This window comes from Rana temporaria, chromosome 4 (genome assembly GCF_905171775.1).
Source record: "Rana temporaria chromosome 4, aRanTem1.1, whole genome shotgun sequence".
Lineage (NCBI taxonomy): Eukaryota > Metazoa > Chordata > Amphibia > Anura > Ranidae > Rana > Rana temporaria.
In genome coordinates, this window is record NC_053492.1 from 266060608 (window position 1) to 266132696 (window position 72089).

The 72089-nt window shown below is 42.7% G+C and overlaps 1 protein-coding gene across 2 annotated transcripts; it reads left to right on the forward strand.

Moving 5' to 3' along the window:
• Nucleotides 1-3163: 3163 nt before the first annotated feature.
• Nucleotides 3164-37360, forward strand: RPF2 (ribosome production factor 2 homolog). 2 transcript variants are annotated; one of them, XM_040350245.1, is made up of 10 exons: nucleotides 3164-3285; nucleotides 9127-9259; nucleotides 14216-14253; nucleotides 15673-15712; nucleotides 20628-20709; nucleotides 22454-22530; nucleotides 29356-29455; nucleotides 29670-29772; nucleotides 31570-31714; nucleotides 36419-37360. In XM_040350245.1, exons 1-10 carry the CDS (start codon nucleotides 3263-3265, stop codon nucleotides 36602-36604), a joined length of 927 nt encoding a protein of 308 aa, XP_040206179.1. In that variant the 5' UTR covers nucleotides 3164-3262; the 3' UTR covers nucleotides 36605-37360. The 2 variants fall into 2 exon arrangements, with proteins under 2 accessions (XP_040206179.1, XP_040206180.1); XM_040350246.1 differs by lacking the exon at nucleotides 3164-3285 and adding an exon at nucleotides 3381-3398.
• Nucleotides 37361-72089: the final 34729 nt, after the last annotated feature.

Here is a 72089-nt window from a genome sequence, read left to right on the forward strand (position 1 = left end):
TCGATGAAGTTCTAGGCCTCTCCTGAGATACCAGCCTCTTGCTCGGTGCTCTCCAAGACAGGTTCTTTATCGAGTGGCTTCCTCCCTCAGGACGGACAGCTCAGGACCACTCTATAAGCGTAGACCCAGTCTGACTACTGAGCCTACTTAGTAGATCACAACCCCGGACCAACGTGGTCCTGGAGTCAGGAACACTTGAACACGCACCCCCGGTGATGAGGGCCACACACGGGGGGTGGTGGGATGACAGACCCAGGATCGGCGACGACCCAGGACTAGTGACGTCTGTCCATTAAGTACTCCTCCCCAGAATGCTCAGCGGGAAGATCAACTCCCTCTGATTGGCTGCTGAAGGGGAACACCCAAAACACCTTGACCTGACTGCTGCCACCCTCGGTCTGGGATGATAACGACACCCCAGACAATAGTGGTCACTCACAGTAAAGCCATGGCTGGAACAGAGGCCCAAATTTAGTGAAAAATCATATAGTCTGAGCCAACTAACTCTCAGACTACCCTCTAAATTTAAAGCAGCGCCAGCTAAAAAGTAGCAGGCCGCTAAACTTACCAACAGACAAGTCTTCAAAGTTAGGATGTGATCTCTGTATGGTCTGGAACCAAGGGCTGAACTACTGCAGTGAAATCTCGAGATCTGGTGGTCAGGTAAGTCACTCCATATACAAACAGTCTCACACTGCAAAACACTGTCCTTAGAGTGCAAGCTGCTGACAAAGTCAAGATGCAGGGCTGATGCAGTGAATTACTGAATTTAGATTCATCTAGGAAGACACAGCACTTTTCTGCTTGAGTAACTATCCAGGACCTGGCAATCCAGCATGAACCTGCCAACAGCTTCTTGATAAGGGACTCTCATGAAGACTATTCCAAAATCCAACAAATCTGGAAGAGACACACCACCCTTTCATGACAGCTACATTGAGCTCTATTGCAGGAAGTAACTTCAGGGAAACTGCAGGGAAACCCGGCCGTGGGAATGCTCCACCGCAGTGTTTCCCACAGGAAAACTGTCGGGAAAAAGACAGTCTGGAATTGCAGCAGGAAAAAAAAAGAGCATGTTCTCATATTTCCTGTCGGGAAAACTGCCATTGAGCATACACTCGGCCAGTTTTCCCGGCCAAAAGCTGTCATGTCAGTTTTCCTGATGGAAAAACTGGTCGTGTGTACGAGGCATTAGAGTTTGTTCAGATGTGCGGCAAGGAACGCTGTCCTTTTGCAAAGTGATCAATGTCCAGATCTCTTTTTCAAAGACATTTAGAGGTGGTGAGGATGCAATATGTTCCTTCCTCGCTGCCATTGCATACGATTGCAGAGTGGCCCCATAGACCTGCATAAGTTGCATTTGGTGGCAGAAACACCCACAAAAAGAGCATATGCTGTTTAACCCTTTCATGACTAAGCCTATTTCTGACATTTGTTGCTTACAAGTTAAAATCCATATTTTTTGCTAGAAAATTACTTAGAACACCCAAACATTATATAGATTTTTTTAGCAGAGAATCTAGAAAATAAAATAACGATTGCTGCAAAATTTTATGTCACACTGTATTTGCGCAGCGGTCTTTCAAGCAAAATTTGTTGGGAAAAAACACACTTTCATGAATTAAATAAAAACTAAAGTAAAGTTAGCCCAATTTTTTTGTATAATGTGAAAGATGATCTTACGCTAAGTAAATAGATACCTAATATGTCATGCTTTGAAATTGCTCACACTCGTGGAATGACGACAAAACGACAGTACCTAAAAATCTCCATAGGTTGCGCTTTTAAAAAAAAACGATTACCAGGTTAGAGTTACAGAGGAGGTCTAGTTTTAGAATTATTGCTCTCGCTCTGACGATCGCAGCAATACCTCACATGTGATTTGAACACCGTTTTCATATGTGGGCGTGACTTACGTGTGCGTTTTCTTTGCTGTGTGAGCTCTCGGGGAACGCTCTAAAAAATGTTTTAATGTTGTCACTTTAATTTTTTTTTAAAGCGGGAGTTCACCCAAAAAAAAATGTTAACGTTAGATTGAGGCTCATTTTGGGAAGCAGAATCGGGTGTTTTTTTTTAAATTGAAGCAGTACTTACCGTTTTAGAGATAGATCTTCTCCGCCGCTTCCGGGTATGGTCTTCGGGACTGGGCGTTCCTATTTGATTGACAGGCTTCCGACGGTCGCATACATCGCGTCACGAGTAGCCGAAAGAAGCCGAACGTCGGTGCGGCTCTATACGGCGTCTGCGCACCGACGTTTGGCTACTTTCGGAAAATCGTGACGCGCTGTATGCGACCGTCGGAAGCCTGTCAATCAAATAGGAACGCCCAGTCCCGCAACCCATACCCGGAAGCGGCGGAGAACATCTCTCTCTAAAACGAGTGCTGCTTCGATTTAAAAAAAAACACCCGATTCTGCTTCCCAAAATGAGCTTCAATCTAATGTTAAAAATTTAGTTTTTGGGTGAACCTCCACTTTAAATAAATTGATCACTTTTATTGCTGTCACAAGGAATGTAAACATCCCTTGTGACAGTAATAGGTGGTGACAGGTACTCTTTATGGACCCCAAATCCCTCTTTTTGCACTTTAAAGTACTCAGATCCCCCAAAAAATTGTGTTTACAAATACTTTAACTGCGTGCCCGCCAACCACACATGTGAATGAGCCCTTACAGAGCACACCTCCCAACTTTTATGACAGGCAGTCAACAAAATTCATGCCAATTCCCCATTACATGGATCATCGTCACATTGTTAAGCGCTATAAACTGTTGGTACTATATAAAGCCTGTATATTAAAGAATAAGTATGCAGAAAATAATTGCTTAAATCAAGACCTTTTTATTTTTTGCCACGTTATTTCTTTACTCCTGATTTCTAACCATTGCATCATCAGCCACAGGTAACAAACATGTTCAAAATGAAGAAACATCAGTAGAAGCCTCCATATCTTCTCAGTTAAGTTCTCCTTTAAAAAAAAACCTCTGCTAGCAAATTCTATACTAGTTTACACCATCTGCCATAACGCCATTTATAACTACAAAGCCTAAAGTCGCCCTCATTCCCACTGTCTGTCGCCTCGCGATACCATGACTTTTGTTCCCGCTTATACTATCTTCTCGTTAGTTTCTATGGTAGACGCTCTTCATACTGGAAAACTCTATGGTTCCGCTTTGCGGCTGCATGGCTAGGCTTCCTGGCTTACGTCATTTTGAACGAGCCGGAAGTGCTGTGTACACGTGTGTGAAGAGGAAAATACGAGATGTCTGCCTTAGACAGAGTAGTGTAAGTAGTGGGGTTCTCTGCCGGGTTCATTCTTTTTACAGCTCAAATACACGTCAGCGTGACCTGATTCATTCTTCAGTGTGCTTTTCCAGCATCACGAGAACCGTACTGTAGTGAGTCAGTTGGATATCATATAGTACTGTACAGCATTCACTTAGCGTACTGACCGTGGTATCGCAATGTTACCAAGGGGCTCACAGATATAACGTGAGGAAGGGAAAGAGAAGGAACTTCTAAGCTTCTTAGACCTCTTATGATCTCCAGCATTGAGTATCCCTGTAGTAGTCTCCATTCTGGTGTTCTGTCGAGTAGTGCCCCCCCCCTCCATCGAGTAGTGCCCTCCCACCCATCGAGTAGTGCCCCTAGAACACCTTATGGTGCTCCCTGCATGTTGGGCCTCTGTATATGGCCATCGAGTAGTGCCCCCCCCCCAATATCAAGTAGTGCCCAGGACGAACAGCGCATGTCATAGCACAACTGCTAATTTGCTGATCAGTGGGGCTGACGTACCATTTCAAAGGCACAATTTATACAAATAGCGGGGGGAGACCGTAGTTCTCAGATTGTGCCTCGCTGTTAGTCACCTTCCAGCAGCAGCGATGCACAATGTGAGAACTACGGTCCACCCCACCCCCCCCCACCTGTTTGTATAGGTTTCAATTGTGCCCGTGAAATGGTATCTCCCATTGAGAGATTCCGCCTACGATGTTCGCTTACGTCACTCCAGCTGATCGGCAACTCAGCTGGAGTGCGGCTCTGTCCTGCGCAGGCACTATTCGGATAGGGGGGGCACTTCTCGACAGAACACCGGCATCGGTGTTGGAGCAATATGAAGCCCATCAGTTGGGTGGGGGGCTCGCTTTTTCATCAAACCTGGGCAACTGCAACTACATGGAGCTTCAGCTCTAGATTTACTGTTGTTTGTCATGTGGTTTTCATTTTAACCATTTGACCTCTGGAAGATCTACCCCCTTTAATGAGCAGGCTATTTTTTGAGAAAGGACACTGCGTTACTTTAACTGACAATTGCGTGACACTTTACCCAAATAAAATGTTCCCCCCCCCCCCCCTCAAATGGAGCTTTCTTTTGGTCATATTTGGTCACCGCTGCATTTTTTTCTTTGGGCTACAAACCTAAAAAAGACCGACAATTTTGGAAAAAAAAACATTTTTTACCTTCTGCTATAAAACACATTGAATAAAATGTAAAAAAAAATCTTATTTCTTCATCAGTTTAGGCCAATATGTATTTTAGGGCTGCAACTAACAATTATTTTTATAATCTTTTAGTTGGCCGATTATTGTTTTGATTAATCGGATAATAGCCATAAAAAAGAAAATGTAATTTAAAAACAAATTTGGGGCAGTTTGTTGTTGGGCAGATTACACAACACAAATTGCCACAAAAACACATTACATGCTTTTCTGCAGCTTCTCCATTGAAGTATATTGAAAAAAAAAAAAATGGCACCATTTTGCGTTAAAAAGACCTTGCCTTTTCCAAATACGCAGCAGCTGAAAAAAAATCATGGATGTGAACGTGTCCCATAGGAAAACATGTAAATGAACTGTAGTGTGTTTCTGCAAAAAGCACCAAAAAACAGAGGTGTGACCCAGGCCTGAGATGTTTAGTAACATAATGGGGTTAAAAAAACAAAAAAGAGCAATAATCGCTACTGTAAGGGGTTCATTTTTTTACTGTGGGACAGTGAAAGTAATATATACAGTAGCGATTTGCTTTTTTTGTACTATAAAGGGCTAAATTTAGTTTTTTTAACCCCATTATGTTACTGGCCGATTAATCGATTATGAAAATTGTAATCGATTAATTTCATAATCGATTAGTTGACGATTAATCGATTAGTTGTTTCGGCCCTAATGTATTTTGCCACATGATTTTTGCAAAAAAAGAATAAGCGTATATTGATTGGTTTACGTGAATGTTACAGCATCTACAAACTACAGGATACATTTATTGAATTTTTCTTTTTTATATTAGCAATGACGGGGATCAGTGACTTATAGCTGGACTGCGATATTGTGGTGGACAATCGGACACTAATTGACACTTTGCGGGAACCAGTGCCACTAATACTGTGATCAGTGCTTAAAATATGCACTGTTACTGTACTAATGACACCTGCTGGAAAGGGGTTTAACATCTAGGGCGATCAAAGGGTTAACTGTGTGCTTAGCCAGTGTCTTCGTGTACTGTATGTGTTGCTTTCACTGGGGGAAGAGATTGATTCTAGTCCCTGCTTTACAGACACACAGAATACACCCCCCCCCCATCAGAACTGAGATATGCCTTGTTTACATGCTTTCTTCTCTAGCATAAATCTCTGGCTCCCCTGCTCGGTACTCCTACCTGCAGGGCAGAAGCTGTTAACAGTCCATGTGTTGTCTCCCAGCTCCTCTGCCCGGCAGATGGTGTCATCTTATCAGCAGGGCAAAGGGCAGGAGGAGCTCTCCATTCCCATCTGCAGCTCCTCCTGCCCTGCTAATAGGATGACCTTAGCGGGCGCAGGAGCCGGAAGAGGACACAAGGGCATGGTCACATAGCAGGAGGTAGGTGATGACTGTGGTCTCCTGTTGTGCAGCCTGGTCCTCAACAGGCCACAGACTGGCACCAGTCCATGCCCTGGGGGTTGGGGGACCCCTGACATAGAGGACTTTTTAGCCCCCTTTTGACAGTTATAAAGTGAATTAAGTTCTCATCCATGCCACATCAGTTCTCGTCCGTGTCACTACAGTACATCACAAAAGTTTAATAGGTAGTCAAATTAGATTTGAAATGTATGCCCCTAGAACACCATATGTTTCTCTCTGTATATGGCCAGGCTGTGTAAAAGTGTCACATGTGGTATCGCCATACTGAATGTATTTTGGGGTGTCATTTTTGCTATGTACATGCTATGTGTTAGAAATATCTTATATATGGACAACTTGGTGTAAAAAAAAAAAAAAGTATTTAATTTTTTTTTCCAAACTTGTGGAATCACACTCATTATGCCTCATACATTGGGGTGTTTCTTTCCATAATGGTGTAATTTATGCTCCTAGAACACCTGATGTGGCTAGGCTGTGAAAAAGTCTCACATGGTATCGCCATACTCGGGAGGAGTTGCAGAATGTGTTTTGGGGTGTAGTAGCAAGTATGCATATGCCATGTGAGATAAATAACCTGTTACTTTGACAATTTTGTAAAAAGAAAAATACATTGGGATGCCCATTTATTTTAATGGGCAGGAGCGCATTAGCAGCGAGTTCACCGCTGCTAATGCGCCCCAAAGAAGCTGATGGCAGGAATTTTTCTGACGTCCTGCCAGCGCACCGCTGCAGTGTGAAAGCCCTCAGGCTTTCACACTGGAGTGTGAGGAGCAGCTGTTTAAGGGTGGATTGTAGGCGCTATTTTTAACGCTATAGCACCTGCAAACGCCCTCATTGTGAAAGGGGTCTTATAGCGCAAAAAAAGAAAAAACCCAGTGGTGATTAAATACCACCAAAAGAAAGCTCTATTTGTGTGAAAAAGGGACAAAAATGTCATATGGGTACAGTGTTGCATGGCTGAGTAAGCACTGAAAGCTGAAAATTGGTCTGGTTAGGACGGGGGTTTAAGTGCCCAGTGGGTAAGTGGTTAAACAAGATATGCATAACCAGTATTCGACAAATTCCGGGCGCCAGGTCGCCGTTGCGCCTAGAATTATCGACCTGGCGCCCATGGCAGCAAAGCTGAGGTATCCTTAGAGCGCCGCCGCGCATCCCCGCGATCGGGTCGTGCCGCTAATTGAGGCCGCGGCTTTGCGGCCTATGCATCGGGCGGTATGGATAATGTAGCCGATGATACAAGCAGAGGTTGCAGGCGCTCCGCCTCCGGCCGCCTCTCGCCCCGGGGATTGGGGAATTTCTCAGAGGGGGCGGTGCCACGGCGAGTCAATGTGTATCATGAAGCCGATGATACAAGCAGAGGCTGCGGGCGCTCCGCCTCCGGCCGCCTCTCTCCCCGGGGATTGGGGAATTTCTCAGAGGGGGCGGTGCCACAGCGAGTCAATGTGTATCATGTTGCCGATGATACAAGCAGAGGCTGCGGGTGCTCCGCCTCCGGCCGCCTCTCGCCCCGGCGATTGGGGAATTTCTCTGAGGGGGCGGTGCCACGGGGAGTCACAGGAACGGAGCTGCCCATGCTGTTCGCACTCTGTGAGAACAAGGTTAAAGGTAAGAAAAAAAAAAAGACAATACTTTTAAAACCGGAACAGTTATTAGTGTTGCTAGTGTGAACTCAGTGTTGCTAGTGTGAACTCAGTGTTGCTAGTGTGAACTCAGTGTTGCTAGTGTCAACCATTAGTGCAAAAATCCTATATAGTTATGGCATAACTATATAGGATTTTTGCACTTATGGTTCACACTAGCAAAGTTAGGGCACAGCACAGGCATGTTGATATTGTTCACTTTGCAGCCACTGTGCCCATCAATTGTCACTACTGTGCCATGCCATCAAACGTAGCCACTGTGCCCATCAATTGTCACCACTGTGCCATGCCATCAAACATAGCCACTGTGCCATCAATTGTCACCACAGTGCCATGCCAAACGCAGCCACTGTGCCCATCAATTGTCACCACTGTGCCATGCCAAACGCAGCCACTGTGCCCATCAATTGTCACCACTGTGCCATGCCATCAAACGCAGCCACTGTGCCATGCCACCAAACGCAGCCACTGTGCCATCAATTGTCACCACTGTGCCATGCCAAACGCAGCCACTGTGCCATCAATTGTCACCACTGTGCCATGCCAAACGCAGCATTTGTGCCATCGATTGTCACCACTGTGCCATGCCAAACGCAGCCACTGTGCCATCAATTGTCACCACTGTGCCATCAATTGTCACCACTGTGCCATCAATTGTCACCACTGTGCCATCAATTGTCACCACTGTGCCATCAATTGTCACCACTGTGCCATGCCATCATGCCAAACGCAGCCACTGTGCCATCAATTGTCACCACTGTGCCATCAATTGTCACCACTGTGCCATCAATTGTCACCACTGTGCCATGCCATCAAATGCAGCCACTGTGCCCATCAATTGTCACCACTGTGCCAATTGTTGCCACTGTGCCCTTTAATTGTCGTGCTCACTGGTCCCCGCTGTGTTCTGGGAGCTGTGTGTTTCCCAGAACACAAGGGGGGGGGGGGGGGTCTGACGTCCTGCAGACTGTGTGGCCGGAAGTGGGTGCAAAAAACCTGGCTCCTAACTTTTTTAGCTGGCTCCTAGATTCCAAGCAAATTTGTCAAGCCCTGGCATAACACATATTGGGTATCAGTGTGCATGCCAAAGTGAGATTAATGATTCTGGGGCCATTGTACATGGTTAACTGTAAACTGATGAGCTGTAAAGATTTTTAAACCATCGCCTATTGACAACCTTGGACATATTTTTGTCTCCATTTTCTATCTAGATTCACATAATTTTTAGACTTGACATATTTAGTATCTTTTTAATTAACACAATCTCATCTTTTATATTTTAGAAAAAAAATATTGTGTTTTGGGTATACTAAAATTATAGTGTATATAAAAAAAATATAGGTTTCATAAGCAGTAGTGCAATACAACATATATACAGGTAAATTCAAAACTACCATGTTTTTACTTTATCTGCCTTCCAAAACCTGTGATAATGTTTTGGGGTTTTTAGGTAATCTTGAGGGCCAAAAATGTGTTTAACTTCTACGCAAAAATATAAAAACATTGCTTCTGCATAGAAAAGATTAAAGGAGTGTTTGAACAGGTTTAAGGTGAAGGTATCTTTTAGCTGATCATCCCCTTTCTTTTTCAGAAAGCCCAAGACGAGGAGGGCCAAGAGGTTTTTGGAACACAGGGGACCCAAACTTACCGAAAATGACAAAAGTACTATGCTTATTAAAGGGGGCAATGCTAGCAATACTGTAACACAAGCTTTAAAGGATCTGGTAAGTATGGTAAATTCAATTTTAAGTTGTCAAAGTAATTATCTTAAAATCTTACATTGTTATGCCTCGTACACACGACCAGTTTTCCCATAGGGAAACAGCTTTTGGCCTGGAAAACTGGCCGTGTGTATGCTCCATGGCAGTTTCCCTGACAGGAAAACCGCCTGGGAATCCTGGCGGGAAAAATGAGAGCATGTTCTATTTTTTCCTGCCGAGATTCCCGGCGGTCTTTTTTCTGGCAGTTTTCCTATGGGAAACACTGCGATGGAGCATATACACGGCCGGGTTTCCCGGCTAAAGCTCTCATGGCAGTTTTCCTGCCAGGAAAACCAGCCGTGTGTAGGGGTAAAAAGTTGCAGAGCAGGTTCTCGGCTTTCCCCTCGGGTTTCCCGAGGGTAAAAAGTCCGCCAGTAAACCTGTACGTGTGTATGAGGCATTACCGTGTTTTCCCCTTAAAATGACCTTGTCAATTAGGTTTCATTTAGTTTACGTAGCTCTATAGCTGTTAAATAAAGGTAATGTCAGTACTGTTACGCCGTTGAATTTTGAGTTCTAGAACTTCAGCACTGTCACTAAGTGGTAATTGAATATGCAAACCTTATTAAGCACCCTTGGTGACTCAAGGGATTTTTTTTTTTTTCTTTACTCTTCTTGCACACTCCCATTACCTAGTATGGATGGCCATCATCATCATGATGGGTCAATAACCACATGCTGTGTGAACGGCTTTGATTCTAGCACAAAGTATTACATTTTACCTCCATATAGCACTGGTCTACAAGGAGAAAGCCTTGGAAATTTAAGTAGCTAAATGTTACCAGAATTGGGTCACTAATAAAGGACAATAAGACCCCTTTACACTGAAGCATTTTTACAGCGTTTTAGCATTAAAAATAGCGCTATTAAAACACTCATAAAACGCTCTCCATGCCTCTCAATGGACCCTTTCACACTGAGTCCTGCAAACAGCAGCTTTTGGGCGCTGAAAAAGACGCTCCAAAAACGCCCCTCTCCATTGAAATGAATTGAAAGCGCTGTAAAAAACGCCTTGCCCTTTCACACTGAGGCACTGCAACAACGCCCTAAAACTTTAGGGTTTTAGCGGTTCTTTACCAGCACATTGGGATTGCAGATGAGGCTTCGCTCGAATAATGCTCGAAAAACACACCAGTGTGAAAGGGGCCTTAAGTCCTGAGTATTAATTGACTCCAGTTTCCAAGATACTGCTTCAGGTCAAATATGCATCAAAATAATTCAAAATTTCAATGGGGCTGTGCAACTATGCTCCATAACTTTTCTGCAAAATGTGATATAGCAATGAGAATGGTGCCACATCAATCATTATAAATATATATTTTTATTGATACCAATAATATAACTTTCCATTTATTTGTTTTTTTATGTAACATTTTCATGCTCCCTCTCCACCAATTGGGACTGCGAAAGGCATGGATTTTTTCTTGTTTAGCCAATGATGCTGATGTAATGCAACAATGAGGGGGACCAACTCTTGTCATGATCCTCTATTTTGAATCCAAAATATAGGTGGTATGCATTTTTTACGACTGGCGAAAAATAGGCAACTCAGCAGAAAATCAAACCACATCACTTTTTGCTTTAAACCATCAGTAGTTGCTGATTTGGACGAATTGGTGTTCTGTACGGACACAACACCGGCTACGAATATAGTCTGGAACATAAAGATTTTGCTGTTTTCACAGTACAGCGGCTAACAAGGGCATAGTTGTCGCCGCCTTGGAGGCGGACATTTTCTTGGTTAGTTTCGGAGCGGGGTAACAATCTCCGCTCATAATATTGTGCAACGGACTGTATTTGGTTGCCGGTGTTGTGTCCAAACAGCAATTTGTGAAAATAAACAGCAACTCGTCAAAATCTGCGATTCATGATGGTTTAAAGAAAACGGAAGTGACGCAAGTTGCTCATTCTGCCAGGTTCGACATTTTGTCAGAACACCGTCATTACTGCACGTTTGAGATGCAAATGTAGCAGAAGTAGTTATCTGCTTTGTTTACACAGTTTCGTGGCATCTTGGCTCCTAGGGAAAAATATCGCTCATCTGTTCCTTGGAAATGTTAGGCAATGACACTTTCACAAGCCACCAGATGTAACTGTATGATGTGCAAATCTGACCACGACAAATGTACCTTGCAATAAAAGAACAATAAATTGGGTAATAATCTTTAGTCTGAAAGTGAAGATATTTAAAATGTATAAACTTCCATTTGTTGCCATTTTCATGGTTCTACTGTACTTTGTCAAAGTTACGAGGCATCATTACCATCAGACACCTCCCTCCCTTGTAGGCAAATATACTCGCCTGTTTTTAAATCTTTATTGTGAAATATCTTGAAAACTTTAGCCAACCAGCACCTTTATCGCTTGTTTTTTAATTCAGCTAATCAAAATATGTAAGAATTGGCACATTTTATCTCGGAGGTCGATAGATTCCCAAAATTTGTAGACCAGTGTAGCACTTCCCAGGATTTGGAGTGCCAAAAAGTAAATGTAAAGATAACATACATTGAAGTTCTGGAGCCTTTTCAGTACCCATACGACACAAAGATGTATTTTTTTTTTTTTTAAAGGAATGCATACTGTTTTCATACATGTGATCTTTTGGTTATTAAAGCTGCACTCCAGGCAGATATAAAAGACACAAATTGAATTAATTCATTATTTAATATATTTTTATATATGCATTAATCTGTGTGTTAGGCTACCTGCCTGGAGTACAGCTTTAAAATAGAACTATAGATATAACCCCCCCCCCCTTTTTTTTTTTTTTTTTTTTTTTTTTTTTATATAAACCCTGTCAGGTTTTTTTTTTTGCCATCTGTATCCCATTGGTGAGATTTGCCTTTATTTCCCATCCGATAACCACAACAGGAAGTAAGAGGAAATCCCTCCAAATTGAAGGAATCCCAGGGTCAGCAGAACATTGAAAATGTACCTTCTATTCCTGTTCTGGGAACTACCCAAACAATTTTGGGACTTTCTGGATGATCAATGTCCATTCCAAGGATTAAACTTTGCAGATTCCTTCCTGTTTCTTCCACTTTTTGTCTTTGGATACTAATTCTGAATGGAAGTAACCTTTTTATTATTAACCACCTCAATACTGCCGTGTGTGTGTGTGTGTGTATATGTATATGTGTATGTATATATAATATATATATATATATATATATATGTGTGTGTGTGTGTGTGTGTGTTATATAGGTAGATACAGAATATATATAGATAGAGATATATATATATATATATATATATATATATATATATAGCCTTTATTGAGTTTATAATGCCCATGGTTGCAGCTAAAACCATGATCCTGGTATCTATCTTTTCAGCCAGTGATTTGTTTTAAGTGAAAGTGATCCGAGTGGCTATACAGCTCAAGTGAAGTTATCCTTTAGGCCCCATGTACATGGGATGCTGATAAACAGACGTTCAGAGGCAGTTGGATTCTTTTTTCAACTGCCCCTGAACTCATTTAATGTTATCTTATGTGAACATGTACACAGGGTTGTTTATATAGTCGTTTCTAGGCAGTTGAGTTTAGAGGCTTTTTTTTGGAAAGCAATAAAATTCGTTCAGACGCTGAGTTTAGAAGCGTTTGGTGCTTTAAATGCCTCTAAACGCAGTAACCCGCGTTTTATTTATAGGCATTTTTAGTTTTTGCCTATTTAAAAAAATATATATCTTTTTTTATTTTTAAACACTTCTTAACGCAAAACGGATGTTTTTAAACGTGGGTTACTATCTGTCAAGTTAAATCGTTCAGGAGAGGTTGTAAAAACGTCCCATGTACATGAAGCCTTAAGGTCAGGACAAAAAAAAGTTAACTGTTTTTTAAATTATTATTATTCAGTCATTTAAAAATAAAACCCTGAATATTAATCTTGTGTAGTGTTCTAGACAATTAGTAGGTGGCACTCTAGTCGTCATGAGCATAAATGCAGTTATTTCAGCTTTGAGCTCTGCCAAAAGATGCCTATTTACATCACAACAGTGACTCCTCTGTTGTCACAGCTAATAGTACAAGATGAGAGTTGCAAACCAAGTTTATTGTGCTCTCTCTCTTTGGAAAGCTTTTATGTGTTAAATGTTTATTTGTAAAACATATTTTGTAAATGTATGTAATTAAAAGAGACATCCACTCATTCTGGAGTGTATCCTGATAGCCCCCACTCTCAGCGAAGTATATTCATCCATCTACGCTCCGTCACTGTTTCCCCACTGCAAGAATCTACCCAAAATAAGCTTTGGCATTGGAGCTTTCCCGACTGGGTGATGTCCTGGCTCCCTAATGTGACAGTGCTCAGTACTACTGATTGGCTGGAAGGTCCACCTAGTTAAAGGCACAGAGTGGGGGATCCAGTTGAGCAGAGAAGTGGCCAGGAAGTGTGAATATAACTTGGGGGTGTGGCATGAGTTATCAGGTGGCACTGTCACTTTGTCCTGAATGGGCAAAAGATTATCCATATTAAGTCAAAAAGTCTGTGAAATTGGTATACGCGTGTGATCAGCTTTACAAATTCACTCCCATTGCCATAGTCATAAAGCAAGAGAAAGAAAATGGGTGGGAAGAGTCATCTTGATTAGCTCGTGGATGTAATTTTTTCACTTCTCTAGAAAGGTGACGGGGAGGGGGTCTCATGTTTCCATGGATTATTGTGATTCTTTCCATTGATATAAATCCACCCAATATATCCCAAGCTAATAATAGCAGAATGTTCTCCGCAAAATGTATTTGCAGGCCTGCAGTTCATGGCTTTTTGTCCCTTTTTAATAGCTCTCATTTTAATGTTCGACCAGCCTTTCAACATAAGAACTACATTGCTAAATTATGCACCTACTTGCTGTTTTAACCATTTAGTCTTTAATATACCTGGTTTATTACATGTAATAACTGTTGCCTTTTTTTCCTTTTAGCATGCTCTAAAAAAGCCATCATGTGTTTTATATAAAAAGTAAGTATTTTTTTTTTTTTTTTAACCTGACTTTTTTTCTGAAAAAATTACAAAATGTCTAAATCTCAACTTCTAGCTTTGACCTTCAGCTGCCACCGATGTATGCCATACACTGCGTGTGCAAATCTGACAAGTCTATTGACGGTTGTCAGGTGAAAGCGATTTGTAGTTGTACACACCCCCCCAAATTATGTTTCCTGGGCTCGGCACTCCCAGTCCTGGATCCCAGGAAACATTGAATTTGCTGACCTCCCTTAACCTTAACTTGAAAATTGGCCTGCTCAAGAAGGTGGTACAAGTGCCCAGTGAGCAAGTGGTTAACCTAGTAAGAACTCAGAAGTGATGTGTATTATATCTCTTCTGGGTTCTGCTGTCACTTCCCCTTTTATGAAAATGTGCTTGATAAACCATTGTGCTACCATCATGTGACATATAAAATATCACTACCACTATTTTATTCACTTTTTTTTACTGTTTTCATAAAATATATAAAGTTTTGGTTGTCTTAACCCCTTCTCCTAAAAGAACCTACCCATATACCAGAGCCATAGCTGCAGTCATGACCCCTGTATAGTTTGTTTTAGCTAGTCTTGCTGAAAAATGTAAAATAAATTTGAGCGGCTAAAAAGCCACTGGATTGCTTTTACAGCCAGCGGAAGGGGATCCTTCACCTCTCCTGCTCTGCCTTCACAGGGAGCTCAGGACTGAAGCCAGCGGTTCCATTGGCTTACCATAGAGACAACCAAGGATCTTGGTTTGATCAGATGCTTTTAAGGGCGGAGCAGAAATTTGAGGTCTGATAAACCCCAGATATCTCAGTAAAGAGTACCAATCACTGTTCATGCTATCCCCTTGTGATGGGAATGCTGATAACAAAACTTAGAGACCGTGTAAAAATAAACTTAAATATTTTCCGGTACCGAAGTCTGCGCCGTTCCACGACTGTGGACAAAACTGCACAAATGTCTCTGTAATCGCAGCCGAAATCGGCACTGCCAGCGGGAGTGAAATCATGTGAGTGCAGCTGAACTCGTATGGCTTCATTTCCACAGCCCAGTGTGAACCTGGCTAAAACCTAGAAGCTGATTGATTACTCAGCACCAGGTTCTGTGTGCACCAGTTTTAATAAATCTTCTCCACTGTGTCCCATTTGAGGTTATGTTCACTCTGCTGTTTAGGGATAATACTTTCCTGACCTTTCCTCATATCGGCACAGGACATTGTGTGCTGACGTGAGGATACTCCAGGAAAGGAAAATTACGGTAAGTATTTGATAACAATTTTCCATATTGCCCTTAGCTCCCACGGGTGCCTTGCTGGCCAACAAGGCTAAATATTGAAGTTTGCCTTTTCTATGCTTGATTATAATATAGACCTCTTCTGTTTCAATTATCTAATCTCTTAGCGTGTTTTGTTTAGGAAAAATATGACAAGACCGTTTGAAGATCAGACATCGGTGGTAAGTTTTAGGGAAATATGTAAATATATGGGAATGTGACCTTTATTAAATGCACTTTTGTCATTTGAGTTTATCGGAATCCAAGAGAAAAAACAACATGTATCAAAGTTTACGAGTGATTAGATATGGTGACGACATGAGATTTCTGTTTTTTTTTTTTTTCTTGTATTTTCATTTTGTGATCCTGCCAGTTATACGCATCCTGTTCCAGGGTAGCAACTCTCACTAATTGTACTGTATCCAGAGAAAAGCAGTATTGTAAAGCCTGGCTGCTCGCTCCTGATTTTGACTATAAAGGCACCTACCCTTCTCATCTCGACAGTTTAAGAAGTATGTGTTTTATAGTTTACGAGAGAGAACCCAGAGCACAGGCAGAGTGCACAGAAAGTTAGGTGCTTGCAGCATTTTTGATATTTTTCTATGTTAGTAGATTTTTAACCCTGTTTCACCGACGTAACATAAATATGCAGCCTCACTGGGCTTTCTTTTGTAGGACTGCATATTCGTATCTCTCTCTCTCTACTTGCAGAGATAAAAAGTGTTTGTAAAAATATAAATTTAATAATAATAAAAAAAAATACCTAGATCAAGGTTTGATCTAGGTCAGTGCCAAGGTTAGTGTTTGGGTTAATGTCGGGGAAAGGTCAGGGTCAGTACTTTTTTGGGCCAGTTTTCCTTTTTATTTCAATAGTTTTTTATTGATATATTTCAATCAAACAAAATAATGCATTACAATAGCATATAGTACACAATGCATCGTAACATACAGATATGTGTTGGCTAAGCAATATACTACTACCAATCATCATAAGAAAAATTGTAGAATATTTTCTGTAGAATATTTTCTCAATAGTATCAAGTCGATAAGAGATCAATTCACAATATCAAAGGAAAAAGAAAGAAATACATTAGCAAACAAATAAAATAAAGGAACTAGCTTTCCCGAACACCTCATATGGGAATCATAGTGTTCGAGAGCTATCTCCTCTCATATTTCCTATCTGAATAGTAAACAACGTGTCGGAGGAAATAGGGTAAACCGAATTATGTCCTGTTTTTGAACCAGACGTTCCAGAGGTCCCATTGGATTGAGTATTTATGAAGAGAGCCCAAGGATGACGCTAAAATCCTTTCATAGGAATTATGTAAATCCAAGAGGTCAATAGCGTCATCAGGGGAAGGCGGATCGGGATCTTTCCACTTTCTTGTAATCGACAATCTAGCTGCCAAGAGTAGATGGGTTATTGTTCTACGAAGATTAAATGAAAACCTGTCTATTCCTAATGATAAAATAGCCAATGCTGGATCAGGAGCCACTCGTAGTTTTCCTTTTTGATAAAACAAATAAATAAAAAATCAGGAGGTATCCATTACCATTTACCACCATATGAAAGCCCAATTTGTCCTGAAAAAAGCAAGGTATTATCCACCTGTAAACACAAAGTAGTTGTGACAGGGTTGCCAACTTTCAGTAAATTTACGAACAGTTTGTAAAATCTGTACTTTTTGCATCTGTCCTTGAATTTCCATCAGTCTTGTAGGCTGCATGTCCGTAATTGACGTCTGTGGACAGACGCAACAATTATGGATTTTACAAACTGTAAATTTACTGAAAGTTGGCAACCCTGAGTTGTGATGATGATATATATGGTTTTACTAACACATGTTAAAGTTGATAAATTGTGCTTGGGCATTTAGATTTGTTTTACTTGTAGGTGTGAAGGGGTTAAGGAAACAGACATTGCTCTGATATACACTTTGACTTAAAGTGATATTAAAGGTTCACTTTAAAAAAAAAATAAAAACAAACATGTCAGGCCCCGTACACACGTCCGAGGAACTCGACGGGCAAAACACATCGTTTTGCTCGTCGAGTTCCCTGTGAAGCCGCCGAGGATCTCGGCGAGCCAAGTTTCCTCATTGACTAACGAGGAAATAGAGAACATGTTCTCCATTTGGCCCGACGAGATCCTCGTCGTTTTCCTCGGCCAAAAGTGTACACACCACCGGGTTTCTCGGCAGAATACGGCTCCGATCGAGTTTCTGGCTGAATTCTGCCGAGAAACTCGGTCGTGTGTACGAGACCTCATACTTACCTTCGCTGTGCAGTTCGTTTTGCACAGAGTGGCCCCGATCGTCCTCTTCTGGGGTCCCACGGCGGCTCCTCCCCGCAAGAGCCAACCCCCTCTGGGAACCTCTCTCCCGGGTCAAATCATATGATTTGATTGACAACAGTGGGTACCAATGGCTGCGCTGCTATCAATTCATCCAATGAAGAGCCGAGCCCCCCGGGGTAACATCAAGCGGCGTTCTCGACGCAGGACTTTCCAGGGCTCATGTAAGTAAACCGTGGGGCTGGGGGGGCGAGTAAGTGTCAGATGTTTTTTCACCTTAATGCATTAAGGTGAAAAAACATGAGGGTTTACAACCCCTTTAACTTTTAAAGGGGGTATTAGACAAGCTGCAAAAAGTAGACTTTTCAGTGTAGTAGTAATTTTTTCCAATGCCTTAAATGTACAATCAGAATTGTAAATATTGTTTTCAAAGGCTTTAAAATAGATTTTTTTAACCCCTTTCTGCCCTCCATGGCATTTAAACAGTTATGAACACCTGAGGGCGGGAAGGTACCATGTGACTACAGTCGTTGGTCCCATGATTGTAAGCCACTCCCAGTCCTATCACAGCTCAGTCTTTGTGCTCGGAGCGTACAGTGAGCACTCTGTCAGCACATGAACATTGGCCACCCAGCACACATACAGCAGGTGAAATAAGTTTTGAACACGTCACAATTTTTCGAGGTTAATATATTTTCACCACATGTCGGCAACAACCCATGCAATCCATACATGAAACCAAAACAAATAAGTCCAGAAATTAAGTTCTGTGTAATAAAATGGAATGACACAGGGAAAAGTATTGAACACGCTAACTGAAATTTATTTAATAGTTCGTACAAAGATCCTTTGTTGGTAATGACCGTTTTAAAGATGCCTCCTGTATTGGCATGCATTGCTCAGGTGTGATTTTGGCCCATTCTTCCATACAAACAGTCTTGAAATTTTGAAGGTTCCGTCACGTGGGCTTTTTCTATGAACTCTGATCTTTAGTTCTTTCCATAGACTTTATATTGGATTCAAGTCAGGTGATTGGCTGGGCTATTCTATACGTTTTATTTTTTTAAACCAATTGAGAGTTTTCTTGGCTTTGCGTTTTGGATCATTGTCTTGCTGAAATGTCCTCCCTCGCTTCATCATCCTGGAGAATGGCAGCAGATTTTTGTCAAGAATGTCTTGGTACATTTTTCCATTCATCCTTCCTTCAATGATATGAAGTGTGCCAGTACCGTATGCTGGAAAACAGCCCCACACCATGATGTTCCCACCTCCAAACTTGGTGTGTTTTATGGCATCCAAAGAGTTTCATTTTGGTCTCATCTGACCAGACTATATTTTCCCAGTATTTCACAGGTTTGTCTAAATGTTGTGCCGCAAACTTTAAACGAGCTTCAACATTTTTTTTCTTCAGCAATGGAGTCTTGCGTGGTGAGCGTACATACAGGCTATGTCGGTTGAGTGCATTACTTTGAAACAATTGTACCTGCTAAATCCAGGTCTTTCTGAAGCTCTCCATAAGTGGTTCTTGGACAACTCTTCTGATAATTCTTTTCACTCCTCTGCCAGAAATCTTGCGAGGAGAACCTAGTTGTGTCTGGTGAAATTATATATTTTCCACTTCTGGATTGCTCACTGGAACATTCTGTAACCAGTATGTTTTGCAACAGTAAGGTTGAGAAGGTCTTGAGAGAGCTCTTTGCTTTTACCCATCATGAGATGTTTCTTGTGTGACACCTTGGTAATGACACATTTTTATAGGCCATCAGTTTAAACCATCTGATATTAATTTGCACTGACAAGGGGCAGGATTTCTTTCTAATTACTGATAGATTTTTGCTAGTGTCTTGGATTTCCACGCCTTTTTGCACCTACCTTTCTTTGTGTTCAATACTTTTTCCCTGTGTCATTCTATTTTATTACACATAACTTAATTTCTGAACTTTTTTTTGTTTCTCTGTATGGATTGCATGGGTTGTTATCGTTACCGATATGTGGTGAAAATTTCATGTCAATAGCACCTTTTAGAAATATCTTTATCTAGACAAATGTTCAATACTTATTTTACCCACTGTATGTGTGGCGTGTAGGCATTAAAGCACACCCTTTTGCTGCCGAACAGGTGTTAAAGCGGAGGTTCACACAAAAAGTGAACCTCCACTTTTTGGATCCCACCCCCCCCGGTGACACATTTGGCACCTTTCAGGGGGGAGGGGGTGCAGATACCTGTCTGAGACAGTACCGCATTTGGCCTGAGATGGGGGAGCGCCGGAGCCGAATGGCGTCGTTCGGAAATGCTCGGAAAGACATGGAAATACTCCATTCCCGAGGTTAGCCGAGCTGTCCTCGGGCCTTTTCAGCTGTTTTCAGCTGCATGCCATTGAAGTCAATGCGGAACTAATTATTTTGGTTTTCATTGACTTCAATGGGGAAACTCTCTTTGATATGCGAGTATTTTGGATTATGAGCATTCTCCTGGAACGGATTATGCTTGTAATCCGAGGTTCCACTGTACTGTAAATATTTGGAAATGTTCGAGTGAACGTTAGTGCAAAGTGACCCCAGGGCAATAAAGCGGGTAAATTCAGTCACCTGTTCTCCGTCTTATTTTTATTTTTTTTATTCAGGTCAGCACAGCAGTTATTAATCGCACAAGCCTACTGGTTGCTAATTTCTCTACATACAATTTTAATGGCAGTTAAATGCAGCAGGTAGCTTAGGTGACCAAGAAAGACTGACAAAAAAAATATTTTTCTCTCTGATAATGAAGTAATTGTGTTTTTCTGCTATTGTGTTTGCATTAGGAATTTTTCTCAAAGAAATCAGACTGCTCACTGTTTGTGTTTGGTTCCCATAACAAGAAACGCCCTAACAACCTGATCTTTGGTAAGGTTATATATTGTTCTCCCCAGTATTTTTTTATTTTTTTTATTTGAAAGCGATTTATTTTGTTGTGTTGTATATTTACTTTAAAGTATCAAAATAGATTATGTTCAAGTAATACAGGAATAATGCAGGGTTACATCTGTAGAACATCTATCCATAATTGTGTATGCTGTTCACATACGTAAGATACAGATATGTGTATGCTGTGTACATACGTTTTTGTATGGAGTCAATAAAAAGTTGTATGAGTACAAAATTAAAGCAAAAGGTGAAAATAAAAAGCCTGTTGCTATGTAGATCAAACAATTCCTAAAAACCATTTCAGATTTTCCATCTCTTATTTTCTAGTAAAACTGTTGGCGCTTTGACAGTAACTGAAAGGAAATGTTCATTAAAAAAATAATTTAGCGTATAAAATTGCCACAGAATCCATTTTTTTATTTATTGCTCCTAAAAATTATCTTTGCATTTCAATCTGAAACTACTGTAGTTAAAGCACTTGACCTCCAGAAGGTTTTGCCCACTTCATGACCAGGGTATTTTTTTTTTCAATTCAGCAATGTGTTACTTTAACTGGCAATTGCATGAAATACAAATTAAATGTATTTTTTTCCACACAAATAGATTTATTTTGGTGTTATTTGAACACCACTGTTTTGTTTTTATTATATACATGAAAAAATACAGAAAATTAAAAAACAAAACAAATAGTTTCTAATTTCTGATAAATCAAGTTTCTTCATATATTTAGGCCAAAATGTATTCTGCTATATGTCTTTTGTAAAAACCAAACTGCATTTTTGGGTACACTAGCATAGTTCTGATCAAGATACTGATCGTACAGATACCATACTGGTAATTGCGGTGATCAGCGATTTTATAGTGACACTGATAGTGTGGCAGTGAATCTAGCACTAACTGACACTGGCTAGTAGGGATACTAACTGAAGTTGCTAGTGGCACTAATACAGTGATAATACTGTACTAATGGCACTGGCTGGGAGAAAGGCTTAACATCTAGGGGCAAGCAAGGGGTTAACTGTGTGCCTAACAAGAGTAATTTGTTCTTCTTCTTTTTTTTTTTTTTTTTCACAAACAAATCTGTTTTGCTTTTTAAATCGGAACTAAACTCTCCTATCTTTTACAGTCAAGGAAGCTGCCATCTTAGCCTTTGTTTGATCTTCAGTTGCTATGGTGCTGCACATGTGATCACTATGACACCAGCCATTTGATGGCTTCACCGTTTAGTTGAAGGCTGACACAAGCACACTAGTAACTGTAACAGTTATAATTCATGGTGTGCCTTGAATGTATGTTGATGGGTTTAGTTCCACTTTATTGAAAATACAAATTTGACTCATCTCTGCTGTCAGCAGTAAGGATGAGTCATCTGTTGTTAAGGAGCCAGCATCCGTGAGCATCTTAACAACGATGAGTAACCCCTGTTGTCAGCAGGGAACTCCCATCAACATAAAAAAAAAAAGTGGAATGCGGGTTCACCCCATTAAATATAAATAGGCCTTCGATCTGGTTTGAATTTTAAGGGGAACCCCATGAGGACAAGAGCCCTTTCCCCACAACTCTGGCCCAGTGATTGTGGGAGGTTTCTTATCAGGATCTGGAAGCCCCCTTTAATTTTCTTGGTAAACACTTTTCAAATGTAAATTGGAAAGCTCTGCGTCTTTTTTGTATAGAATTTGTTTATCATTTTTCCTGTGTGACTCACTTTTTCTTTGCTTACTAGGTCGCATGTATGATTTCCATGTGCTGGATATGGTTGAGCTAGGAATGGAAAAATATGTGTCTTTAAAGGAGTTTAAGGTACATTATAAATCAATGTATGTGAAAAAATATATATATATCCTGTGCAAAAGTTTTAGGCAGGTATAAAAAAATGCTGTAAATTGAGAATGCTTTCAGAACTAAGTATTACTCGTTTATTTTTATCAATTAACAAAAAGTAAATGGACAAAGAAATCCAAATCAAACCAATCATGTGTTTGTTGTGACCACTCTTTGCTTTCAAAACGGCATCAGTTCTTGGTACATTTGCACACCGTTTTTAAATGAACTCTGCAGGTAGGTTGTTCCAAACACCTTTGAGAAGTAACCTCAGATCTCCTGTGTAGGCTGCCTCAAATCCTTCTGTCTCTTCATGTAATCCCAGACAGACTCCATGATGAGATCAGGGTTCTGTGGGGGCCAAATTATTACTTCCAGGACGACTTCTTCTTTATGCTGAAGATAATTTTTTAATGATTTTGGCTGTATGTTTGGGGTGGTTGTTCTGCTGCAGAATTTTATACACCTCCCTGATGGTATGGCATGATGATTAAGTATCTGCCTGTATTTCACAGCATTGATCCTGACCAAACCTCCAACTACATTTGCAGAAATGCAGCCTCAACCTTGCAAGGAACCTCAACTATGCTTCCCTGTGTCCTGCAGGCACTCATTATTGTACCGTTTTCCAGCCCTTCGGTGAACAAACTGCCTTCTGCTACAGCCAAATAATTACAATTTTAATTAATCATTCCAGAGCACACACTGACATTTTTCTGCACCCCAGATTTTGTTTTCCTGCATAGTTAAGTCACTTAGTCTTGTTTCCACATTGAAGTTATGGCTTTTGGCCTCAGTTCTTCCTTGAAGACCACTTCTGGTCAGACTTCTCTGGGCAGTAGATGAGTGTACCTGGGTCCCACTGGTTTATGCCAGTACTGTGCTGACAGCATTGCTGGACATCTTCCAATGTCGAAGGGAAGCAAGCATGATGTGTCTTTCATCTGCTGCATTAAGTTTCCATGTTCCGCAGCTTTGCCCGTTCTTGTGCTTCTTAAAAAGAGCTTGAACAGCACATCTTGAAACCCCAGGCTGCTTTAGACACGGATAAAAGAAATTAACTTTAAATTGTTAATCAATTGGTATTATGTTCCAGCAAAATTACACAGGATAAACCCTCAAGTGTCACCTCTATGTTGGAGGGAGTGTGGAGGAGTAGGAACCCATGCCCATATTTGGTGGCAGTGCCCTAAAATCCAGGTATATTGGATACAAATATTAGAATTAATTAAGGAGATCAGTGGAATCGAGATAGGTCTGGACCCCTGGCAATGTCTGTTCCATGCGATAGCTATCCCTAGGAAGAAATACAAACAAGCAATTATCCCAATCCTATTAAATGCAGCGAAGACAGTGATCCCGAAAAGGTGGAAGGAAAAGCAAGCCCCGTCAATACAGGAATGGTTGAGGGAGGTAGAAAGGACAAGAAACATGGAAGAGGAAATATCCCAATATAAGGAACCTAACCAGGAAGAGGTCGGGACTTGGAGGGGTTGGGCGGAGTTTAGACAATCCCAGGTTTATGGAAAAAATAGAGGGGTCTCAAGGATTCCCCAATTAACCCCGAAACTCCAATGAAGTAATGTGGGCAGGGAGGACTATACCGGTACTTGATAATTAGGTTCAAAAGCCTGAATAGTTCATGTTTACGAAAATATTTATTAACAAATAAACATTGAAGACAAGAATAAAAGTACAATACATAAAAACATTACAAAAAATACAAACTTGACCACAATCAGGTCACCGGTTGTGCAATCCCCATTTAACAGACGGGGTAAAATGTCGGTGAGAAAATTGAAATCATGAGACCATTAGTCTCGACTAGTTTCGCTTTCGCTTCGTCAGGAGACGGTCTAAAAACACAACAGAAACAAACATCGGGCATTTAAAAACAACACAATTTGTTATTAATAACGGGGGTCTTTTGTGTAAAAAGACTGCCCGGTACATACTACAATACCCAGGGGGATTTTTGGTCAGATCATGTCTCATACCTAGAGGCACGAGGTCCCTTGTTCCCAGAGAGAGGGTCCCAGTTGAACGATAGGTGCATGTGAACTATGACCAAGTCTAATGAAACAGACCTGGATAATACAACAATACATGATGAGTTGATTGTATATGTAAGTCTCAGTTGTGAAGGAGCTTCTGCAAAGTGCAGAATGCATGCAGTGATGTGAATAAAGGGGAAGAGGAAGGTGAAAAAGCAAGGGTAAAGAAGGGGGAAAAAAAGGGGGGAAAGAGAAGAGTGGCGGGAAAATGTGAACTAATTGTATATTAAGACTGTGGCCTAGAAAAAAGGATTAGGTGAAAACCACCCAAGATATAAGTGAGTGGGATAAAAAAGAAGGGGAGGGGGTGCAAAATCAAAATGTGAAAAATTAGAGGGGAGAGGGAGAGGAAGAAAGAAAAGGAAGAAGAAGAAAAAGAAAGAAGAAAGGGAAAGGATGGGGGGAAGGGAGGAAAGGAGGGAGGGGAAAACAAAGAAGGGAAAAGAACAAAAGGGGAAGGGGGGAAGGGAAGTGGAATAAAGAAGAGAATAAAGGGGGAAACAAAAAAAGGGGGGGGGAAAGGGGAAGGAGGGAGAAAGAGAGGAAAAAGGGAAAAGAAAATGAGGAAGGGGCGTGGGGGGGGGGGGGGGGAGTGGGAGAGAAGGGGGAAAAAGGGGGGGGGGAGAGGGAAATGTTGAAGCAGGGGGGGGGACAGGGAAAGGAGGGAAAGAAACACATTAAGGTAAAGGGGAAAGGGGGGAAAAAGACACAATAGGGTGGAACGGAGGGGAGGAAAAAAGCAGGAAAAAAAGGAAAGGAGGGGTGGGAAAAACAGGGGAAAAGGGGGGGGGGAGGGAATGGGTTACGGGGGAGGAAACACACCGTCAGAATACATACTATGAGGCCTTGGCCGAGAAGTGCCATGGCAAACGTGGTGAAAAATAGAACTCAAAATGACCATGAGGTCCACCAAAGTGTATAATGTGAAAGTACAATTGTGCCGAGGAAAAGAGATCATTAAACCCAAATCCCGTGAAGAGGCAGTGAAAACTGTAGCAAAATATCAATACCTGTGTGCCCGATAGGGCATTCAAATGTTAAGGGGGTAGTGGGTCCCAGGACATAAAGGTCCTGTAAAACAATGAATGCTCACAGTAGTGGCCAGGTAAAGGAGGCCAATGCAGGAGGCTGGTAATATATCAGTTACCAGTCAGTGGGGATAACCAGCAGGCGAGCCTAAAAGAGTGATGGCAAACAGTCATCAAGGGGTTAATATCCATGTCCAGTCATCCAGTGCTAAATGGGGGTACGGTGCCCCCTCTATGGATATAGCCTTGTACTTACTTTTAGTTGTTTAGGATGTGTGTATGTCCTGGGACCTGGCTCCGGTGCACTATCTCCGGCCAGGAGCTGCATCTAAATAGTTCCCCATATGCGTCTCAATCAGGAACGTCCTGGACGCAAAAACGTGCCGACGTGTGTGGGGGCGGGCTTGCAGAGAGACTGACTATCTCTCTGTGCAAGGATAGACCTGGACCATGTGATTCGGCCCTCCAATACCCACATTACATGAAACTAGGGGAGGAGCCGGCCACAGAACGTCTCCGCCCGCTCCATGTCTCGCTATGCTGACACAGCGAGCAGGGAGGGAGGGCGGGGGGGACCGGGCGGGCTCGCAGAGAGGTATCATTGACTCCCTATACGTGGGCGGATCTGAACCTAAAAGGCTCAGCCGTCCAATTATGTGCCCGAGTAGCGTGCAGCCAGGGGAGGAGCCAGCCGCAGCAGTCTCCACCTGCTTCACACGTCGCCATATAGACACGGCGAGCAGGGGAAGGGGGGGGCGGGCAGTGTTGACGCTGCAACCATGGTGACCGCCGGTGGGCGTCACCAAGTAAGGCATGTAAAATAGTGCCTTAAATCGCCGATCAGTGTGTAAATGGTGTCATAACTAGATTCTGCAACTGAGGGCTTACATGAGTGCAGTGCGCTGCTGGAGATGTGTCCCGGAGTGTGGGGAGAAAAACATTGACATTGGGTACAATTATACATCCCAAGTGCACTGATGACTACATGTGGTAATGACTGAAATAGGATACAAAGGGAGGAAGGGAAAAAGGCAAAGAAACGAGGGGGGGGAAAAAGTGAAGAGGAGAGGGTGAGAAAAAATGAGAGAAGGGGATAAAAAAGTCCTGGGTATCCCGGCTCCATGGGTCAAGGGCACATTTAAGGTATAGAGACATGATGGACGGGATAATAGGGATGATCAAATACATTGGTAATTATAACATAATTTACAATTTATACAAGTTACATTTGAGAAGTTTATATAGCAATACAGCCACAATTAATACTTGAATATATATGAAACAACCTTCTGTATAGCCAATCCCAGGTTTATATAGATTACATAAGCAGGGAAGAAAATACCTAGGGAATTTTAGCTTGCTTAGTTTAAACTAGGTATAGTAGGCTCCACCTTCCCCGGGGGGGGGGGGGGGGGGGGGGGGGGGGTATTGGGGGTGGGGTTCCTTTTTTTTTTTTTTTTTTTTTTCACGAGGAGAGTTCGAGTCAAAAGGGGGATATTTTACGCCCCCTCTAAAACAGAAACAAAGGAAAAGACATGGGAAAATGAGCACAAAACATAACACAAATATAGTAGGGGTGGGAGAGAGGGCTTAGTCCCCTCCTCCCTCCCTTTGGTGGGATGACATTTTTTTTTTGTTTTCTTCCCCTTCTCACGAAGAGATTTTGAGGTAAAAAGGGATATTTTTCTGTGTCCCTAAAAAAAGTAACACTTGGGAGTCGCAGGTAACATTTAAAAGATAAGACATGGGGTAAATGCACACGGAGCACTTTAATAAAATAGCAGGGATGGGGAGGTGGGCTTAGTTCCCTCCCCCCCTTCCCCTTCTTTTTTTTTTTTCTTTTTTTTCTTCCCTTCCTCTCCTTCTCGCTTCCTCTCTCTCTCCAGGGGGGAAGGTGGGGTTGGAGGATAAAGCAAGGGTGAGGTAACCACATGAGATAAAGGAAAAGAGATGGAAGATTAGGAGGTATAGGATAAACCCAGGATGTCAATGTTGTTGTTGTTATTTTTGTTATTTATGTATATGTAATGTTTGTATTTTAAATGTGATCCTTTTTTGTGTATGTTTTTTTTGGAAATGGTAAAGTATATTTGTGTTTCTTAAAAAACTTGGAATAAAAACAAATGAAAACATAAACCCCAGGCTGCTTTGAAATATTTGGCTGGAAGAGACTTTTGCAGTATAATTACCCTGTGTGCTCATTCTTGCCATAGTGTATGACCTGTGGCATGAAACTGTCTTCCACAACCTCACCTTAGTAACGGAATTTGATTTTGACACTTTTTGGGGACCAGTGACACTAATACAGTGATCAGTGCTAAAAAATAAATAAATACACTGTCACTATACTGATACTGGCTGTGAAAGGTTTAACATCTGGGACCATTAAAGGGTTAACTGTGTGCCTAGCCAGTGTTTTACAATACTGTGCAAGGTGTTTTTACTAGGGGAAGAGATGTAATGTATTCCCTGCTTTGCAGATACACAAATGCCATCCCCTTCCTCCTGTCAGAACGGCGATCTGCCTTGTTTACATAGGCAGATCGTAGTGATCTCTGTCTAATGGCGGGTGTCTGAGGACATCGGGTACCTTGCACCCACAAATTGACTTCTGCTGTGTGTCTTCACAGCAGAAGCTAGCCGCCGGTAGCGTGCATGAGAATCCCCCTACCCAGAAGAGTCAGATCACGTATACAGGGTGCACAGGTGCTACCCTGTAGCAGTAAAACTGCTATAGGGTGGACCTTAAGTGGTTAAAAACAACTCTGTCATGTAGGGTGAAGTTGCGGAAATATGTGTGCCTGCACAGCCCCATACATTTTTCTGGTTGTGTAGAAGCTTGAGAGGCAGAAGAACAGGACTTGTTTTCTAGGAATGCTCAATACACATTCTGAACATGCTAAAATCTTTTTACGGGTATTGTTTTAACTGGCAATAAAACACTATGCTCCTGTTTAATTTATGCAATATAATGAAAGATTTTAATTTTTTCTTCCATTCTAATAACCTATGAACTCTGGGGTAAACCACAATTCTTAGATTAAATCTAGCATCCATGGGCTAAAGCCACAAGTAGGGGCTCAAGCATTTGGATGCTTTCGTGCTTACACGGACAGAATTCCGCATCTTTTTGCACCCAGGAATCGCAGATGTCGGCATACGACTGTGGCTAGCAGCTTGTACAAATCAATGACGAGCTGACAGAGTGGCTACACATCCGAGTGGTTACACGCATACAGTTTTAGAATAGGGGCCTTGGACGCAATCAGTTTGCACGCCAAGACCTGTTAACTCCCAGGCTTGAAAATACAAAATTCTGATGTACACCTAAACCCATCCATGTATTTGAGCCCTTATGCTCAACATATCATTCTGGTGCAACATAATTGTGCATAATCATTTGGATAACCGCTGCCAACATTTCTCTGATATTTTTGTGTTTTTATTCTCACAGAAAGATTTTGATTCCCGTACATGAAAGATGTTGGCTTTGAGAGGCTTTTTATTGTAATAATATTGTAAAAATTAAACCTTAATGAAAGCAAAATGACACTTTGATATTTGGGCATTACAGTAATGATGTAGGATATGCTGAAGGTATGGGCTTTTGTCCAACATGGTGAAAAAAAAAAGCCTGAATCTAGTTGCATGTGTTAAAAATAACCAGTTTTTCGGACAAGTATGAGGCCAGATACAAAGTTTTCCATATTTTTGTGTTGCAGAACTGCAAATGTCCTGAAGCCACCAAGCCTCTGCTGATATTTGCTGGAGATGCATTTGAAATGAATGAGGATTACAAGCGCCTGAAAAGCCTCATGATAGGTAATGTTTGAATTCAATTACCTAATGAGCTTTCAAAAGAAAAAAAAATAAGGTGACCCTACATGGATGTCTTTATAAATTTATGCTTTTGAAAACACTTTTGATATTCTTGGATATCATCCAGGCTAGGTAGTGCTACACAATTTTTGAATAAGTGTTTATAATTTTGGAATCAGGTTGTACTGGCTGAAAGTAATGCTGTTTTATTTTATAGACTTCTTTCGAGGACCCACAGTGTCTGGTATACGACTAGCAGGCTTGGAGCATATATTGCATTTCACAGCAGTGGGTGGGAAGATTTATATGCGCAGCTACAAGTAAGTGCTTAATTTACAATCAACTTAAGAATTGCTCCTGGGTGACTTGCCAGGAACATATTACTGGCATAGTGACTTGACCTAATTGCGTTATCTCTAGCCTTATTAAAGTCTTTGACGTTTAGAGGTGGTTTCTCAGCGTGTAACAATATGGTGTGAAATTTCACCTAACATCTTTAATACCTTTTTGGAGATCCCACTTAAAATATCTAATATTCTGTTTACTACCTTCAGTAAGAATGTTGTCTAATACAGATTAGATGGGTTGCTAATAGAAACAAATGAAATAGCTAAAATCTATGAGCGCTGTGTGATGTTTTCATGATTTTAGTAGGAGGATGAGGGAATATTACACTTGGATACATATGTGTCCTGCTATATTTTTTTGTTGTTTCATACTGCTGTATTTTGGCATTGAGATTTGCAATGTTTTTACTGCACTGGCATCCAGCAATATTTCTTGCTTGCATTTCACATGAAGTTCCAAGGTTGAAAATTAAAGAGACAAAGACAATTATTGTTTTGGACAAAACAAAATAATATTGTGGGAAGTTTCTGAAATAATCAAGTGGGGGTTCACCCAAAAAACATGTTTTAACATTAGATTCAGGCGAGTTGTTAGAATCACAATCAGGTGTTTTTTTTTTTTTTTTTAATCGTTGCCGTACATACCGTTTTATAGATATATGTTCACCGCGGCTTCCAGGTATAATCTGCGGGACTGGGTGTTCCTAATTGATTGACAGGCTTCCGACCGACGCATACAGCGTGTCACGAGTTGCTGAAAGAAGCCGGACTGCGAGTCGGCTCTATAAGGCGCCTGCGCACCGACGTTCAGCTTCTTTCGTCAACTCGTGACGCGCTGTATGCGACGGTCGGAAGCCTGTCAATCAATTAGGAACGCCCAGTCCCACAGATTATACCTGGAAGCCGCGGTGAACATATATCTATAAAACGGTATGTACGGCAACGATTTAAAAAAAAACACCCGATTGTGATTCTAACAACTCGCCTGAATCTAATGTTAACATTTTTTTTTTTTGGGCTTTAATAAACTGTGTTTTTCCATAGCAACCAATAACATTTCCTCTCTAGTATTTTTCAGCAAAAAGGAAGTGGGGCTAATAAATGGAGAATTTGGTTGCCATAGTTGAGCTGCTTTTTTTTTTTTCTTTCCTTTTTTTTCTTCCCCTAAACGGCCTACATAGTACATTAATCCAAGGCAACCAGCTAGAATTTACTTTAGTGAAGGCAGACCTGTACAAGATGGATATTGATTGGTGGATACTGCTCTTTGTACCAATGAAGTAAGCAAGCCCATTTGATGCATGTTGGCAATTGATATTTATCTTCTGCCCAATGGAGCCAACAATGCAGGATTAAGTGTTTTTATCATAGTACCGGTGTGTTAAATGGTAAAAACTGTGTTGACTATTTTAAAGCGATACTAAAGCCGTTTTTTTTTTCTTCTAAAATAACAAACATGTTACATGCTCTGTGCAGTGGTTTTGCACAGAGCAGCCCAGATCCTCTTCTTTTTGGGGCCCATGCTGGCGCCCCTAACCCCTCTCTCCTGCCAGTTGCACCCAAGCAGGCATGCTCCTGATCTGCGGCTCTGTGTCCATTCACACACTGCTGCCAAAGGCCAATCAGGAGTGCGAGTCCCCGGAGAGCCAAGGCTCTTGTGGACATCGCTGGATCTAGAGGGGGCTCAGGTATTTAGGGGTCTGGGGGTGCTGCCGCACACAGGTCTTTTTTCCTATAACATTATGAATTTTTATGTATTTATTTTACTAGAGTGTTAATGAAGAAATCTGGGTGCAGAACCCCACGCATAGAACTGGAAGAAATGGGACCTTCATTTGATTTTGTGATGAGGAGGACACATCTGGCTTCTGATGACCTATACAAGCTATCTTTGAAACGTCCTAAAGCCTTGCAGGTAATGTATTTGAATACAAAAATAATACTGTGCATGTGAAAAGATAATTCAGTGTGAAAAAAAGCAGCACCACAATTGTGAGATAGTACCACAAGAAACAAAATAAAGGAGTGTTGCGCTACAGTGATTGATATTAAAAATAGAGAAAAAAATGATAAATGAACAGTCCAGAATGATCAATACTTCAAATGAACCATAATGGTCAAATGACAAACTCCATTTATTCAACTAGGGATCAGGTTATCCAATCCCTTCACCAAGTGAACACACCAGCACCACAATAGGTTGGACCCTTACCTGAGAGCCTGGACCCTTTATTGCAAAGGGTCAAACAGGCTTGATATATATGTCCTGGTAGCGGTCATCAGTAGGGAATATACAAAGGAACCACATCAGGAACAGCTCCAGAGCATACAGTGGACTCCACCCAAACGACAATCGTGTAGTTGGATCCAAAAAAACAAACGCTGGATAGTGTAAAACCTCTTAGGGGTTGCATATAATATGAAGTATTGCACAGTAGGCTGCCACAGAACATGTAATATGCACAATAACCGGAACATACAGCTCAGACCGACCTGTTTTAGTCGACAAAAGGACTTCTTCCGTCCTTTTGTCGACTAAACCCGTCGGGCTGAGCTGTATGTTCCTGTTATCGCACATTTTACATGTTTGGATGTTCTGTGGCGGCCGCCTACCTTTTTTTACCGTGAAATGCTGTTTTTACTATGGATACGTGTAAGTGCAATACTTTATATTAAATGCAACCCTTAAGAGGTTTTACACTATCCAGCGTTTTATGTTTTATTTGGATCTGACTACACGATTGTCATTTGGGTTGTCCCCTGGATGCTCTGGAGCTGTTCCCAACATGGTTCCTTTTGTACATAAAAATAAAAGAGGAAATATCCCTCAGGAGGAACCAAGGAAAAGTACCCCCAGGGATATAAGGGGCTACTAAGGCAGTGACGGACAGTATAATAGGTCAAACAAGTTTATTATGAAAATAGAAAAATTTATTAATACTGGGGTGAATAATTTACAATATGTGGGCTAATAGCCAATCCTAAAAACCAACTAACAGTTGCCGACAAGTGTTGTACCAATAGACGTAGTCTATTGTGAATGTGCAAACATATAACTAGGCAGTCCGGACGCGTATATATATATATATATATATATATATATATATATATATAATCTCGCACGTACTGGGGTTCTATTGCGGTTAAATCACCGTGCAGTTAATGAAAATACTAAAATAATATAGAACTACCAGTATGTGCGTCCCCGCGGGAGAAGGGGTTAATAGTATTGATGTAGTGGGAAGAGATGGGGGCTAGCTGAAAGTAACTAATAGCTGGAGGGATTGCTCCTGTATCTGTTGTAAAGGTGCCAAAAAGAATTGTTACAATTGTCCTGAGATCGTGATGATACTGAGGTTTGCAAGAATCAAACTGTCCTGTATGTGTGCTGTTTGGAAGAGAGAGAATTTTTTCCTTATGGACAAAAGCTCCCAAAGTTCTAATGTTGTCACCTCAAATCGGTGTAGGACACAAAAGAAACAGCATGGAATCTAGACTGCAAAGCACATCTTGGATCAATAAGTACACATGATACTGAAGTATTCCCTGTGTGGCTACGTTCTGAAATCTTTGTAGCTAGACGTTACACTGTTTGTAGGCACATACACTGTGGCTTAGGCAAAAAATTATTATAGACCGTCTTACCGCTTCCATGGGTTAAAGGATTATAGCAGGCGGTGTGACCTTGTACCTTTATTATGGAACAGTATCCTATATGTCGGTGTCTGCGATGTCCAGATGCGCCTTGATTGGGTAATAGGTCTGTAGATCAGTAGATTTGCCGAGCCGTACAGTGTGTTGAAAGGTCTTGTGCTCGTAGTTCTTAATTGATTGGCACCAAGCTATTCCATCTGCAAAGCTCCCGCTTGGGCACGAGTAACTGCCCGAGTTTTGTATCTCTTCTCTTTCTCCCCTCGTACCTCCCGCCAGGTCGGGGAATGGCTTCTGCAGCGTCCGACACTGCGTGACGTCAATGCGTTTCGCAACGTAAGTGCGTAGCTTCGTCCAGATGAAGCTACACACTTACGTTGCGAAATGCGTTGACGGTGTCGGACGCCGCAGAAGCCATTCCCCGACCTGGCGGGAGATACAAGGGGAGAAAGAGATACAAAACTCGGGCAGTTACTCGTGCCCAAGCGGGAGCTTTGCAGATGGAATAGCTTGGTGCCAATCAATTAAGAACTACGAGCACAAGACCTTTCAACACACTGTACGGCTCAGCAAATCTGATCTACAGACCTATTACCCAATCAAGGCGCATCTGGACATCGCAGACGCCGACATATAGGATACTGTTCCATAATAAGGTACAAGGTCACACCGCCTGCTATAATCTTTCAACCCATGGAAGCGGTAAGACGGTCTATAATAATTTTTGCCTAAGCCACAGTGTATGTGCCTACAAACAGTGTAACGTCTAGCTACAAAGATTTCAGAACGTAGCCACACAGGGAATACTTCAGTATCATGTGTACTTATTGATCCAAGATGTGCTTTGCAGTCTAGATTCCATGCTGTTTCTTTTGTGTCCTACACCGATTTGAGGTGACAACATTAGAACTTTGGGAGCTTTTGTCCATAAGGAAAAAATTCTCTCTCTTCCAAACGGCACACATACAGGACAGTTTGATTCTTGCAAACCTCAGTATCATCACGATCTCAGGACAATTGTAACAATTCTTTTTGGCACCTTTACAACAGATACAGGCGCAATCCCTCCAGCTATTAGTTACTTTCAGCTAGCCCCAATCTCTTCCCACTACATCAATACTATTAACCCCTTCTCCCGCGGGGACGCACATACTGGTAGTTCTATATTATTTTAGTATTTTCATTAATTGCACAGTGATTTTACCGCAATAGAACCCCAGTACGTGTGAGATGGATAGAGAGAGATATAATATATAGATATCTCTATCATACATACATGCGTCCGGACTGCCTAGTTATATGTTGGTCTATGTTTGTTTTGTATGCTGCTTGTTTGCACATTCGTCTATTGGTGCAACACTTGTCGGCAACTGTTAGTTGGTTTTTAGGATTGGCTATTATTAGCCCACATATTGTAAATTATTCACCCCAGTATTAATAAATTTTTCTATTTTCATAATAAACTTGTTTGACCTATTATACTGTCCGTCACTGCCTTAGTAGCCCCTTATATCCCTGGGGGTACTTTTTCCTTGGTTCCTCCTGAGGGATATTTCCTCTTTTATTTTTATGCAAGTGTTTTTGGCTACAGCGGTGACCTCCATACAGGATGAGTGACAATTCAATAGGATTACTGGGTCGGTGATTCTAATATTAGTAGTAGGGGCATGCTCATCTCTATGTTTATATATTCCTTTGTACATACCCTGCTGATGACCCCTACCGGGACATATTCATCAAGCCTGTTTGACCCTTCGTAATAAAGGGTCCATACTTTCTGGTAAGAGTCCAACCTATTGTGGTGGGGGAGTGTTCACTTGGTGAAGGGATTGGATAACCTTTTTTACAGTTGAATAATGGAGTTTGCCATTTGAACATTATGGTCCATTTGAGAGATTGATTTTTCTGGACTGTTAATAATTTTTTTTCTTTTTTTATGTATTTTCAATATAAATCACTGTAGCACCACACACCTTTATTTTATTAGGTAATGTATTTGGCCTGGAGAATTCTCACCCACACATAGGAGGCTGCACTATGCAACCTGCATATCACTGTATATGTAGTTGAAAGATGCATAGTTAAGCAATAGTTAAAAGGAAAACCTGTTTTGTTAAATTTTTAAACGGCTTTTATTTTAACAAGGAAAATAATAAAAGAACAGACCATTATTTTACCAGTAGAACAACTAATGTTAAAACGATACATCTTTCATACACATAGCTCTGTACAATGTCGCCAGACGCACACACACTCACTGCTTTTTATTGCTATTTTATGTCATCAGTCATACACATATACTAGCCTATAATACTGGTTATACACGCACTGGTTTGTATTTCTGTTGCCAGTCATATACAGATGCTGTACTATTGTCACCAGCCAAAAACATGCACTATACTGTACTTCTGCCCCCAGTCACACATATACATTTTCCTGATGTATCACACAGTGGTGCTTCATCATGTGACATGTGCACAGTACCTTAGAGCTTATCACCTGACAGCAGCGATCACTGTATGGCTCGAGCACACTGATGAGAAGCATACACTGTAAGCATTGGCTGCCTACTACCGTTCAGCCTTGCATTTCTCAGCATTCAGAGCATAGCTAGCAATGTAAAGGGACCATCAAGACTATAAGTCCAGCAGACTTTGCTCTAAATCCCAAGACTGCCCTGTGACCTGATGTATCATTCAGGAGATATGAGAGAGTGGCGGAGGTACCAGTGAGCAAGAATTGCCCACCCCTTAGATAGATAAATACATAGGTAGGAAAAAATATTTTTCGATTTATTTTTATATATTTTTATATAAATAATATGGCATGCACACATCTTAATTTATAGCTCAGGGTTACTTTGTTTATATAAATAACCTAAGTGCACAAACCAAATGTTTTTACATAGATTTGTCATAAGGAAGTTGTCATGTATGTGATTATTCTAATGCATTGCGTCTTTGTTTAGGCCAAGAAGAAGAAAAACATTTCGCACGATACTTTTGGTACTAAATATGGCCGAATTCACATGCAAAAACAGGATCTGGGCAAATTGCAGACCCGTAAAGTTAGGGCGCTAAAAAAGAGGCCAGCAGAGAAGATTGCAAAAGCAAGTGAAGACGGAACCCCAAAAAGGAGGAAAGCAATTGAATAGGGGTTTAGTTGGTTCTAGAGGACAGTTTATCCTTTAAGCATGCCTTTTTTTTAACAGGACTTACATACTGGGCTAAAGCTTGTCATGCCCGGTGTTATCTTTTCTAACAGAAACCTTACTCCAACCATAAGTTTCACCCTCTAAGAGAAAATTGGGTGAACCTATTATTGTGTATTTGCAAGCACCAAAAGTGTCAATTGTGAAAGAAAGGGAATACCTAGAGCATTGAATGATGGAGAACTACCTTGAAGAAACCAAAATCTATCAGAATTAGTTTGGGCTTCTAGTTAATTGCCTATACAGGATTTATTCAAAATTATTTTGTTTATATTAAGACAACTCTTATATGTAAAATATTTGTGGTCTGTTTCCATTGAATAGGTAATTACCATGTGCTCTGGAAACAGCGCTATCCGTTTCACAAGAGATTTTGTATTGCAGTTACAGTATTTGTCAGCCTGTACTTGTTACTAATGGCTCCATATTGTAATGGAATCCCATATTATTTGCATGTGCTGGCTTCAGTTCTGTTGAAACTGGTTGATGTACAATTTCTTCTCTAATATAAACTGATTATTTCTTTTCTGTTTGATGTATTTATGGAACAAAATGCGTTAACAAATATAGTCACTAGAGGGCAGTGTACTATGGACAAAATGTAATTCATCAGCAGTAAGTTAGAACAGTGGTGCTCGTTTAAAGTTGACTTTTCAGTAACTGTTTAAGTGTGCATAAATTCCTGACATGTCACAATAATGTAGAATTGTTTTATTTCACACTGGAGTGGTGCGCTGGCAGGACGGAAAATAAAGTCCTGCTAGCCACATCTTTGGAGCGGTGTGTATACCGCTCCTCCACCGCTCCTGTCCATTGAAAGCAATGGGACACTGCAAGTATACCACCAGCAAAGCGCCTCTGCAAAGGCGCTTTGCTGTGGTTTTTAATCCTTTTTTTGGCCGAAAAAGCGACGCAAAATTGGCGGTAAAGCGCCGCTAAAATTAGCTGCGCTTCACCGCCACCGCACCTCCCGTCCCAGTGTCAAAGGGGCCTTACACAATCCCCTGTGTACAAGCCGATTTCTCAAAGCGGCGCAAATGTGACCGGGCACGTCCGCCTCTCTGCTCCTCACTGACGTCAGCGTGGTACTCGGCCCCGCCCACTTTTCTTCCTCGATTTGAAGAGGAGAGAAGCGGCGCTGAACTGCGATAAGGTAGCAACAAAACATTCATACAATGGCAAAACATTTATTTATTTTTCAGGGAGGTCAAGTGCCCTATCATTGGTGCTCGGGTGGGGGTGGAATAGTGCCCCATCATTGGTGTTCCAGGAGGGTGGGGGCAAAAGAGCCCCATCATTGGTGTTCTGTGGGGAATAGTGCCCCATCATTGGTGTTCGAGGGGGGGGAGGAGTGCCCCATCATTATAGTTTCTGGGGGAGAGTAGTGCCCCATCATTATAGTTTCTGGGGGAGAGTAGTGCCCCATCATTATAGTTTCTGGGGGAGAGTAGTGCCCCATCATTATAGTTTCTGGGGGAGAGTAGTGCCCCATCATTATAGTTTCTGGGGGAGAGTAGTGCCCCATCATTATAGTTTCTGGGGGAGAGTAGTGCCCCATCATTATAGTTTCTGGGGGAGAGTAGTGCCCGTCTGTGTTCTGGGAGGGGATAGTGCCCCATTATTGGTGTTCCTGGTTTTTTTTTTTTTGTACTATTAACCCCATCATGACAGGATACCTGTATATGACCTTAATATACCAGTGTAACACTCCATTTTTTTTTTTTTTTTCATTATTATTTAAAATAAATGGAAAAAATTGCATATTAACCACTTAAGGACTGCCGCACGACGATATACGTCAACAGAATGGCACGGCTGGGCACACGGACGTACAGGTACGTCCCCCTTTAAGAGCCCAGCCGTTAGTTGCGAGCGCGCCACTGGCGGCGTGCTCGCGACCCGCTCCGAAGCCATAATGGCACAGTCACGAAAAAAAACGCTCATCGCCGCCATTAGTAAAAAAATAAATTGCTAATAATGCAATAAAACTATCCTAAACGCTATAAATTTTGCGCAAACCATTTTATGTAGAAGAATACGTATCGGCCTAAACTGAGGAAAATAAAAAAAAATGTATATATTTTTTGGGGATATTTATTTGTTTATAGCGCAAAAAATAAAAACCACAGAGGTAATCAAATACCGCCAAAAGAAAGCTCTATTTGTGGGGGGGGGGAAAGACGCCAATTTTTTTGGAAGCCACGTCGCACAACCGCGCAATTGTCAGTTAAAGCGCACAGTGCCGAATCGCAAAAAAGGGGCCAGGTCCTTAACCTGCATATTGGTCCGGGTCTTAACCGGTTAAGTTTTTTTTTTATGATTAATTAACCGCTTTAGCCCTGGACCATTTAGCTGGCCAAAGACCAGGCCACTTTTTGCAATTCAGTACGGCGTCGCTTTAACTGACAATTGCGCGGTCGTGCGACGTGGCTCCCAAGCAAAATTTAAGTCCTTTTTTTTTTTCCAACAAATAGAGCTTTCTTTTGGTGGTATTTGATCACCTCTGCGGTTTTTATTTTTTGCGCTATAAACAAATATAATAAATATCCCCAAAAAATATATAAAAAAAACATTTTGTGCTATAAACAAAAATAGAGCAACAATTTTGAAAAACGTGCATTTTTTTTTACTTTTTGCTATAATAAATATCCCCAAAAAATGTTTTCTTAGTTTAGGCCGATGCGTATTCTTCATAATTTTGGTAAAAACAATCGCAATAAGCGTTTGGTTTGCGCAAAAGTTATACGTCTACAAAATAGGGCATAGTTTTATGTCATTATTTTTTTTTTACTAGTAATGGCGGCGATCAGCGATTTTTATCGTGACTGCGACTTTATGGCGAACACATCGGACACTTTTGACATCATTTTGAGACCATTGTCATTTTTACAGCAATCGGTGCTATAAAAATACACTGATTACTGTAAAAATTACACTGGCATTGAAGGTGTTAAGTGTGACCTAGGGAGTGTTTCTAACTGTTAGGGGGCGTGGCTTGCCGTGACACGTCACTGATCGCTGTTCCCGATGAAGGGGAACAGATGATCAGTGACAGTGTCACTAGGCAGAACAGGGAGATGCATGTTTACACTTGTCTCTCCGTTCTGCAGCTCTGTGACCTGATCACGGGACACCGGCAGAAATCAAGCCCACGGGTCCTGCCGGCATGGTCACGGAGCTCGCCCGGGGTCGCATGCGCGCCGACCATACTGCCTGCAAAATTAAAGTGTGTGTGTGTGTGTGTGTGTATATATATATACTCCCATTTGCCCAGCCGTGCCATTTTGACAACGTAAAAGTGCGTGCGGCGGTCAGCAAGCGGTTAAATGAAAATAATCGATAGTTGCAGCCCTAAAGTGGAGTACTGTCCTCTTTGGTGAAGTAAACCTGCATTGCTTATTATGCGTGCACTTACCGGGGGGAAAAAGTATATTTGATGGTACTTTCACTTTAATGTATTAGTCCCTCCAGAGAGAAGGAAAGCAACAACCTCTGTCCATGGTAAAACGTTTTGAAAGTTCCTTGCGGAATGTGTACAGCCTGACATCTTTGTCAAAGTGGGAGGTTTTTAACCATTTCCCTTCCTCCTTTAGGCCATTATCAAATGCCCAGGGCTTATAGTGGTTAAAATAAGCTCATGGCCAGTGCCGGCCCGTCCAAAATGGGGCACAATCCATGTGCCCGACCCCTAATCTCCATGCAGGGTGCCTGACGCATGGATTCCAAAGGGGTGTTTTTTTGTTTGTTTTTTAAAGCACGTGATTGGAGCCAGAGGCTTAAATTGACTTAAAAAAAGGGTGGGCGCAGAGCACTGCACCCACCCAGTTTTGTGACAATAGTAAATGAACATTGTCTTCCTGATTCTCCTCCTGGCCAATCAGGAATGTGGTCCGGAGGCTGAGAGGAGAAGCATTCGTATTGGGCGCTGAGGAGAAGACGCAGGGGATGCCGCAGAGGAGGAGACACTGGGCGATGCCAACAAGAAGGAAGCTCATGGCTACAACTGCAGTTATGGGCTTGGTATTCTTTTTTTTTTTTTTTTTTTTAAACCGGCAATCTGCTGTTTAGTAAAAGTGATCTAGGCGGCTTTACAGCCACCCGATTGCTTTTATGGTAGTGAGAAGGACCATAATTCATGGTTATTTATAGAGTGATAACCTCTAAAAGCTTTTAAAGCATCTATTAAAAAAAAAAATATTTAGGTACCATCATTTTTTGCCATTTCACAAGTGCATGCAAATTTGAGTCAGGACATGTTTTTGATGTATTTTTTTTGTTTACTTGAGGCCACCACACTTTAGTTAAAAAAAAAAAAAAATTCTGTGCTCATATTCTTTTCCTGAAAATATGCATTTGATATACAGTTGTGCAAATATCATGCACTGTACAAATGTGCAGCGTCTCTCCTTCCAGAAAAAATATATTTGTTTGGTGGTTTAAAGCGGAGTTCCACCCAAAAATGGAACTTCTGCTTTTTGGAATTTCACAAAACATGCTAAAGGATTGAGCAGCCTTCTCGCGGGAAAGAAGTTTGTGCAAGTGTGTTCCTCAGTGTTCTATGTTAATATAAAACATCACTTAAGTGGATTATTTTCTAGCTCAAGTCATGGGGTAGCTTGCAATCGAATTTCTGAACATGGATGATGAGATTAGGTTCAAAACAAGATAGATTATAATACAGTAAATTCAATTTGGAATCTCTACAGTATAATTAGCATTTCCTCTATTGCAGAATCGTCTTTGGCTGCTTTCATTGTATCTAACCCTTGTTTGTCTCCTTGCGGAATGTGTACAGCCTGCAGACAAAACTTTCACATTACAGAATTATATTGATTTTTACCTCCAAAGAGAATTCTTATAAGAAATAAGTGAACAGATATTTGACATAGTAGATCTTTGGTTTACACATGACCCCACACAATGAAAAGGTCCTGGTAACCAATTCCTAGCATACGATTGCCACATGGTTCATTATACATAATTAAATAGGAAGTTTTACATAAAACAGGCTTTGTACATTCAAGTAACAAGAACAGTAACGCATAGTTATGTTTTTACATTCTGTAGAATGTTACTGTGGGATAACAGTTTTAGTTGGTTGCATGATAGGATTTTGACTTTTCATGTGTTTCCATCTCATTTGCCTACAAAAATTAGTTATCCAAATAGGACAGAGCAACAGTTAACAGCACAAAGACAAGTTTGAACTGGTCACCAGTATCCAATTTACTGTTGCCATAGAATAATAACTTATTATTTTGGACATCTCATAGGCTTTGCTATAGGGCTGTATTAACAATACAATAATTACCAATGTTGTACCCAGTTTTTTTGTAATGTCATTGAGTAAGTTTAGCGAAATTATCTTCACATTCCTATTTAAAATGCATTACCATGTGTAGTGACCGTGTACAAAGAATAGCAGTCCAGAAGATTTTCGTTGTGTTGCATAGGCATTGCACTATGCACTGACATAGGTCCCAGTACACTGCATAAACATAATATTTAATTTTTCACACTATGCACTGACATAGGTCCCAGTACACTGCATAAACATAATATTAAATTTTTCATAATATACCAGTACACTTTGCTGATGGATGCCAGCCCTTCCTTTCGGGGGAAAACTTGGAACACAAAGCCCACTAGGACTGCCAAAAAGCCTTCTCCACACTGAAGCGGCACCCTTACTCCTAAGACAATGTGGGTAGAGGGGATTCTGTTACAGTTTGCATTCCTGTGGGTCCCAGACTTCTGGTTTTCATTTGAGGATTTTAAGAGGGTACAAAATAGTTTCAAACTCCTACCCCCCTTATGCTTTTATTTTCTCAAACCAACCAAAATCAGACTTACAGGCTGCCCTGGACTATCTCTTTTCCCAGGAAGTGTTTGTTTAAGTTCCACTGGAGGGATGGGTTCAAGAGAGTCTGTTCATAGTACCAAAACCCAAGGGGGTATTCATTCTATCCTGGACCTAAAATTCCTAAAGTACCTTTGATTCACAGGTTTTCTATAGAATCTGTAAGTTCAGTTATTGCCTCTCAGAGACAAGGGACATATGCGGCATCAGTGGACATTCAAGATACCTACCTCCATATTTCCACTTATCCCATCAGCGGTTTTTGCACTTCACAGTAGGAAAAAAACACTTCCAATTTGTCGCACTACCATTTGGCCTATCCTATGCACCCAGGGTATTTACAAAGGAGCCTGCATCCCTAATAATACTATTTATCCTTCCACACCACAAGTGTGTTTCCCAGAAGGCAGCGGGGGGAGACCGGAAGTGGAGTGACTCCCGTGGGAGTCTTTCACCGGAAGTGGGTGCAAATACCTGTACATACCCCCCCCCCCCCTAAAAGGTGCCAAATGTGACACCGGAGGGGGGGAGGGTTCCAAAAAGCGGAAGTTCCATTTTTGGGTGGAACTCGGCTTGAGCCCTGGTTCACACTGGGTACGATTTGGAGCGATTTGACATGTCAAATCGCATCTCAAATCGGCGGCATTTGCCGGCAATTGTCGGCAATGGCACTGTCCTAATCAGTGCGACACCGCATCTGCGATTTCAAAAAGTAGTTCCTGTACTACTTTTTGCGATTTCGGGCCCGCGATTTACATTAAATTGCGGCGAAATCGCGGTAAAATCGATTTTGAATTCGCAGGAGTGTGAACCTAGGCTGAAGCAGGGATGCTGATTGATTGCAATTAGCTGCTGCATGGCTCTGAAGACTCACTATCTGCGTTCAAAGTCATCCAGTTGCTCCAGCACAGTTATTGATACATTTTGACATGTGGCTGTGTCTGTTCTAGGAAGTGGGTAAGGAGCGAAGATAGTCATGACCTGGGAGGATCGGGTGAGATCCTGCACCTATTCTCTGACAAAAAAGCCCTGGATGTATCATACACACACAGCATACTGGGTGCGATTTATCTGGTGCAGCTGTGCATAGTAACCAGCTTCTTATTTCATTTTGTTCAGTTAAGCTTTGACAATAAAACATAGAAGCCGATTGGTTACTATGCTCGCTGCAACAGATTCTGAGTGCTCCAGTTTTAGTAAATCTCTCCCACTGTGTTACAAGTACTCAAATATTTTACACAGTGGAAATACCCTCCCAATCTTATCCTTTTATTTTTAATTATATGGGGGCATATATTAAAATGTATATATTACCCATTGGACATAAATCTAAGAACCGATTTTGTTTTTACATTTCTTCATTTATACTCATTTCTAAGCCTGAGTCTTGAATATATTACATTTTACAATTATATTTTCTAAATTTTCTGGGGTATTTTATTACCACCCAAACTTTTATCCTGTTTTACAATGTGACATTTTTTTGTTCCATTTCCTTCCTATACTTTCTTTCTTTTCTTTTTTTACAGTCTTTTCTCTTTTGCTTCCTAAGGCTTTTTTCTCTTTCTGTGTTCTTTTTATCATAACCTTCTTAGCAATCACAGAATGAAATGGGATTTTCCAAGTAAGCTTACATTGGATTGTTGAATTTTTTTTATTTTTTTTTTGTTTGCTATTAACAATGCCGATTGTTTTAGATAAAATTTACTTTTTGACTATAGCTAGCCTTTGAAGGAGAATAAAGGAAGCTTATTTTCATTGTTGCCTGTCAGCTAGCCATCTCTTTCTACAACTTCTTGGATTCCCTGCATTCTTTGCAGCTTCTCCTCTGCTGCTTACTTTCAATTTATTTGTATTTTTTCATAAATTCGCTTTACTTGAGCTTCAATGATTTAAAGGTACAAAACAGAGCCAATTGGGCATAATCTGTTCCAGTAGCTACAATGTAAAAATAGAAGAATAAAAAAAACAGTGCCACTCAAAATAGAATAGATACACTTGGGTCCACCAAAATAGGAAAATAGAGGCGTATGTCAAAAAAGCACTAGATTCTTGTTTATTATTTATAAAAAAATCCAGGAAAAATCTTCAGTTATAATTCCAATGCCTAGGGGACCAGTAGTGCAAAATGGCCAATTTAAGAAATGTCCTCTCCTGACGCCAAAAAAAGAAGATAGGTATTAAGCATTGTGCTCAGCGGACGCATTGCTAGATACAGATTTAAAGGGTTGTAAGCCTTGTAATGCATTGTATGCATTTAGGTGAAAAACCTTCTGTCATGCAGCAGACCCCCCATTTTACTTACCTGAGCCTGTTCTTTCTCATCCCGGGAAGGAGCACACCAGCTCTTGCTGGTGTCTCGTGTCCTAATTGGATAGATTGATAGCAGCTCAACCTTTGGCTCCCGCTGCTATCAATCAAATTAATGATGCAGGGGGCGGGGCAGAGTCCTGCTGTCTGTGTCAATAGATGGATCAGCAGGACATGGGAGCTCGCCCGCACAGATGTCACAAAGGAGAGCGTTTCTCTGACGGGCACTTGAGAAGAGAAACGGCCCCCAGCACTGCGGAGGGACCCCAGAAGAGGAGGATCGGGGCCACTATGTGCAAAACCAACTGCACAGAGGGGGTATGACATGTTTGTTTAAAAGAAAACAGAAAACAAGGGTTTAGTAACCCATTAAGCCAGAGATCCCAAACCTTATGAAATTTTGTAGGACAACCTCTAGAAATCACTTTATATACTGGAAAAGTGAAAATTGACCAGAGATTTTCAGAAATCTAAGGTAGGGCAATAGAGGACTCCCATCTCAACACAATTGCTTTTCTAAAATAAAAACAGAAAAAAAAGATCCAAATGTGTCCTAGATGCTCTTGTAAAGGCTAAAGTGTCGACCAACAGACAAACATCCACACTCGGCAGGACCTGAATAGTGGTTAGTGAGGAGATCAAGGTTAAAAGGGCAGACCAAAAAGTCTGTATCTGAGGGCATGCCCAAAACATGTGGAAGTAATCCGCAGGAGGCCACCGAACACCTCCAGCAAATAAAAGGCACAGAGGGGTATATTCTGTGCAATCTCAGTGGAGTAAGATAAATCCTATGTAAAATCTTAAATTGTATTAACCACTTGCCGTCGCCGCACCGTCATAATACGTCCACAAGGTGGCTCTCCTAGGCGAGATCACGTATTATGACGTCCTACCTTTTAGCCGCCACTAGGGGCGCACGCGCGCCGCCGGAGGCGCGCGCACGCGCCCCCCGCTCGCCCCCGACTCCCGTGCGTGTGCCCGGCGGGCGCGATCGCCGCCGGGCACACGCGATCGCTCGGTACAGAGCGGGGAACGGGAGCTGTGTGTGTAAACACACAGCTCTCGTTCCTGTCAGCAGGGGAAATGCTTTTCTTCGGTTCATACACTGTATGAACCGAGGATCAGTGTTTCCCCTAGTGAGGCCACCCCCCCCCCACAGTAAGAACACACCCAGGCATACTTAACCCCTTCCCCGCCCCCTAGTGTTAACCCCTTCACTGCCAGTGGCATTTTTATAGTAATCTAATGCATTTTTATAGCACTGATCGCTATAAAAATGCCAATGGTCCCAAAAATGTGTCAAAAATGTCCGAAGTGTCCGCCATAATGTCGCAATACCAAAAAAAAAATCGCTGATCGCCGCCATTACTAGTAAAAAAAATATTAATAAAAATGCCATAAAAATACCCCCTATTTTGTAAACGCTATAACTTTTGCGCAAACCAATCAATAAACGCTTATTGCGATTTTTTTTTACGAAAAATATGTAGAAGAATACGTATCGGCCTAAACTGAGGAAAAAAATGTTTTTTTATATATTTTTGGGGGATATTTATTACAGCAAAAAGTAAAAAATATTCATTTTTTTCAAAATTGTCGTTCTATTTTTGTTTATAGCGCAAAAAATAAAAACCGCAGAGGTGATCAAATACCACCAAAAGAAAGCTCTATTTGTGGGAAAAAAAGGACGCCAATTTTGTTTGGGAGCCACGTCGCACGACCGCGCAATTGTCTGTTAAAGCGACGCAGTCCCGAATCGCAAAAAGTACTCTGGTCTTTGGGCAGCAATATGGTCCGGGGGGTAAGTGGTTAATCCATGTAAACAGTCATTTCAGCGAAAACATTTTTTTTTCCTTTAGTGACCCTTTAAGTTGAAAAACCTTCTGTGGTGCTGCCGCCCCCCTGAGCCCTCATTTTACTTACCTGACCCCGATCTTTCTCCAGCCGGGAACAAGCACACCAGCTCTAGCTGGTGTCTTGTGTTCTGATTAGATAGATTGATAGCAGCGCAGCCATTGGCTCCCGCTGCTGTCAATCAAATCCAATAATGCGGATGCCAGGGGGCGGGGCAAAGTCCTGCATTCTGTGTGAATAGACACAGAAGCAGGACTTGGGAGTGCACCCGCACAGGTGTCTACCTTAGGATAGCCTTCTCCAAAGTGGGCACCCAATGCGGGGAGGCGCCACCGGGGACCCCAGAAGCGGTGGATTGGGACCACTCTGTGCAAAACAGTGGAGGTAAGTATGACATGTTTGTTCTTTTTACAAAAAACAAGGGTTTACAACCCCTTTAAAAGACCAGGATCTGTCTTTTATTTTTATTTTTTGGGGGGTTAACAAACACTTTCAGTACTTTAAAGAAATACAGGAGGGTGAAGATGTTCATTGGGCCCAGTACAAAGTTCTAACGGATGCAGGAAAGAGACACCCGCCTGAAAACGCACATGATCCATGAGAGCCGTGGAGGTGGCCTGCATTGAGCTTACTCAGGATTGACAAGCCAAAGTTTCCGCTGTGATATCAGTGCACGGACAGTCTGGATTTCTTACCACTTCGATTTACACTCTACTAACTGTGAGTCAGCTATTTGACAAAATAAAACCTTCTACAGCAGTCATAGTTTCTGCCGCAGAGTTTATGTTCATGGATCGGCTGTTTTCAGCATCGGCTCGGATGTTTAGAGCTGAGGGTTATCCATACATTCCCCGCCTGAGAATTTATTTCCTTTGAGTTTGTCTGTTACTACAGCCCAGCAGTTGTACTATTCCATGGTGTTACTATCTCGGCCGCAGAGTTCACATACATGCACAGGTTATGGGGCAGATCCACGTACATCGACGCATATATAGGCCGGCGTAGCGCATCTCATTTCCGCTACGCCGGCTCAACTTAGAGAGGCAAGTACTGTATCCTCAGAGTATTTGCGCCCAACATTGCGCCGGCGCGGCGTAAATTCCTAGGCGTAAGCCGGCGTAATTCAAAGTAGGAAGGAAGTGGTCGTGTTCAATTGAAATGAGCCGTGACCCCATGCAAATGAAGGGCCGAACGAACGGCGCATGCGCCGTGACGCTGACTATGTTCCGCGCCTCTCTGCGCATGCTCAGAACTAGGCCCGGCGTAATCAGTGAGATACGCCCAGGGCATAAATACGCCCAGACATGCGCCCGTCCAGTGCAAAAGTACATCCGCTTTTTTCCCCCCCTGAAGCAAGGTACTTTTGCTGGTTTCTTTGCTGCTGTTTGTTTTTGAGCCATGTCTGCTCCAGCAGCTGAGAAGAGGAGGAAGTTGAATTATTCCCCACAGGAGAAGGCGGTGATTATCAGGGCCATGGCCCAGTATGGTATTTTTCTCCATGGGGCAGAGAGTGCCAACACCACCCAGGCCAGGAGGAAGGAGATCCTGGCGCAGATTGCCACAGATGTGAATGCTTTGGGAAGTGAGGTCAGGACCCCAAATGACATTCTTAAAAAAATCAATGATTTGCGTCGCCTGGTGAAAGGTAAGCTGGCCAAGATGAGCGCTCATGCCAGGGGCACTGGAGGGGGACCAGCAACTACCCTGACGTTGCCTCCTGAGGAGCAGGTGGTTGCCCAGTGCCTCCACAGGCATCAAGTGGAGGGAGTGGAGGGCTTTGACTCCATTGAGGATGCCTTGAGGACAGGTAAGTGTGTTTTATCTCCTATCTGGTGTGTAGCATGTGTGGAGGTGGAAGGGAACATGTGACAAGTGTGTGGATCCTCCAACATGTAAATGTTTTGTGTCATCCACAGATGTGCAGGAGGGTGCTGGGCCATCTGATGCCGGTGGCCAGTCCACACCATCAACCAGACATCAGTCTGAGGCAGACCCCCTGGCAAGCCAGGAGTCTTCAGTGGAAGGGAGTGGCCACACCTCTCCTCAGGAGGTGGTTGAGGAGGAGGAGGTGACCAGTGGGAATGAGGTCAGGCTCCATTTGGAGGAGTCTCCCCCTGTGGCTGGGCCCAGTCAGCCCACCATCAAGGGTAGCCCCTCCCGCTCCTGCCCCAACAGGGCTCCCCCCCAAGCCTCTTCTGGCCACAGGAAGGTGTCTAGGAAGACTAGGGGGGTGTCTGAGGTTCTTCCAGAACACGTCAAGAGGGACCAGGCCCGCCAGACCCGACATCTGGGTGAGGTTGCCATGAAGATGGACCGCATGGCCACCCTGACGGAAGCTGTGCAGGGTGTGGGCTTTAATTCTGCAGCTGTGGTCACCTGCATGGCTAAACTGCAGGCCACCACAACAGGCCTTGGTGAGGAGGTCCACGCCCTGACAGAGGCTGTCAGGGACAACACAGCAGCCATCCAGGCGGAGGGGAGGCAGTGCAGGCGGACACAAATGCGGTCCTCACCCGCATCGCCCTGGTGTTGGAGGGCAGGCCGCCAGGCGTGGAGAGACCAGGGGATGCTCCTGATTCCCCCCCCATGAGTCTCCGATGAGTCGGGGCCATGGCCGCGGCAGCTGTGGGGCACGTCGGCGCCGTTGATTTTTTAGTTTTTTTGATCTACTCAGGTTATGAAGTCACGTGTTGTGATGATACGCGTCGGGATTGGAGCGCTGGACAACTGTAGCACCTGATGGACGGTAAACGAGTTCGCTACTCGTGGATATTGTGTACCGTTCATCTGCTCAAATGTGAGTTTTTTAATGTTGTTTTAATAAAATATTTGGTATACTGGATTATGCAATGTGCCCTCCTTCCCTCTATTTTTTGTGACATCGCTACTCGAGTCATTTAGCACCTCCAGCGTGACACACGGAAGACTCGGAGCGAGAGGAGAAGCAGGACACTGACGAGCTCGCTGCTCGTGGAGATAAGCCCTTTATCCCTTTACTTCATGTAAGTGCATCCAGTGCTGGCTGCATGCTAGGTTCCCTGTCATACCAGTATTACGCTATCTTGCTGTGTGTCTTTTCCTCGCATGTGCTGCCTGGTACTGGGACCTTAAGAACAGCATCCGTTACAAGACTAGACCTTCGTATGCAAGCTTTTGATCAGGCTATACATGTCCGTTGTGAGGTGAGCTGCTGGGACCACTAGAGGTGTGCATGATACTCCGAGGTGTGCGGCTTGCCTTTCTCACAAGATTCGGTTGCTGGGTCTTCTACCATTCGATTTTTTTTCTCTTCTTCCATCCATCAGTTGAATCAGACTTATTATTAATAAACAAAAACCAAAAGGTTGACGCTGCGCTAAATTAAATATTGAATTATAAATGTAAATAGCTGCTAGCACTAAATTGTGTACAACAACTTGGTAACATAAAAAAGAAAAAAACAGTGCAGCGCTAGTGAGTGATATTGTGCTCATATAAATTAATAATAAACAAAAAAAGTCATTCTGGAATAAACTGAAAATATAGCCAGAATAGGAAAAAACATAAAAATGCAGATGGATATATGAAGAAAAAGTCTTAAAAAGCCACGAAACAAAGTTCATATGACTCTATCCAGTAATTTTCCTTGTGAAAGAGAAGTGGATTGTGCAGACAATGTGAAAGACTCTTGATTGATGTGAGGTAAGCTGTCACCAATACACCCGTGAGGAAGGATAAGATTGCCTGCTTACCAGATGAAAAGACTGTTTTGCATCAGTCTAATAGGGCCTGTGGGAAGTCTGGTCTCCCAATACCTTAGCCGTCAAGATAACCACGGTATAGCTCAGCATACAATCCGAAGAGTCATAAACCAAAAAAAAGAGAAGAAGGACCTCTCATAGCGTATAACGTTTAAAAATAAAAGAGGGTTTAATAAAAATTGCACTTACAATTAGGCAATATAAATACAGCATGGATAGCAAAACGTCTCCGATCTCTTGTTCCGATGCTTCTCGCTACTCGGTCAGGAAAACACAGCCGGCGTTCAGGACGGAACGCGATGACGTCACGGCACCCTACGATCGTTTCGTCGCTAATGGACTTCAACGGGGGAGTAAGCCGGATTACTCCCCCGTTGAAGTCCATTAGCGACGAAACGATCGTAGGGTGCCGTGACGTCATCGCGTTCCGTCCTGAACGCCGGCTGTGTTTTCCTGACCGAGTAGCGAGAAGCATCGGAACAAGAGATCGGAGACGTTTTGCTATCCATGCTGTATTTATATTGCCTAATTGTAAGTGCAATTTTTATTAAACCCTCTTTTATTTTTAAACGTTATACGCTATGAGAGGTCCTTCTTCTCTTTTTTTTGGTTTATGACTCTTCGGATTGTATGCTGAGCTATACCGTGGTTATCTTGACGGCTAAGGTATTGGGAGACCAGACTTCCCACAGGCCCTATTAGACTGATGCAAAACAGTCTTTTCATCTGGTAAGCAGGCAATCTTATCCTTCCTCACGGGTGTATTGGTGACAGCTTACCTCACATCAATCAAGAGTCTTTCACATTGTCTGCACAATCCACTTCTCTTTCACAAGGAAAATTACTGGATAGAGTCATATGAACTTTGTTTCGTGGCTTTTTAAGACTTTTTCTTCATATATCCATCTGCATTTTTATGTTTTTTCCTATTCTGGCTATATTTTCAGTTTATTCCAGAATGACTTTTTTTGTTTATTATTAATTTATATGAGCACAATATCACTCACTAGCGCTGCACTGTTTTTTTCTTTTTTCTTTTTTTCTTTTTTATCAGACTTATTATTGACTGTGTGGTCCTTTGCTTTGGACTTTTCTGCCTTAGATCATATGTGTGCCACCATTTTATATATAGAGATCGCTCATTTTATTGCTACCATGTTGTAACACTTCACTTGCCTTCACTTGTTTTGGGTTGCCCAGTCAATTGTCCCTTTATTCACATATATATATTTTTCACAGCGCAGACATCTTTCACCTGTTCATTATATATTTTTTTGTCTATTAAGGTAGACTTTCTTATCGTTTGCAGCAGTGCTCCCTCCACCTCCCTTTTCCCCTCCCTTCCCTATTCACAGACAGCGCAGGAGTCTTACCCTATTCATAATTGGAGCCTTGACGGGGCGTTGCTGCTCCCAAGTCCTGCATTGTGGACTTGGTCTAATCCAATGTGATGAGGATGTGGGGTGTGTGTGCTAGGGACCACAGTGTTGTGCATGCGTGCATTCTCCTTGTGCCATGAAGAATGTGTGGGTTTAACGTGCAAAGATGCCTACTGTGAGGCATCTCCTGACTGCTCTTCCCTCAGCAGACAGGGTAGCCTCATTTAGGGGGAGAATGTCTGGTTCGGGGGTCAGGTCATTACGTATGTCAATCTCCAGGCCCTTTCTCACGGTGAAGTTGTGCAGCATGCAACATGCACCGATGATCTGGCACACAAAGTTTGGGGAATACAACAGGGTACCCCCGGACTTATCCAGGCATCGGAAACGGGACTTCAGGAGGCCAAATGTGCGTTCCACCACTGCACGGGTACGTGTGTGTGCATCATTGTATCTTCTCTCTCCTGGGGTTTCAGGATTCCGGAATGGAGTCATGAGATGGGGCCCAAGTGCATATGCCGCGTCACCTGGAAGGGAAAAGACAGGAGGATGTTAGTCATGCATGTGCCCCTTGTGATGTCATCATGGGGTTGGACAGACATGCCTGACTCCCATGTCACTCACCAACCAGTCAGCTGTTCCCGTACACGTTCTGTTCAAATTCTGTTGGGATGGGGCTTTGACGGAATATGTAGCTGTCGTAGCTGGACCCTGGGTGTTTGGCACGGACGTGCCATATGAGGCATTGGGCATCGGCTATCACCTGTACTTTGATGGAATGCCAGTGCTTCCGATTGCAGTATATGTGCTCTGTGTCACGGAGGGGGAGGGGCGTAGTGCCACATGTGTGCAATCAATGGCCCCCACGGTGCGTGGGAATCTTGCAATACTGTAGAAATCACACATTGCCTTCTCCCGCAGATGCTCCTGGGTGGGTCTGATGATGTGGTGGGACATGCGTCTGAGGATTGCAGGGACAACCTGCACACTCCACTTGTACGCTGGAACGAGCCACTGGCAAGGAAATGGAGTGTTGCCAGTACCTTGACCAGTGGCTCCACTGCTTGTGAGCGGTGTGTCTGGCTGGTGATGTCATCTTTCAGGGTTGTGGTTAATTCCAGGATGGCATCAGGGCTGAATCTGAAGATGCGATACACCTCCGAATCCCCCATGCCAAAGACATTTAGGCGCGGTCGGTATATCCGCTCCCGTGCCCTCCTCCTACGCGCCTGTGAAGCCAGTAGTATAGCTATGACCATGGATGCCCCTGGCATGTTGGCATACAGATTGTTGTCCTGCAAGTGTGGATGCTCAGCTCGTCCCTAACGGTGCTGCTGAAGCTGCTCTCCAGCTGACCTGCACACGTCTGGTGCAAAGTTACCCCTGCTTTTATGAGGGGTAACTTTAGGCCGGGTACACACGAACAAACATGTACGGTGAAAGCGGTCCGTCGGACCGGTTTCACCGTACATGTCTGCCAGAGGGCTTCTGTACGATGGTTGTACACACCATCGTACAGAAGTCCACGCGTAAACAATAAGCGGGGCGTGTCCGCGTCGTCGCCGCGGCGATGACGCGGAGACGTGGGCGGGCCTGCCATTTAAAGGCTTCCACGCATGCGTCGAAGTCATTCGACGCATGCGAGGGACGGCGGGCGCCTGGACATGTACGGTAGGTCTGTACTGACGACCGTACATGTCCGAGCGGGCAGGATTCCAGCGGACGGTTTTAAAACACGTCCAGGAATATTTGTCTGCTGGGAAAAGGCCCGGCGGGCAAATGTTTGCTGGAATTCGGCCCGCTCGCGCCCACACACGACCGAACATGTATGCTGAAACTGGCCCGCGGACCAGTTTCAGCATACATGTTTGGTCGTGTGTACGGGGCCTTAGGCGCGGCGCGCGTACGTTTGCGGATCCCCGGATCGCCCTCATTTGCTTATTTGAATAGCAAATCAATGGTGCGTCCAGCGTATATATGCGCCCACGATGCGCCGGCGCAGAAAAGTTAGGTCGGTCGGAAAAAGACGATTTTCAGGCGTATCTCGTTTGTGGATACGGCGCATAGTTACACTGGCGTATATATACACTTACGCCGCGCATCTCGAGATACGCCGGCGTAAGTGCTTTGTGGATCTGCCCCTATATCTTTATCGGCTGGAATAAATTGTTTCACTGTGAGATTTTCATCTCCATCTGAGTATTTTTAACAATCGGCCTGACTGGATGAATTTTATTGCTTTGGATCTGTGTTACCATTTTAGTCCTGGATTCTATGTCACCCCCAAGGGCATGTTTTAACATAAACAGCCCCGTCTATATTTTTTTGAAGAGGGATTGGTCGAACGTATATTGCTTTATTTTTTGATTGCTCAAGATACCTTATTACCCTCTCAGTGTTACTCTTCAGAACAGGTGATTCTTTGCCCATGTGTGGTGCTAATTTATCGTTTTCCTATTAAGGAGTTAACATTGCCTTTCAAGCGATTTCACATTTTGATCTTGCCCACACACAGGACAGAGGGTCTATTTACCTGCTCCTATGAGTCTGTGCATATTGGCTCTAAATGTGTTACATTTTAAATTAATTAATAACCACGTTGTTATTTGCAGTGTCTGATGGAGGTTTTCATTTGACTATTTTTGTCTTTTTTGCAACAATATTTTTAGTCCAATAAATTATATTTGTTTTGTTAGAATACTGTCTGGGGTCATTTTATATACCAAATTTCTGGAAATTCTTCCCAAAACTTTTTTGCAATTTAGTGGTGAAACTGCTGCATTTTAAGGACATACATGCAAGGACTGGGATAACACACAAATTAAATGCAGACTATGCCCTTGATTAGTACTTAACCCTGGTATCAGATGCCAGTGTGTTAAATTAGCCCCTGCATATCAGTGCTGCCCACTGCAAAAAGAAAAGCTCCCATTGCATGATAGATTTTGCTTGTTTCTCTTTCTTCCTATATCATGTATATAGCCATCACAAAAAACTGCTAAACGATTCAACTTTGTGAAAACGCACCTGGCAGAATGCAGACGACTGCACTTTTTCTTGGGAAGGATTAAATATACAGTAATTCAAAGTTCTAGCAAGCATTTTAGAGTCTTCTTTTAATTGCAAAATGCCCATTGTTAGTGTCATATCTGTTTGTGGGAAGCTGCAGTTTGGCCTTTATCCAGTAGGTGGTGTTGTGCCACTATACAGATGGACCTAAATCTTTAGAGGAAGATTGTTCCTTGAGAGATTCCATAGTGGCCACAGAGGTTTCAGCTGTCTGAATGCTGCAACTTCTGGTGACCCCTGGCAGCTATCTTGATGGGACTCTATAAATCGGGGTACCTGCATTATTTGAGTTCTCTTGCAGCAAGAGGATAGGTGAGGGGAAGAGACCCTATATGTTATAGTGTATTAGCGTAGGGAAAGGTTCCTGCTTGAGTAGGGGCAGCACAGGGACACTGCTTGTTTCCTTTCAGGTATTCCAGTATTCGGATCAGAATTTGGGGGAATCTCTTCAACAGAATAGTTTGTCACTACCAGTTATCACAGTCCGCAACCAATCCAATAGAAGCCATGCTCTTCTATATCAGCCTAAGCCTGGAATACTGCCTTGCTGGAATATTGTGCCATTGTTGAGTAATCTGCTGCTGCAGGCAGGGCGAGGAAAGGGGGGGGGGGTGAGGAAGGGGTGGCTGCTTCTGGTGCAGTGAACTCATGTGAGTGCTGCATGGGAAGTTTTTGCTGCTACAGGAGTGTTGACAGTTAACTCCCATCAACAGCAGAGGAGAAAGTTGGGAAGAGGTGCAGGCTGAGCTCTCCCCCTCTAGCTTCTCCCTCCTGTCAGAATAGCACTGCTAATGTGGGATATTATACAGGAGCACTGTCAGATTGGGACTGTACAGGATTTCATTACCCACCCCCTATATCCTCCCTAGGCTGCACCTCTCCCTGCAGCAGAACATGTGGGTAGGGGGCGGGCGGTAATAAAATCCCATACAGTCCTGATCTGAGAGTGTTCCTGTATCATAAAAGGGAACAAAGAACAGTGCCCTCGAAGTGCAGTATGTATGCATTTTAATAAGAGAAGAACTTAATCAAGTACACTCACAAGATTGTGGTGATAACAGGCATGCTGTATATTGGGTTTCATCTGCTCCAACTTCCGGGTGAGGGGAGAGTCCGGCGTCACTGGTGTAGACTGGTTTCCGTGATCGGGTCTTTCCTCCGGCCACACTGCTGGTGCACGGTGCTTCCGGATGGATGGAACTGCAATCGGCGGTACACTTCGGACAACGGCACTTCCGTCTCACCGCCCACTGACCCGACCCGAAAATGGCGTCGTCCGAAGTTTACCGCCGATTGCAGTCCCATCCATCCAGAAGCACCGTGCACCAGCAGTGTGGCCGGAGGAAAGACCCGATCACGGACATCAGTCTACACCAGTGACGTCGGACTCTCCCCTCACCCGGAAGTTGAAGCGGATGAAACCCAATATACAGCATGCCTGTTATAGATGAAACCCAATATATGCCTGTTATCACCACAATCTCGTGAGTGTACTTGATTAAGTTCTTCTCTTATTAAAATGCATACATACTGCATTTAGAGGGCGCTGTTCTCTATTCCCTTTTATATTTCAGTTTTCTTTTTCCTTCTAAAACTTTTGAATCAGCAGCCTTCTCTGGACAGTTACTTATTATTATTATTATATTTATTTTTACATGGACTAAATCACTAAAAAGAACTGTTGCTACTCCCCTGGCCCTTCCTCCCAATCCATTCTTATCTGTACTGAGTCTTAACCTGAGTGCAACATATTACCCAATGTGTTAAGTCTTCCTGTATCATCTCCTGTATACAGACTGGAGGGTGGAAAGCACAGCCCATGCCTCCTGGCTTTTTTGTCCTCTATGCTGCTCTTGCTACCCAACTTCTAGCCTGTAAGTTTTGGGGAGGGAGGGGGAATTGTATTGTGGATAACAAACATTTGGGCTTAGGGTGAGAGGTTTTGTGATGGGAGGAGGGTTGGTTAGGGATTTGTGCTAGGTGGATCGAGGGGGGTTGTGCTAGAAGAGGGGATTTGGGGGGAGAGGATGCATGCTAGGAGCAGGGCCATCTTTAAGGCAGGACAAAAGGGGCAGCTGCCCTGGGCCCTGTCATTGTTGACAAAGCAGCTGCCTCATACTTGCCAACCATAACAGTTTAAATTCCCTTGTCTCTTGAAAATGTAGTCCTGTGCTGTGATCTCAGTGTGAAGTGCTGCTACTAATGCTGTCTAACTCTGCCCTTTTGTTGTGTACAGATAACTCACCTGCAGACCCTGTGTTTACATGTAAATAACTGTCATGCATATGTAAATAACTGGAGCATTCATATGTAAATAGCGGCGGCATTCACATGTAAATAGCTGAGGCCGGCAGCATTCATGTGTAAATAAAGGCGGCATTCATATGTATATCATGCCTCACAGTGAAGAGATGATGTGCTGTAACCTCTATCAACCAATCAGTGAGCAGTATTACCTCTAGTAACCAATCAACAAGAAGAAATCATGTGCTGTTATCTCTAGCATCCAATTAAGTGAGCTGTAATATGTGCTTTAACCTCTAGCAACCAGTCAGTAAGTGGTAATGATTTGCTGTAACCTCTGGCAACCAATCACAATCATTGCCTGATCTGATACAGTAAACTGATTTTAAGTTTAGCTGATAATTATTGTATGTCTAAGAGCAGGTGGAGAGCAAAATTGCATGAGGGGGGGGGGCCCAATATTTTTTTTGCCTAGGGTCCAATCAACAATAAAGACGGCCCTGGCTAGGAGGGGGGAATTTGTGCAAAGAGTGGGGTTTGGGGGGAGAGAATTTGTGCTACGAGGGGGCATTTTTTGGTGTAGGTAATTCATGCTAGCAGGGGGAATTTGGGAGGGAAGATTTGTGCTGGGGGGGATATTTGTGCTAGAAGGGCTAATTTGGCACAGAGGGTGGAATTGGTGCCAGGAGAGTGATTTGGAGGGGGAAGAAGAAGCCATTCTCTCTCAACTCGGGCTAAGCCTGCAATACTGCCTTGCTGCAATACTGTGTCATTGCTGAGCAGGGCTGGACTGGGACAAAAATTTGGCCCTGGATTTCATCCAGACCGGCCCACTTTAATTTTGCAAACACGCACAAAAACTGCGTATAAACTATATGCAATTGCGCAAAAAAAGGGCAGGGTAGCATATAGATAGACTAGGGTAGTATACAGACATGCTGGTGTAAAGCGGAACTCTGATGTAAGGTGGTCTCTGATCACCAGAGCCCCCTTACATCACAGTCTGCAGCATCAGAGGTCACAGTGTAAGGGCAGGGCAGATGGTAGTGGTTTGGGTGTTCCTGTATCATTTCAACATATAAAGAAAAGAGGGGGAATGATGGTGAAAATAGAGGGGTCAAGGCAGTAAGGTAAAAAGATCTTGAGAAGGAGACATTACACTTAGGTCAGACATATGTGTTGGTAGAGTCCTCTGTTGCCCATGAAATAAATTCCAAGAAATGTCGAAACATAGACCATGAGGTCCAGTTCTTGGAGAATTGCTCCTTTTTACCCGATTCCTGCAACAAGCTATTGGTTCGGTCCACTTCAATTGCCCATTCCCCCAGGGAAGGCATGTCCATCGACTTCCAGCGTCTGGGCAGAACCGTTCTAGCTGCTGCCGGAAAGTGACACAGAACATATTTTTTGACAGATTTTAAGCGGTCCAGGGAGCATAGATAGCAGAACTACCTCAGGAGAGGGTGTAAGCGACATCTCCATAAGCCTTTAGTACAGGTGGAGGATCTTTTGCCAGAACATCCCACCAGCAGATTTTCAAGGTCCTGACAGCCCCCCCCCCCCCCCCCTCTAAGGGTCTGGAAGCAGACTGGGTAACCCACTGCCGGGATCCAAAAGCTAGTTGGGTTCTTTGCTGGTCAGATCCCTGATGAGAGCAACACTAGGAGCTTACAATTCTGCAGAGTAGCACACGTCCCAGCATTTAGAATCTGGATGCAACCTGAAGGCTTAACACCAGAGTCCTTGATCCAAACAGGTACCCTGGTTGGCCCATCACAATTGAAACTTTTCCATGTTCTATTTTAACTGCCACACAGGTGTACCCAAGGCATAGGTTGCCCCAACCTGGGAAACTCCTTGTCCCTGTCAGGAGCCTTGCACCCCTGGGGATCAGGGTAGAGGTCCTACTCCTTTGAGGAGTGGACTAAAGCACACCCTTAAGTGCACTTTTTAGAGTGTGTTTCACATACATGTTTTTTGTTCTCTTAATGTTTTTTTCTGTTTCAGGCTTTTGTACCAGTGCAGACTAAAAGAAAAAAAATTTGTGTGGCTGGAGAAGTCTGTTAGTAGTTTTTTTGTTCAGCCTACTGGCTAAACTAAAAAAGACTGACAGGGTATGACCAAGTTTAGTATCTTACCATCTTCTATAGCATGTCTTACGTTCCCAGCCATTTCTTGTAGCATGCCCATAGTCTCTGGTAATCTCCTGTTGCAAGTCTGCAGCTTTCTATAGCACTACATTCACTGAATATTATGTGGAGCCCTTTTTTATGTCAGGGACCACACATGAGGCCCTTTATATAAAACTAATTTGACCACCACTGTTCTAGCATCATAACTGTTTACATAGAGGGTATGAAAATGATGACTACCATGTTTATGGAAATGTGGTTATGTATATATGTAATACTGCCCATTGGTGTTCATCCAAGGGGTAAAATAATAATCTGGCCTTAATGCGAACACATAGGATAACATTCATGACGGATTATGGAAAGGAGTTGGCCAATTAATACATTCCCACTGTTTAATATAAACATTTTTCTATGCTGTATAAAAAAAGACAAATAAAACATAAATTATTTACATCAACAGATTTTATTATAGCATGTTAAAGGATAGGTCAGTTTAAAAAGCAACTTCTGGCAGCAAGTTCTATTCAGGAAAATAGTAAAAATATCCACTCAATTTAGCCCAGCCTTAGTTTTATATATGAAATTATTTTTCATAATAAGATGCAAACCTTTAGAACAAGTTTGAATGTGATTTGTAGTTCATGCTTTTTATAAGGGAAAGAGCAAGCTGTCTTTTAGAAGGCGTGATAGTAAATAATACATCATTGTTTTACAAATGAGATTGGTGCACTACAGCTTTTAGCTATACCTGGATAAAAAATAAAAACCTTGATTGGTAGATTGTATTATCTGTATGTGTCTCAAAGTTACATAGTTAGTCAGGTTGAAAAAAGACACAAGTCCATCCAGTCCAACCACAAAAAAATAAAAACAAACAAACAAAATAAAAAACACAGTACAATCCCATACACCCAACTCCATACCCACAGTTGATCCAGAGGAAGGCAAAAAACCCCAGCAGAGCATGATCCAATTTGCTACAGCAGGGGAAAAAATTCCTTCCTGATCCCCCGAGAGGCAATCGGATTTACCCTGGATCAACTTTACCTACAAATCTTAGTACTCAGTTATATTCTGTACATTTACGAAAGTATCCAGACCTTTCTTAAAGCAATCTACTGAGCTGGCCAGAACCACCTCTGGAGGGAGTCTGTTCCACATTTTCACAGCTCTTACTGTGAAGAAACCTTTCCGTATTTGGAGATGAAATCTCTTTTCCTCTAGACGTAAAGAGTGCCCCCTTGTCCTCAGTGTTGACCGTAAAGTGAATAACTCAACACCAAGTTCACTATATGGACCCATTATATATTTGTACATGTGGATCATATCCTACCTTATTCTCCTCTTCTCAAGAGTGAATACATTTAGTTCTTCTAATCTTTCCTCATAGCTGAGCTCCTCAATGCCTCTTATCAGTTTGGTTGCCCTTCTCTGCACTTTCTCCAGTTCCCCGATATCCTTTTTGAGAACTGGTGCCCAAAATTGGACTGCATATTCCAGATGAGGTCTTACAGTATGTTTGACTGTACCTGGAGTATACTGTATTTCTACAATTAGACTGTCTATAGAAAAGTGCATACAGTATATTTAAAGCAGCTACAATCATAGGTACCAAGGATACCATTTGATAGTTTTCTATGTTCACTAAAACTAACAAAATCAGCACTACACCCATCTTAATATTATTACTATGATTTCTCAAAGCTCACTCCTATTAGTTTTATTGCATAATATTAAATGTTTTCCTGTCTCTTGAACAGTTAGTCTGGAGCTACACGGTTATGAGGTAAGTTCCTGTCGGGAACATTACAAATTGACTTCATAGGCAATGCAGTAAACAAAGTTGAAAAATTAAACATCTTTATTACAAAAAAGTAAAAAAATCAACAAACGGGGCTAAAAAGTTATTTCACGATGGAGTTAATGCCTAAATAATATAAATCACACCACCAATTATATTTCTGTATGGTCAGAAAAACTGTTCTGTATATAGTAGCTGGTAGTGTTCCAGTAGGTTTGGTGTAGTAAGCCAAGCCACAACACGCCATAACCAATCTACACCAAGCCTACTGGAACACTGTCTATAGGAACACTGCCCCCTACTGAAGAAGTCTTCGTCTTGATGTAAAGCGTATAGGGGGGTGGAGCCTACGTTCTGACGTCACATCTCGTGAAATCGCTGATTTAATGCTTGTTCGGCTAGCATGGCATTAAGTGCCACAAGTTTTACCTACTTTCGATAGGGGAAATAAATGTTTTAAAAATGGAGAGCATTCTCTTTCCTCATATATCTTCCATTTAGTGAGATGTATCTGGGCTTTCCTGAGCCTATTTAAGGTAGTGTGAGAGACTGATGCCGCGTACACATGACCATTTTTAATGGTCTAGAAAAAACGTTTTTTTCAATCTGATTCTTGTCAAGCCTGCCTTGCCAACACACGATCGTGAACGAAAAAATGCTCGAGCAAAGGGCGGTGACGTACAACACGTACCACGGCACTATAAAGGGGAAGTGCCATTCGGATGGTGCCACCCTTGGGGCTGCTTTTGTGTTAGTAAAAGTTTGGTGAGAGACGATTCGCGCTTTTCAGTCTTCGTGCTTTTCAGTCTGTTACAGTGTGACAAATGTGCTATCTCCATTACGAACGCTAGATTTACCAGAACGAGCGCTTCCGTCTCAAAACTTGCTTCTGAGCATGCGCGTTTTTTTCACGTCGTTAAAGCCTACACACGACCGTTTTTCACTACGCGAAAAAATAGAGCATGTTCTAAATTTTTAATGCCCATTTTTCACGTCATGAAAAATTATCTGGAGCCCACACACGATCGTTTTTAATGACATTTAAAACATTTTTAATTTTTAACGTCATGAAAAACGGTCGTGTGTACGCGGCATTAGGATTTAAAAAGTGCCAGCACCACACCAGATATATTTGTCACCCCCAGAGGCGAAACTGCTGATTTTTACCCACTGGTGAAACAGGGGTAAAAATGTGAGGTGAGCACGAGCACTTTTGGAATAATTTTTGGTGAATCGTTTTTGTGGATCTACTACAATCAGTCAGTTGTTATTATTTTTCATGAACTTTTTATAGATTTATGAACTCTTTTCAATGCTAAATTTTTATGGTGATTAGGATTGCGATTAGTTTAAGCACATACTCATACTTTTATTTGAGATACACTATTTTAGTAGCCCAGCACTGTTTGTTTTAACTAAGGCCCCTTTCATACTGAGGCAGTTTGCAGGCGCTATCGTGCTAAAAATAGCACCTGCATACCGACCCTAAACAGAGGCTTCTGTTTCTCCAGTGTGAAAGCCCAGAGGGCTTTCACACTGGAGCGGTACGCTAGCGGGACCACTCCAAAAGTCCTGCTAGCAGCATCTTTGGAGCGGTGAGAGGAGCGGTGTGTTTACCGCTCCTCCACTAGTCCTTCCCATTGAAAGCAATGGGAAACTGCGGCTATACCGCCAGAAATGCGCTTCTGCAGAGGTTGCATTGCAGGCGGTATTAACTATTTTTCGTCCGCTAGCGGGTGTTAAAACCGCACTGTTAGCGGCCGAATACCGCCGCAATTCCGACGGTATAGCGCCGCTAAAAATAGCGGCGCTATACTGTCACCACACCTCCTGCCCCAGTGTGAAAGGGGCCTTAAGCAAAGGGAACGTGGTAAGAGCTAAAAAAATTGTGAGCTATAGGTGAACAAATAATAGACTTTTATATAGCAGGACTCAGTGGTCCAAACAGCTATGGCACTTTTATTATAGCAATTGATGTTCACTTTGATGAAGAGCTAATTCTGAAATATGTTAAAGGCAAACATACGGATAAATATAAGTATACAAAAGTTTTTTGTGATAAGCTCCAACAACCGCTGCAATGAGTGCCCATCTATTCACCAAGTCTAGATGCAGACACAGGCCCCTTTACCCCTTTTTATCATAAATCTTTGGGTTCCTGGATATGCCCAGGGAAATTTCTCTGCTTCCCTCCCTCAGCAGCTAAGAGAAGCCATACCCGATGAGGCAGAGGTAGCTGGGCAAGTTTTATGGAACCGGTTAAAAGGCCCCCTTTACTGTCAGAACCTGTGTGTATAGGAAGCTGGTCTGGAGCCTAATAGCATGCAGCTTTCCTGAAAACCCAGAAGTGAGGAGCAACTCCCCAATTGCTACCAGAGTACTCCAATTCTGTACTGTTTTACTATAGTAGCGATAAGTCACAAAGACACTGCTGGGAAGAGTCCATGTTCGTACAGCGTTCATATGTTTGTGCAGCTATCATTATTCTGCAGTGTATGCATGTTTTCTGTTTTGGGAAAACAGTAGTTACAGTAAAGACTATCTGGATTGCATTAAACAGACACAATGTGATATCTGAAATTATCATATCTTTATTTTGCTTCCAAGAAATAAAGAATTACATGACCAGGATTTTGGTGTGAATGATATGGAACATAAAAGAACATACGGTAAAATAAATTGCACTTGAATGTTATCTCTGTTTTCTTCCCCCGCAGTATGTCTTCAGTTAATTTTCCATCACATTGTGCTTACCTCAAGCATTTGGAAACCAGCTAGACTGCTAAGGCAGAGCGTATAAAAATATCCCAAGTTCACATTCTTTATTTTAGATGTAAGCTTCGAATAGCTTAACAATAAAATGTATGGATGTTCTGTGTTTTCTATAGAACCCATTAATCTGCCTTTCCTGTATTTATACGGATTTATGCTGTATATCCATATGTGTACATTTTGGTTATGGCCCTGATGTGATCCTTGCTTTTGTGTTTATCTGTCTGCCATCTGCCCTCACCATTGGTTTATATAACAACGTCTACTCTGCTGGTCTACTGACTTAACCACCATTTAAAATCATTTTGTAAGTTCTTTGGAGAATACAGATTTCCAATTTGACTGCACCGATTAGTATACTGTAAGTCAACATATACCACAGGTGACATATCTCGGTCTCTGGCTACTAAACCTGAAAAGGATCCCGGCTCTGGTATCCCAGCGAATTTGACTTTACTTGCCACATACTTGCTCTGGATCATTGACTTAAAGCGGGGGTTCACCCTTAGAGGGCACATTTTCCCCTTAGCTTCATGCTCGTTTTCTCTAGGGGAATCGGCTATTTGTTTTAAAATATGTGCAGTACTTACCCGTTTACGAGATGCATCCTCTCCGTCGCTTCCGGGTATGGGCTGCGGGACTGGGCGTTCCTTCTTGATTGACAGTCTTCCGAGAGGCTTCCGACGGTCGCATCCATCGCGTCACGATTTTCCGAAAGAAGCCAAACGTCGGTGCGCAGGCGCAGTATAGAGCCGCACCGACGTTCGGCTTCTTTCGTCTACGAGTGACGCGATGGATGCGACCGTCGGAAGCCTCTCGGAAGACTGTCAATCAAGAAGGAACGCCCGCTCCCGAAGACCCATACCCGGAAGCGACGGAAGAAGATGCATCTCGAAAACGGGTAAGTACTGCTCATATTTTAATACAAATAGCCGATTCCCCTAGACCGAACGAGCAGGAATCTAAGGGGAGAAAAAAAAAAAATTAATAAATGGGTGAACTCCCGCTTTAAAGAGGAACTGCAGTCTGCTCACATCATTTGTAATAAAAACATCTTTGCCATTCTGAAGCTTCCCTCCAATCACGTTGCATATTATTTTATATGTACTGTGATTCTGTACTTGCCAAATATGCTGCAGAAATCTCCCTCTACTAAGTCTGGCTGCAGTTATTTTAACTGTGGGCAGCTAAAGCTGCTGCCTGTTCACTTCCTGGATTAACACACACACACACACCCCTCAAGCCCTGCAGCTCTCTTATCACTCATCCCCCCTCCCTTCCTGGCAAACTCCCACGAGAGTTAGAGAGTGGGCTGTGTATGATGTCATAAGCCTTGGCTAATGACCAGACAAGAAACATGAAGTGGGCTGTAACATGTATTTACTGGCAGATTTTTTTTTTTACTATCCCTAGTTAAAACAACAAGGGCAGAGGATTTAATAGATGGAAATTGAAAAAATTACTGACAGTCCGCTTTAAAGTACAGTTATAACTTGAAACCAGGGACTTGTTATCAGCACCCACGCCACCTTCCAGGTGTTCCCAATGCCCTACTTAACTCCCTTCTGCCTCACGTATTCCCCTTAAAGGGGAAGCACACTAGCCACCCTTCCCTTACCTATTGCCAAGCTAAGGGGGAAAAATAGCAAACGGTTCTCTTGAACCTAGTACCTAAGGCCTGTTTCACATGGACTTCAGCTTGGGTAAGAGTGGTGTGGAACAGCAAGCTTTGACAAAGCATTTGCAAAGTTTTCTGAAAGCTTTGTTGAAGCTTTTAAAGTACCCTTCAAAACCAGTTTGTAAATGTTGAACACGGAACCTAATGTGAGTGTTGACTGCCACTTTAAACAAGCTGCTAGCAGGCTTTCAACACGCTTCAAGAAGTTCTACAGCCTGCTAGCAGCTGATTAAAAAGTGTCAATCAACACTCACATTACCGTGTTTCCCCGAAAATAGGACCTACCCCGATAATAAGACCTACCCCGATAATAAGACCTACCTAGATTTTCGGGAAGGGCTGCAATATAAGCCCTTCCCCCGAAAATAAGCCCTAGTGTAAAGTGGTTGGAAAAAGGTAGAATCCTCTGTCCTATAATAGTACACAATTCAAAAGGTGTGTGCCTCTGCAATACAATCGTATTACATACCCCTCGGTACAGCGGCGCTCGGCTGATCTCTTCTCCTTTTCTTCTCCTGGTTGTCAGTGGCGGATGTCGGCCCCCCTCCCTCTGAAGGCACTCAGCTCTGCTGCTCTCATCGTCTCCCGGGTGTCAGTGTAGGATCTCACCCCCCCATCTGCAGGCCCTCAGCTCCGCTGCTCTCATGGTCTCCCAGATGTCAGTGGGGGATGTCGGCCCCCCCCTCCCTCTGCAGGCACTCAGTTCCGCTGCTCTCATTGTCTCCCGGGTGTCAGTGGGGGATCTCACCCCCCCGTCTGCAGGCACTTAGCTCCACTGCTCTACTTGTCTCCTGGGTGTCAGTGGAGGATCTTGGCCACCCTCCCTCTACAGTGCTCAGAATTGTGGAAGAAAGTTCAGGCAGCCATGGAAGCGCCAAGCAGCACTATAAGAAGGTACTTGCACAATTTTATTACAGAAACACACACCCTCCATATTACACAATCCTGTAATAGAGAGAATTCCAGCATTTTAAAGGCACTTTTACTCTGTTCACACTAGGGATTCCTGGCATGCAAGCCCTACCCCGAAAATAAGCCCTACCGCATTTTTGGTTCCTAAAAAAAATATAAGACCCGGGCTTATTTTCGGGGGAAACACGGTAGGATATTCACACTGCTCTTTTTTACTACATGATCCGCATATCTGCCAAAATCAACCAATACAGTAGATAACGGTGTGTGTACAGGTCTTTGTTTGAGACAAGTCGGTTTTACAACTGGCTTCTGTGAAACGACCAAGCTGAAAAAACAGCAACAATTGTTGGGAATTTTTAAGTTTAATCTCACTGTAAGGCCCCTTTCACACGGACGGCTGTTCTGCTGCAGTTAAAAGCATGTTTATTTTCTGCTGAAATTCAAGACTCCAGGCAGAGCGATCAGCTGCATTTGTACAGTGCGATTAGCTGCGGTTGCGTTTAGCCGCGGCACGATATTGAACGGGGATTCGACTTGGATCCCTGCCAATACCAGCCACTGTGTATGGTATGAATCTGGAGGGGGCTCTCCACGCCAAATTTTAAATAGAAAAACGGCATTGGGTTCCCCCTCCAAGAGCATACCAGGCTCTTAGGTCTGCTATGGATTTTAAGGGGAACCCCTGTACACCGAAAAAACGTCGTGAGGGTCCCCCCAAAATCCATACCAGAGCCTTATCAGAGCACGCAGCCCGGTTGGTCAGGAAAGGGGGTCGGGACGAGCAAGCACCCCCCCTTCTTAAGTGGCCCCCCCACCCCAAAGCACCGTGTCCCCATGTTAATTGGGACAAGAGCCTCTTCACGACAACCCTGGACGTTGGTTGTCAGGGTTTGCGGGCGGGGATCTTATCGAAATCCGGGAGCCCCCTTTAATAAGGGGGCCCCCAGATCCCGGCCCCCCCCACCCTAGGTGAATGAGTATGGGGTACGGCGCTCACTCGTCCCCACCCCCTTTCCTGACTGACCGGGCTGCGTGGATTTTGGGGGGACCCCCACGCCGTTTTTTTATTTAAAATTTGGCGTGGAGTTCCCCCTCAAGATTCATACCAAACGCAGCTGACACAGTGCACTGCGATTGCCTGCGGTTATGTGCCGATAGCTGCGCCAGATTGCACCTGGATGCATTCAATTCTATTTTTTCTATTGGCACAAAACCGCAGCTAAATGCAGTGTGTGAAGGGTGTCATAGGAAAGCATTGTGTGCTTCTAGCTGCGGCAGAATCCGCAGCTAAAAGCACCATTCTATTCGTCCGTGTGAAAGGGGAATACATTTGCTTACTAGCTTTTATGCTGGCATCTTGTAGCATCTGTTTTAAAGCAATTTAAAAAAAAGTAAACGTTTTAAATTGCTTACAGGTGCAGTTTACAACTTACAGAAAGAAATATGGCATTATAATTTAATGTGCTTTACTGCATGTCCTTCATGTTTTTAACTGCCATGTGGTGAAAAAGCATGTGGTCTATTTAACCCGTTTCAGTCTGGATTTAAACTTGCTACCTAGAAAAAATGGCCTGGTCATTAAGGGGGAAAATCCTTCCGGTGGTTAAAGCGGGGGTTCACCCTTAGAGGGCACTTTTCCCCCTTAGATTCCTGCTCGTTATTACTAGGGGAATCGGCTATTTATTTTAAAATATGTGCAGTACTTACCCGTTTACGAGACGCATCCTCTCCGTCGCTTCCGGGTATGGGCTTCGGGAATGGGCGTTCCTTCTTGATTGACAGGTTTCCGAGAGGCTTCCGACGGTCGCATCCATCGCGTCACGATTTTCCGAAAGAAGCCGAACGTCGGTGCGCAGGCGCAGTATAGAGCCGCACCGACGTTCGGCTTCTTTCGGCTACGAGTGACGCGATGGATGCGACCGTCGGAAGCCTCTCGGAAGAATGTCAATCAAGAAGGAACGCCCGCTCTCGAAGACCCATACCCGGAAGCGACGGAAGAAGATGCAGCTCGAAAACGGGTAAGTACTGCACATATTTTAATATAAATAGCCGATTCCCCTAGACCGAACGAGCAGGAAGCTAAGGGGAGATTTTTTTTTTTTTTTTAAATGGGTGAACTCCCGCTTTAAAGGAAGTTTAGTGTTAGGCACACTCTTTAGCTGTTAAAGTACATGCACACTCTGAGGAAGCTCCATGTAATGCACACAAAATCAGGATGATGCTATTCTTCATTAAACCCAAGTAGTGAAAAGAAAGCGACAAACATTATCAACTAGATATGTGAAATTGTTATCCTCTTGGTTTCAGGGTTGCTCTATAAAATAAATGAAAATGAGTGATTCTCTAGTTGGACTAATACCTTTTATAACAATTTATTTATTACAGGTATTTATATAGCGCCAACAATGTTACGCAGCACTTTACACATATATTATACATTCACATCAGACCTTGCCCTCAAGGAGCTTACAATCTAAGGTCTCTAACTCACATTGATACATACACATACTAGGGCCACTTTAGACAGGAGACAAATAAACTACCAGCATGTCTTTGGAGCATGGAAGGAAACCCACGCAACCACAGGGAGAACATAGAAACTCTATGCAGGTAGTGTCAAGGTTGGGATTCAAACTGACAAACCTAGTGCTGTGAGGTGGAAGTGCTAATCATTTAGCCACTGTGCTGCTCCTTAAAGCCGGGTTCCAACCACAATTAGCATTTTTTAAATGTATGTCCTTTCATCATGCGTTTTTATAATATAAATCCGGTCACTTACTATTTTACAATCCGCCGCCGCTCTGCATAGTTAATCAAAAAAGATAGTTTATAAAACTATGTCCACACCGTTGTCATTTTGCTTGTGGGCATTGTGAAGCCCACAAGCACTTACTTCCTGGAAGTCTTGGATGGGGAGTGATAATTGGGTAGCGCACTGCATCCTGGGAAATGATGACACACATTTCCCAGGAGCATTAGAGGGAGATGATGTCAGGATCCTAGGTGATTCCAAAGGCAGATTTCGTGGGACTGCATAGCAACAGGCATTTCCAGATGAGTAAAACATTTATTTTTTAGGTCTAATGAGCACAATAATGAGAAAAAAAAATTATGGATGGAAACTCCACTTTAACAAAGCACATTTGCTTTGGAAAAGTATAGTGAGTTTCTAGTGAACACATACTTTGAGTTTTAGTTGCAATGTTTACTTAAAGTTAAATCAGTAGGCTGTTGGGCTGCAAATCTAATTTTTCAGATAGGCAACACAAAAGCCAATTGCTAAAGAGAAATTCCAGTATTCAGTATGCACAGGGTAGAAGCTGCAATGTCTCTTCAGTGAAAATTCAGACCCATACAGTGGGGAGGTGGAGGTGGAAAAAACAAGTAATGCTGGAGTTCCACTTTAAAGAAATTTCTGTATGTGACTTTACAATTCAAATGCTTTATCTTCCATATTTTTGTTATTGTATTAAAGCAGGGGCATGTTAGGCTTCCCCCTTCCATTACAAATGGAATATATATATATATATATATATATATATATATATATATTTTTAAAGGAAAAGTATAGCCAAAGCTATTTTGGCTACATCTCTCCTATGGCTCACAGGAGTGCGGTTCATTCTGTACTCCTATGACCTGTTTTCAGCTGGTCCAGGCTCAGAAAAGATACAGACTTTACAGTTGGAGTCCACCCAGATGTCTGGACTGACAGCTGGCTCATGTTCTCAGCGATCTGCTGAGAGCTTGAGCCAGCCCCTCTTGTCCCCTTCACAGCCCAGCATTCCACTGAGCGCTGGAGGGGCAGAGCTGAGCAGAGAGCCGGTGATTGTCAGTGCTCTGCACTTGGAGCAGAGGGAGAGAACTGAGGGCCATATTCAGGTACATTTGCGGCGGTGTAACGTATCGCATTTACGTTACACTGCCGCAAGTTTTACGGGCAAGTGCTTGATTCACAAAGCACTTGCTTGTAAACTTGCGGCGGCGTATCGTAAATCCGTCCGGCGCAAGCCCGCCTAATTCAAATGGGGAGTGTATCATTTAAATTAGTGCCGTTCCTGCGCCGAACGTACTGCGCATGCTCCGTTTTGAAATTTCCCGCTGTGCTTTGCACGAAATGACATCGCACCGACGTAATTTTTTGAACGGCGACGTGCGTTACGTCCTTTCCTATTCCCGGACGTCTTACGCAAAAAAATAAATATAAGCCATGAAATAGCAGCTGTAACTTTACGCCGGGAAAAGCCGACTAGCGACGACGTAAGAGAATGCGACAAACGCGCGTAGCTTCGTGGATCGCCGTAAACAGCTAATTAGCATACCCGACGTGGAAAACGACGCAAACTCCACCCAGCGGGCGCCGAAGTATTACACCTACGATCCGAAGGCGTACAAAGCCGTACGCCTGTCGGATCGAAGCCAGAAGCCGTCGTATCTTGGTTTGAGGATTCAAACTAAAGATACGACGCGGCAAATTTGAAAGTACGCCGGAGTATCAGCAGATACTCCGGCGTACTTCTTCTGTGAATCTGGCCCTGAGTGTTCAGCTGTGTTTGATAACTCAGTTCTCTGGGTAGAGCCGACAGGGGACAGCTGCAGCTGGGATTGGTGCTGCAGCCATCTAGGTGAGTATGATTATAATTTTTTTTTTGCCATTCCCATATTTATTCTTTTAAGGGCTTTATTTGTGAGGCAAAGCTGCAGTTTCACAAATCTCACCTAGGAAAGAATGTACAGATGTGCTGCAGGACACGGATACCGAGAGAGCACTACGGCACATCTATGCACATGCTGGGTTTCCTGTGTATGCACAAAGACTGTGACCAGGGCAGTCTGAAAACCTCCTTATCTTTGCGCCGGAAACCGCAGATGTGTTCAGATCTGCTAATGGGCTCTGTCAGGACCCAAATGCTTAGCAGAACACATGGTTAGCACATGGGCAATAGCGGTGGCACCCGAGTGGCTATGGAGTAATTTCATAAATTCAATAAATTTCATGACATTTTTTGATAGACTATTGCATCTATCACCTTATTGGCATACAAAAGTATACATATTACATTTTTACAAGGTGTCAATATTATTAAAGTAGAATTGCAAATCTGAGAGTGAACCTACTCATACATATTGCTTTAAAATTCTACTTTAATAATATTGATACCTTGTAAAAATTAAATATGTATACTTTTGTATGCCAATAAGGTGATAGATGCAATAGTCTATCAAAAAATGTCATGAAATGTATTCCTGTCTGATTGGCATTTATAGCATACAATACAGTACACCTGAATTTCCTGATGAAGCTTGTTGAAGCAAAACATGTAGAGTGGTAGTGTCTGTATATGCCTTCAATATAATATAACAAATGATATAATACGGAATTTTTATCATGTTTTATTGTTGTAATAAAATTAATTACATTTTATCAATTGTAATTTACGTCTTGACCTGACACCTAAGAAGTCCCCAGGTTTATTCCCTTTCCCTTTTGTTACATCGGGATGTGGTGTCCTTTATGATCTCTCTGCCCTTACTGTATTTGCTGTTCACTTTACAAATTGAATGTTACATTTTACAAGTGCATGTTCACTATGCAAATGAAAGTAAATAAGGTAATCCATTTTAAATAAGTAATCATGGGCAAAAAAAAGTTGAGCGTTTGAATGAAGTA

Bases quoted from the DNA above. Each gene is read 5' to 3' on its own strand.
- RPF2 (XM_040350245.1), top strand. From the start codon at position 3,263: ATGTCTGCCTTAGACAGAGTAGT. The intron at 9,260-14,215 runs GTAAGTATGGTA...TTTTCCTTTTAG, and splicing joins CACAAGCTTTAAAGGATCTG to CATGCTCTAAAAAAGCCATC. The intron at 20,710-22,453 runs GTAAGGTTATAT...TTTGCTTACTAG, and splicing joins CCCTAACAACCTGATCTTTG to GTCGCATGTATGATTTCCAT.